This window comes from Eleutherodactylus coqui, chromosome 10, assembly GCF_035609145.1.
Source record: "Eleutherodactylus coqui strain aEleCoq1 chromosome 10, aEleCoq1.hap1, whole genome shotgun sequence".
In the NCBI taxonomy this organism is placed as follows: domain Eukaryota; kingdom Metazoa; phylum Chordata; class Amphibia; order Anura; family Eleutherodactylidae; genus Eleutherodactylus; species Eleutherodactylus coqui.
This window is the reverse complement of record NC_089846.1, coordinates 95,250,323-95,311,270: the sequence shown is the minus strand read 5'-3', so window position 1 is coordinate 95,311,270 and position 60,948 is coordinate 95,250,323. Positions and strand designations below refer to the sequence as shown.

At 46.2% G+C, this 60,948-nt stretch overlaps 2 protein-coding genes across 3 annotated transcripts; one reads left to right on the top strand and one right to left on the bottom strand.

The window, feature by feature from the left end:
* Nucleotides 1-390: 390 nt before the first annotated feature.
* Nucleotides 391-33,522, bottom strand: EML2 (EMAP like 2). Of its 2 annotated transcripts, XM_066581497.1 has the most exons (22): nucleotides 33,384-33,522; nucleotides 32,809-32,982; nucleotides 31,428-31,551; nucleotides 23,627-23,728; nucleotides 12,605-12,633; nucleotides 9,674-9,803; nucleotides 7,232-7,381; nucleotides 7,045-7,114; nucleotides 6,855-6,965; nucleotides 6,665-6,760; nucleotides 6,420-6,584; nucleotides 6,212-6,311; nucleotides 5,974-6,128; nucleotides 5,765-5,893; nucleotides 5,416-5,547; nucleotides 3,385-3,452; nucleotides 2,878-2,966; nucleotides 2,708-2,805; nucleotides 2,442-2,529; nucleotides 2,080-2,175; nucleotides 1,213-1,343; nucleotides 391-914 (listed from the first exon to the last, which is right to left on the bottom strand). In XM_066581497.1, exons 1-22 carry the CDS (start codon nucleotides 33,448-33,450, stop codon nucleotides 789-791), a joined length of 2,430 nt encoding a protein of 809 aa, XP_066437594.1. In that variant the 5' UTR covers nucleotides 33,451-33,522; the 3' UTR covers nucleotides 391-788. The 2 variants fall into 2 exon arrangements, with proteins under 2 accessions (XP_066437594.1, XP_066437595.1); XM_066581498.1 differs by lacking the exons at nucleotides 23,627-23,728; nucleotides 31,428-31,551; nucleotides 32,809-32,982; nucleotides 33,384-33,522 and adding an exon at nucleotides 12,761-12,846.
* A 5,897-nt stretch (nucleotides 33,523-39,419) lies between these two features.
* On the top strand, nucleotides 39,420-59,177 carry GIPR (gastric inhibitory polypeptide receptor). The gene is made up of 14 exons (XM_066582096.1): nucleotides 39,420-39,538; nucleotides 43,746-43,788; nucleotides 48,412-48,508; nucleotides 49,156-49,263; nucleotides 49,340-49,464; nucleotides 50,729-50,832; nucleotides 51,225-51,408; nucleotides 54,118-54,277; nucleotides 55,803-55,863; nucleotides 56,039-56,108; nucleotides 56,448-56,536; nucleotides 57,130-57,268; nucleotides 58,839-58,880; nucleotides 58,955-59,177. Exons 1-14 carry the CDS (start codon nucleotides 39,420-39,422, stop codon nucleotides 59,075-59,077), a joined length of 1,464 nt encoding a protein of 487 aa, XP_066438193.1. The 3' UTR covers nucleotides 59,078-59,177.
* The last annotated feature ends 1,771 nt before the right edge of the window (nucleotides 59,178-60,948 follow it).

Sequence of the window (60,948 nt, the reverse complement as noted above, 5' to 3'; positions counted from 1 at the left end):
TTGTGAGACCCCTCCCTGAGAGAGCTGCCGGGGTCAGGGATGATGGGAAGTGATACACTGAGTGTGATAAAGATTATATTGTGAGCTCCTGGGGTCAGGATGTCTCCACTATATGTATATAACAGGATATTACGGATGATGATGGGAGGAGCAGACTGTAAAATGCTGAAGTTATTGTCTCTCCCCCCCTCCCCTTATAACCCTTTCCCACCACTTAGAGGAACCTGATCTGTCTGCACTCCATCCTCATCTAGAGGTATCACATAACCGCTGTAGCTGTGTGAGCAGGCTGAAGCAGCTGGCATGGTGAACACGCTTATAGCCTATACGTGTAGGGGTGCCATTCATGTGTCAGCTCAACGGAAGGAAGGATCAGAGAGAAGCGGCAGATATTTTATAGAATTTATTGCAGTGAATGGTCAGTGCCGCTTCTGAAAACAAACCTGTCTACATCAGGTCCGAACGCCAGGTCTGCTGCGGACTGCAGGGAATGTCAGTGGCTTAAATACTCTGTGCAGCTGTGCAAATAAGAGTGGACAAGTCCTGGTGCCGAGAGCCGTCTGTAGGAGCATGCTGTCCAGCTCTCTATAGAAAACAGCGAGACTAGTGGACCGGTGCTGAGACGTGGCGGAAGCAGGTGCCAAGCAGAGCTGGGTGCTGCACTGCAAGGGGGATGCGAGAGGAAGGGGTTCTGAAAACAACACTCTGACGGTAAGATCTAGAGGTTCTGTACGGGAAGACGACATACAGGCTGCACAGGAAAACAGCGAGCTTCAGGTATTGACGCGTCACATGACCATCCACTGCAACACTGTGCAATCCTTGCCACCAACTGAAATCAGAGCGCTGTCGTTGTGCAGGAAGCTGACGCGGGTCACATGACTGCTGTGACCGCTGTACTTCGAACTGGGGGCCTGAAAAAAGTCAGAGAAGGAGATTAGTGAGCGGATCACTCCCATCATACATTACAATGTCGTCTCCATTCTAGGACTGTGTGGAATCCAGAGCCTCTGACGTTCTCCATCTACCAAGTCTGCAGGACACCAAATCCACAACTGTGTGGGTGTGGGGGTACGCGGGAAGATTTAGGAACAGATGTAGGATAACAATATGACTGAACGGGAGCGACACGTGCCGCAGAATATCTACCTCCCCCTGCACGCCTCTATGTTGTGGGCACCTCGCAGTACACATCACATTCATTACACTTACCCGTGGCACCACACAGGGAAAACTGTATAGACGGACTCCTCCAAAGTCATCTCCAGTGGCCACAAGTTTTCTGTCATGTGACTTGATCACCGCATTAATGTCGGTACCATCTGCTCCATCCGGCCAAATGCCTATAAGATACAAAGAGCGAGAAAGGAGTCTACGTCAGAGCGACGATCCAGTGCCAAGTCTGAGGATGCGTCAATTACTGGCTTACACTAATGTGGTTGGAATAGAAAGCAGAGTAATTTTTGTCATCGAAAATGACAGGAGGACCTCGCTGCAGATGGAAAAACGGCCCAAAGACCTCGCTGCAGACGGAAAAACGGCCCAAGCGCTTTACCACTGGTGAAAGAAAACTTGTATGGATGCTTTCAACAGGAGGAAAGCCAGGTACGGATAGAGAAAAGTCAAGAGGACTCTCTGCAGACACTTCTTTGACCACTAGAGGGCAATGTCTACACTACCACTCTATTAGGATACATAAGGGTGATTAAGAAGTTGCATTAAAGATTCTCGGACACAGCTCATATTGGACAGCACTCAGACATCCTGTCCAATGTAACATGTACTAATGAGTACCCTGAGGAGCGTGAAAGCCTGGACATGGTGGAAAATGCGTGAGTGTGTAGCGTTGGTACCGCATGCGTCCAGAGGAATGGCAACAGCTTATTAGCAAGAAGAAGAGCGAGTGGATGACAGTGGAGAAAAAGAGAGACCCAACAGATAACCGAGACTGTGAATTATAAAAATGCCCAAAGCGGTAACGAGGTTGGGTTCCTAGCCACCAATAGTGGTTAATTCTCTACCCCGCTATCTCCTCAGCTCAGGGCTTACTCCTTGGACACTGCACCTCTAGGTACTTACCCAGCACATGGAAGCTCAACGTGCACGAGGCATTCTCCCAATCCACATTGCGTACGCTCTCTGCGCTGACAATCTGCTTTCCAGAATCTGGGTCCCCTGGAGGAGGAGAGGAGACATTATTTGGTTATAATCACATGGGATTATGCAGACGTCATGCTAATTTACTACTCGTTGGCACCCCCCCCGCCATACACACACACCATTCATACTGATGACAGCCGACTAGAACTCAACCTTTCTGCACCCAACCGCTTATCCCTGTATGGTGCAGCAGATCATAGACTCTACAAAACCCCCATCCACCCCCTTGTCAGGTCAAATTCCAGACAAGCTCCATCGGACCTAAAGATGTTTTTACTCACAATACAGTATTTCGTAGTCGCCGCTATTGGTCATGAAGCTGGAACTATCAGACGCCCAGTCCAGGTGTGTGATGTAGCTGGAGTGACCCTGTAAAGAACAAGACCATCTTATTTATAAACCAGCTGCAAATACACAGCGGCTTGTACGGTACACATCGTCTGGTGCACATGCGTTCCTCTATGCAGGTGCAGTTAAGCTACTCATTCCAGGCCTCAATGGCCCCTCAAATCTAAAAGGACAATCACAGAGTCTTCCTCACACTCACCGAGCACTTTCCCACCCGTCTGTACTCTCGTCCCTCTTCAGCCACTTCATACAGGTAGATAAAGTTGTCGTGTGACCCAACCGCCAAATACTGTCCGTCTGTAGGATAAAAGGATGGTAAAACACAAGGATACCCAGAGAGAGAAGCAGGGTGCAGGACTGGAACCCTACCAGGACTGTAGCTGATGGCGCTGATCTGCTCCCCCGCATCTGAAAAGGTTGTCACTATAACATGTGACTGAGTGTCCAAGACCAGGAACCTGCGAAGGAAGACGATAAGACTGAGCCGCAAGTGTCTGCCGTCCCGCTCTGAGGGCTTATTCATACAAGCATAAATATGCAGAGTATTATGTGCGTATTTTTTACGCTCGTGTTACGCTGTGAATAGAGGCCATTGATTTCAATGGGTGCATTCACAGCTGCGTATTTTTTACGCAACTTTTGTAATACCCTATTGCAATCAATGGGTGCAAGGAAATATGCAGAAAATCTGCGTATTCAAGCACACATGAAGACTGCCGATAGGCAAAGAATCACGTACTGAAATATGCATATGTCCGTAAAAATGCACCCTGACACTAAGCGAATGTCTGTCGCTCTGCTAAGCAGACACACAGCGCAGGACGTGTATTAAGATTATTACTTGACAGTATAATATATCTATATACGGTCACTCACCTCCCCGCTGTGGTACCCACTGCTACAACATTACCAGATGGATGGAATCCGGCCACTCTAGCAGAGTCCTGGAGAAGTACAGAAACATACATGTGTATGAATGTGGTATACACGGGACATGGAGAAGATGCGTTGATTATGCAGGTGACATGGCAGACCGCTGGATCAGTGTGAGAGACCTCCACTGCTGCCCTAGAATGACACCCAGAGGTCTATCACATCATACTGAACCCTCAGCAAAATGCAGAATTCTCTACTTTGTTTCCTCACTGGTAAATCATACTAGCCATGAGTCAGTAATAATAAAGCTGCTTGTCCTGAAATCAGTTTCTCCCCCCCCCCCCCCCATCTCCCGTAATGATTGGCTGCGTTCTGGAGTGACTGCAGCTTCCTGTGCTATACAATGCATTTGTAAAGACCCTTTCACTTTCTTACATGCTGTGGGCTTGTTTGCTCATCATTCTGCACTCAGTACTCCAAGTGAGAACAAAAGGTTAGAAATCTTTGTAAATTTTAAAAAAATGAAAAACTGCCATTTTGCACTGACATAAGTATTCACACCCTCCGGTATAACACTTGAAATTCAGCTCTGGGGCCTCCCATTTATCTTGATCATCTATGAGATATTTTATACACTTTGATTGGATTCAGTGGATTGAACACAAAAGACCCCCCTGTCTATATAAGATCTCGCAGCTCATAATGCATATCAGAGCCAAAATCAAGCCATGAGGAGGAAAGAACTGCCTGTGGAGCTCAGAGACAAGATTGTGTGGAGACACAAATCTGGAGAAGGCTACTAAACATTTCTGCTGCAGTGAAAGTTCCCAAGAGCCCAGCGGCCTCCATAGTTCTTACATGGAAGAATAACCAGAACTCTTCCTGGAGCTGCCGACCCACCAAATTAAGAGAAGGGCCTTGATAAGAGGGGTGATCAAGAAAACAATAGTCAAGATTCTATGGTCTGATGAAACCAAGATGGAACTTTTTGACCTCTAAGCATTCTGTCTGGCGGAAACCAGGCGCCGCTCATCACCTGCCAATACCATCCCTACAGTGAAGCCTGGTGGTGGCAGCATCATGCTGGGGACAGGGAGACCAGTCAGGGTTGATGGAAATCTGAATGGAGGAAAGTACAGAGATATTCTTAATGAAAACCTGATCCAGAGCGCAGGGGACCCCAGACTGGGCAGAAGGGTCACCTTCCAACAAGCCAATGACCCTAAGCATAAATCTGAGACAACACAGGAGGGGCTTAGGGACAACTCTGTGAATATCCTTGAGTGGCTCAGCCAGAGCCTCGACTTGTACCAAATCCAACATCTCTGGAGTGACCAGAAAACGTCTGTCCACAGACGGCCCCCTCCAACCTGACAGAGGGCAGAAAATCCCCAAATCCAGGTGTGCAAACCTTGTGGCATTATACCCAAGACGACTGGAATCGCTTCAACTAAGTACAGAGTAGAGGGTGTGAATACTTAGGGCAAAGATTTTCATTTTTTTTTTAATTTACGATTTCTAACATTCTGTTGACACTTTGTCATTATGAGGTACTGAGTGCAGAATGATGGGGGAACAAGTCCACAATGTTACAAAATGTAAAAAACGTGAAATGGTCTGAAGACTTTTCGAATGCACTGTAGGTGGCCACATATAGCGAGAAGTTATCAAGCGGGAACCAGGAATTACCAGAGGGCATCACTTATAGGCATCACTGTGTACAGATTCACTAGAGGTGATTGAAACAGATGCATTGTCTTCATTCGGCCTAATGTACTACGTATGTTAATACATAGATCCCCACAATATACATTTCACTGTATACATCCATATAGATGTTCACCTATTGTCATGGAGGATCAGTATAGAGAGAAATGCAGATAGCACTGGGAATGTGTCACACTTCCATACGTTATCTGCAGGTATGACATATTTTCTCTATATAAGGTCTTGGATGTCATACAATTCTGGGGACATAGGGGACGAGCACATGACGTACGTCTGCAGAACAGCCCCCCTCCCTGTTCTCACCTCCAGGGTGGTGGTCCACACAGGCTCGTGGCTTTTGCTGTTCCAGAGATGAACCAGTTTGTCATGGCCGCAGGTAAGAAACAGATCAAGAGATGGGTGACAGCTGAGACCCCACAGTTCATCTGTGTGACCCTGAATCAAAAGGACAAGAAACATGTTGGTGGCACATTATGTGTGACATCCCACTCCAGACATTAGAATATCTTGATCCATTACACAGACTGAGGGACCCAAGCAAACCGGAGAGAAAAAGATTCCCTCTGAACTGATAGACCTTTGCCATATCTCCCAACCATTCTGAGGCCGGGGACTGGCCGGTATCTGTGTGGCACAGCCTACAATTCACTACCTGGATTAAGCAGCTGAGTCCGTTCTCCAGGCTGCCGCTCATCACACAGTTCTTCGTGGTGCCAACATACAGTATGTCTCCTGCTCGCCCTTCAGCAATGGTTCGTACCGGGCCATAACATTCTGGAATCTAAGAAGAAAATGGTAAGTAACATAATTTGTCCATCCCGCAGGCAGCTCCATCCTCCATCCAGTCTCTGCCCTTCATACCCGAGTCTCCCGCACTTTCTTATACTCTCGGTCCCACAGTACGATTCTTCCATCCTTGCCTCCTCCAGATAACAGCGTGCCGTCTCTGCACACACATAAAGCAAAGACTCCACCATCATGAGCACCGACAACAGCCTGGGAGATCCTATGGCTGCCTGAAAGAGACAGATGTACACATTCCAGGAATCACGGACGTCACTATGAAGCCTTCAGTGGAACTGTCCACCAGTCTTCTTACCTTTGCTCCATATATACAGATTGCCGTTAGAGTCGCCGGTCACCACATCTCCATTCTCAGCAAATGCCACACACAGGACAAAGCGCGGCTTCTCGTGTTTCTGTGGAGGCGAAGCAGCCCATTAACCAGTGTGGTCCACATTCACTTTGCTGCTCATCCCGGACAAGCCCACAATTTTTGACTTTCCTACTTCGCTTTGACATCTTACCTCAAAAACTCCCTGTCTCTTGCTCAGAGTGGCCATTGCACCAGCACCCCCTCCGGCCGGGGGCCCTTCCAGGCTCCAGTAATACAGCTGGGACTTCCCACAAGTTATAATCAGGTTGGGTTCTGTTGGGTGAAAAATGGTGGCGAGCACGGGCTCTGTAGAACACTGGCGACAGTCGAAAGGTCTCCGTTAACGCTTTGATACGTTTGACATATAATATTTAACAATCTGAAGAAATCTCGTACCTTGACTTCTGTCACCTTCAACTCACGCTGCCACTGCCAGACCGACAAAACGTGGTCTCCAGATTCATCACATGCGCACAGATGACTGCCGCCATCCTGCAGAGCACAAAAAAAAAAAAAAAGGCGCAGGGGTCATATTATGCGAGCGGTATAGGTGTTATGCCATTCAAGAGGCCATAACATTACTCACCGCTTTGGAGAAACTCAGGCAAGTGACCGCTCTGTCGAAATGTCCAACCCCAATCACGTGAAGAGTACACAGGCTGACGGAGTGCCAGATGCGGACATGGGGGGGCAGAGACTGCGGGCAGCAATGCAATCACGGTTACGTGGAGACAAAGTAGGAAAATAAGGCAGGGCTGTTGTCATCTTGCACTCACCTTTCCATCCTGTGAATTACCTGCCACTTGCCCGCTAGCGATTGTTACAGAGTCCGGATGGACGGCAAGACTGGAAGGTGGAAATAAATCCTTTAGTTCTAATTACATAATGAGGAAATCCAACATGAATGTAGAAAAAGGGGTTCAGTCATCCCATGAAAGAGCTGACAATCATTCCTAGCCTCACCTTTTGATGTCATCAGTGTGACCCCGGTAGTGTCTCTGTGTGCCGGCCGTGGGGTCGTACAGGACACATACGGCTGCTGTAAAATACAACAACTCTCCGGATGGGAGGATGTAGAGGTTGCTGCGACAATCCCGACCCCGGTAGCCATATCTGTGCATCCCCAAGGTTAAGGACAATGATGAGAGACAAGCGCTTATTATATACAGACGAAGGAAAATGCCAAAACTACCAAACTACAAAAAAGTCGTCAAAAGTGGGAGGATGGAGACGAGCAAGAAATAAACTGGAGACCAGCAACTGCTCATACAGGACGCGCGAGCTGACAGGGCAGCTTCTCACTTACGAATGGCGGATATTTCTGTACAGCGCTGTGGAATACGTTGGAGCTATATAACCAATCAAAATGGATTGATTTAATTGAAGTTCCTCACCTGGAGATTCTGAGCCCCAAGGGACCTTCCACGCAATTAAAAGCTGCGTAAAAAAAAAAAAATCTGTTCCACAAGACACATTCTGCAATTACAAACGCAACAAAATCTGCATCTGCGCTGCATCCTACGGACAATTCCTTCCTGTGTGAAAGGTTCCTAAGGCGGTATTCAGATGGCGGAGTGCGATTTTGTTCGATAAACAACTGACCATATTCGGTGTGATTTTCATGCTCCCCCCCCCCCCCCCGTGATTTGCACCATTTTCACTGCTCTGCACTCGCTGTTTTATTGTTCATGCAGTCCCCCTTGTTAGCATAACCTAAAAATACATCACATGCAAATCAAGAAGTATGTGAATGTGATCCGTTTATTAATGCTTCCATAGAAAATAGCGGGTGACTCTTGAACAAGAATCGCCCAAAAATAGGACCTGCTGTGACTTTTCAAATTTGGACTATCAGTCTTGTACATCTTGGAATTGGACAAAATTGACACGGCAAAAAAAAAAAAAAAATCCCTTGCATGAATACAGCTTGAGGTCTTATTCCAACGTTTTCACACCCGGCCGATATACGCTGTCTCTCTCTGCAGGGGGGAGAGGCGGACTGGGCGCAGTACACTGAGCTCCCGCCCCCTCTCCACTTTTTGCAATGGGACTGGCATAACTTAGCTCTGCCCACGCCCCTCTCCTCTCATTGCAAACAGTGGCGAGGGGCGGGATCTCAGTGCACTACTCCCGGCTTGCCTCCTTCCCCTGCACAGAGAGGGACAGCGTATATCAGCCGGGCATGAAAACCTGGGCGATATACGCATGAATCCGTCGTGGAAAAGGTGGCATTATGGCGCGGATTCCTCAGCCGCAGCATGTCCAATTTTTTTTTTCATATGCAAGTTGGAATAAGCCCTTAGAGACAAATCACACAACAGTAGTTTTGGTCTGTGTGCTTCCTGCGGTCTACAATGGACTAGAATCTGACAACACACAGAACTAAAATAGTCAGTGCGCCAATTCACACATTCGTTTTTTTAAGGCAGAGATTTCATGAACAAAGCACAACATGTGAGCCGATCTGCAAATAAGACTCACCCATTCAAGTCAACAGGCATGCAAAAAGAAAAAATAGCACATAGATGATGTCCGTATTTCACAGATCTGTTGACAAGAGATGCAGAAAAAAATGAATTGGGGTCAGTTTCTGTTTTTTTTGTTGTAGACATGGAAAACAGGCGACACAAAAAAAAAAAAGACACCCAAAGCTGCAGTCAGATGAAAAGAAATGCAGCTTTTTTTTTCTTTCACAGATGAGTATTTACACGCCCGGGTGATTTCAGCTTTTGGCTGGGTTCACATCATCGTTATGCATTCAGTTTTTCTCCTCCACCCTGAGAGAAGCAAACTGGAATGCCAGATCAGTGTAATGATGGAAACAAGAGGCGCCACACAGGCCATACTTACTATAATGGTGTCTGCCCGGCCTCCATCCCGCCCTCCCACATTACCCTGGATTAAATAGTGCTACATGCTGTGCCATTTTGTCCAGGATTTCCTGCACAATCTGCACTGTAGGTTTCGAACGAAACGTCCACCGTGGATGTGAACCTCAAAATCCCCCAGCTGTTCGCTAACTAAACCCCAATATATCAGTAACGAGCAGAAAGGAAGTCCATGTGGACTATAAGGCGCTGACAACGTATCCACTAAACTGCCACTCAGAAATAGTCCTTACCCCCCAACCTACTAGACCCCGGGCTCGCCTGTTATAGGACAGGGTCTTGACTCATTAGTCCGTATTCAGACAGTGCAGTTAAGAACCACCTCACAGCCGCTCCCGAAAAACTGCAACTGCATTGAAAGTTGCTGTGAAACGGCATATGTTTTTTCCCGTGCAGCTTTATCCGCACCATTGGCCAGAATGGATCACGGGAACATGCAGGCTGTAAGCCCCCTACCATATCCGGGGCCGTTCTAGTCAGGGGTCCTATACTAGATGACGATCACAAATCAGGATACACCCACTCCAGATGAAGCTCCCGCGGGGGCAATTCTGCTTTAGCCTCTAGACTGTAAGACGCAACCAGCGAGTCCGGAACGTAGAGCGGGACAGAGCGGCCCCGCAGGTAGAGCTTCACAACGCCCTCTTCTGTAAGGAGGAGAAATAAGTCAAAACACAAAGGCTCCAGAGACGCCGCTTATCTTCTGGGGTCACATAAAAACAGAGAAACATGAAGATGAGGGACAACAATGGTGGTGGGATAGGACCATGAGTGATGGGTGACAATGGGAGCAACATGGGCCGCCGGGGATGTGTCACTGGGGTCATAGAAACGTGCCATGATCTGGGTGTGCTACATGTATGGCAGTCATGTAGCGGTTGTGTGATCGGTGTTATTGAGCTTCGCCCAGTTTCTTGCTTTTTACCTAATGATTTTTTGCTGCACTTGGACTTCAGTAGGAGAACCAGAAGTTGCTGATAGCGGCTCTCCTCTCACTAGTGGCGCCATATCTGGCAAGGTTATGGCGGTGGGCCCGCAGGGTCTATACATTGCCAACTACGGTTGGGGACAGTTATATGAATGACGAGGGTGGCCGTAACGGAAATTTACGAAGTCACCAACAACAGGAAGAATCAGATTTATGATCATACCCCTCCGTGGGGGCGAATGAAAACACCCCGCCGCCAGACGAAAAAACACAGATCAGACAAAGACACTCCTAACAAGAGGTACAAGCAGTCAATAGAGGCGCCAGTCTGATTAGCCATTCATAAAGCTGAATAAGTGTCACTCTGCGAGACGCTGGTGCCAGGCAGAACTGCCCGAGGACGCCACTAAAACGTGCCAGCGGACTAAGGCTGGGTTCCCACACGGTGTATTCCCGGCGGAAATCTCGCGGTTTGGCCGCAGCAAAAAAACGCGAGATTTCCGCCGGGAAAGTGCTGCTTCAAAACCCACGGCACTTAACCACGGGTTTTGGAGAGGCTTGGCTTCACACTTTTCCATGGCGGCCAGCGCTCCAATAGAGGAGAGCACGACCGCAACGGGAAAAAAAAAAAAGGGGCATGCTGCAGCCGAGGAATCTGCGCCACAATGCTGGCTTTGCCGCGACGGATTCGCCGCCCCATGTGGACGAGATTTCTGAAAAATCTCGTCCAGATGGCTGGCTAATCCAGGGATTAGTGGACGCAGGCGGAATTTCTGCGGCAAATCCGCCCTGTGTGAACCCAGCCTAAGGGGCATTAAAGGGATGGCTCATGGGTTTCTTTGCTTCGTGATGTCCGGCTGATCAGACCAGTATCAAGCTGAGTTCACACTTCGCGTACGGATGTTACATCAGTGTGAATGAGATCGGAATGGCGTTTTGTGCTTTTTACGGTCTGCCGTCATGCATCATCCATTTAAACACCAGTGGATTCCTAACCGTAGCTGTCAGGGCATGCTAGGAATTGTAGTTTCCCAAAAGCTAGGGAGCGCTGCTCTGAGGTGACATACTATGTACAGCGTGATTTGGGCAGGCGTGCAGCTCATGTCTAACACGTATATATACTGTATGTGGGTATATATGTGCGGTGCAACTGAAGGGGTTGTACCAAGATTGCAAGTTATCCCCTATCCATAAAATAGGGGATTACTTGCTGATCGTGAGGTCTCACTGCTGAGACCCCTGACAATTTTCAGAACGGGACTCTAGTATTCCGCTCTGACTTCTCCACACACAGAGACGTCAGCAGGAAGGGAGCGATGGTGGAGCATGTTAAATCACCGCTCCATTTATTTCAATGTGGGGCCGCTTGGGTATTTCCGCAATCTCATTGAAAGTGAATGCGGCTTGATGGGTGGAGGCTGTATCAAGCTGCAGCCATGTATCCGTGTGCTTGCATGACCAGTGATTCAGTCCAATTCTCACTGTGAAGCTGGCAGTAAGGAGGACATAGAATCCCTGTTCTCAAAATCGGCTAAAGTCTCTGCGGTAAGACCCCCACCAATCCTCTGTGGAGGGGGATAACTTGTAATTTTGGTACAACCCCTTTAGAGGCTTATTTAGATGTCCATATTTTTTTTTCCGTGTGCTGTCTTTGTATGTCTCAGGCAGCACACGGACCCATTATGGCATACAAGGCTATTCACATTAGTCCTACTGCAGTCTGTATCACGGATGAAAGCAGTGCATGCAATGTCCACTATCCCCCAGATCGGGCCGCAGATCTAGCAGCACATGGACAAAAGGGTTCATGTGTTGTCCAATGTGAGCTACACCTCAGATTCTCAGGTGCATTGTATACAGCAGTCTGGACGAAGCCTTACATATACTGTATACCTGTAGGATGTGGGTATATACGTGGGCTGTATGTAACGCATATACCTGTAGGATGTGTGTGTGTGTGTATATATATATATATATATATATATATATATATATATATACACACACATACACACACACATGCACTGTATGTAACACACATATATGTAGTATACAGGTGTATATATGTGGGCTGTATGTAACACACATATGTAGTAGGTGTGTGTGTATATATATATGTATGTGTGTGCACCGTATGTAACACACATATATGTAGTATACACGTGTATATATGTGGGGTGTGTGTAACACACATATATGTAGTATGTGTGTGTGTATATATATATATATATATATATATATATATATATATATATATATATATATATATATATATGCGCGCTGCAGCTCTTCCAATCCCCATTACTTGTCATTAATCACCCCTGTATCTCGGTGACCCCGGCTGACTCATCCGCCCCCTGTGCTCCTCAGTCTCTCAGATAAAGTTAATTATTGGCTCATTATCTCCAGACAAAGCTGAGATCATTATCGCTGGCTGAGGTAAATACGAACACCACCAAACGTGTCGCTGCAGGCCGGGCGACACTGAACACACGGGTACACAGATCCCGAAGCACTCACCGGGGTAGAAGACGACTTGCTTGCTTTTGCTGTGGAGACAGAAAATAATATGGGGTTATAATGTAACAATATAATATGTGCCCCCCCCCCCCCCCAAATCCCATATTACACATGATACCTCCTTATAACAGTATAATATGTGCCCCCCGCAGATACCTTGATGCCTTCTTCATAGTGACTCTGTCAGCAGTTGGGGAAACTTCCTTGTCTACAGAGAGTTACACCCACCACAAGCTGCGACACACCCGGCCGCTGGGGGGAGGAGGCCGGCGTCTCCTCCATCCTCACAGCCCCACAGGGTGAATCCTCTGCTCACTTAGCGGCCGGGAATGCTCGGAGGTCCAGCTGTCTCTAGAGAAGTGTTTCCCAACTCCAGTCCTTAGGGACCCCCAACAGGTCATGTTTTCAGGATCTCCTATAGTAAGAACCCCTGTGGCAATGTCTGAGGCACCAACAATAATGACATCACCTGTGCAACACTGAGGAAATCCAGAAAACATGACCTGTTGGCGGTCCCTGAGGACTGGAGTCGGGGAACACTGCTCTAATGTGACCGCTCCATCTCTTGTAATAAGGCAGCTGAGTCACAGACATGCCGGATTACCGGATATTCTCCGTACAGCGAACTACGCAGCAGGTTTGTTGTGGGAAAAGCCAGGTTGGCCAGTCAGAGTGATCCGTGCAGCAGGTGGATTTCTTCCCCGTTGTGTAAAGAGGTGAAACCCATACAGAAACTCCATACTATAAGGGCTCCTAACGACTTGCGTTTTTTTTTTAATGCGATTGTCAATGGGACTTTCTAATGTTAAAAAAGCACAAACTTGAGATGCGGTTTTAACATTAGAAATTCCCATTTACATTCACGTTAAAAAAAACGCAGAGTTAACGCAGTGTTAAAAAAGCGCAAGTGTGTGGGAGCCCTAAGTCCTCTTACACAAGCGTTATTTTGACGCTAAGTAGGCATATCAAAAAGTTGCGTCCGTTAAAACCATTGGCTTCCTATCAGACAAATGATTTTTTGATGCACCTAAAAAAATCGGTTCGCCAGAGATAGGACATAAGCACTTTATTTCGACGCCAAAATTTATTTGTGCGCTAAAAGATAGCACAAGACCTATGTTTTTGGCTGCAAAACACAGGAGGTTTCATAGACTCCTATGGCAGTCTATAGGAGCTGTCTGAGAAAGGGAGGGGGAGGGAATTTAGCAGTCACTAGCGCTGCTAAACACTGACAGGCGCCTCCAGTTGAGGCATTTAAAGTGGTTCTGCCGACCAAGGGATTTCGCGGCTGCGGCATTATTTCACTGCAGTCAGCCATGTGAATGGACGATAAAATTAGGGAATAATATTCTTTCTTCATGCGATTTACTGCTGTGATAGTCACGATTTTATCGCTCGGCCAACTTAGCGCCAAAATAACGCTCATTTGTAAGAGGCCTAAATTAACAAGCTGTAGATTTAACATCCGCACCGCAGGCCACTTTATATCCGCAGGATATGGACGGTATTGAGCTCCTCTGAGACTGTAAGAGGCTGTAGGCTTTTTACAGCCAGTTCTGCTAAGTGTGAACATACCCTAAAATATCTGGCTGGGGGTCTAGTAGGCTACACCACTTTTACTAACACATGGAAAACTTTTGCATATGTTGGAAGTAATGTCAACGAACTTTCATAGTATGGCAGAGTGATTGCCATTGTTCCGCACAGTGCAAGACATTAGAGGAAAAGACATTATAAGGTTCATCTGTATATCGGGGACAGGACAAAGCGGAGCACCGCCCATGCAGCACATGCTTCACGGCGTTACATCGTCAGCTCTGTTCTTGTCAATGTGGGAAATGGCGTTGCGTTTACTGGCAGGATATTCTGGATTTGGTTGTGTACACAGCTTCCGCCTCCTATTGTGATAGACATGATGATTATTTATAAAATGTCTATCGCTTTGTATAACCCAAATGTATTATGCTATTGTAATGACTTCAGCCTAATGTGGAACTCTGCTGCATAAGGAAAGAGTTAAATCACAGTGTTATATGTTATTGCTTGAGTGTTTTCCCAGTCCTCCCCATCCCCCACACACAGAATCTTCTTGAACAAAGGGATATCTACTTTCACTTTCAGATTTGGACACATGTTAAAGACAAAGGCTTCTACTTGAGAGAGGTGGGGAGAAGGGGAGGCGGGGGATTCTATATGATCCGACAAATGAGAATCCTATATGTTACTGATGTAACCTGTTGCACGCCCATTGTGTGTCTGTACAATAAAAGGCCCTGTCTGGCTGTTTCTGGGCAGAGAGCCATTTTGGATATGAGGCTGATAGCTTGTGTCTAATTTGCTCCACGATGATGTGTGCACACGATACAATTAGGAAAGCGACAAAATACCCCAAAAGCCTGCTGGAGAAAATCATAATCCAGTTCAGTGGCGTCTCTGGGTGGACCGAGTTAAGAGATTTTGATTTCTTTCATTCTGGAAAAATACAGAGATCGGCGGATGGCACGCAGAACTCAGGGGCCCGAAAATCTACAGAACACGGTAAGATTGCTTTATGTAAATCTACCGATGTGATCTGGGTTCTGACTGCTTTTCTGCCTGTACCTGATCCAGAGTGATAAATCAATGAAAGGCAGGTAATATAGTTCTTTCTTACTCGGAAAAGACCCCCGTTTTAACCTGCTTAAGGGGTATTTTGTATGCTGTGTCTGTTATGTCTGAGACGGTTAAAAATTGTGTATACAAGACCAAGAGATAAATTCTGTGAGGGTTAATGTGTCGGGAGGGCGGACTCGGCTGTTTAAGTCTGAGGGAACACGCCAGTGACACGTGCTCCTAGGTAAAACTAGTGTGAGGTTAGGAAGATTTATGATACGAATACTTACCATATGATTGAGCGTGTTATGTTCTCATATGTGGAAAGGTATTTACGGGTGAATATAGCCGTGGTGTGACGGCTGATTTCTCCAGAATATTATTGAGGTTTTGGTCATTGAAAATAATCGTCAGTCTCTGTGTATAGCTAAATGTCCTGTCTAGATCGTGTACAAGGAGTGCTCTTGGGGATTACTAGTATACGGTGGGCTGTTATAAAGGTAGATGAGATATATACCTTGGGTTGATATAAAGGTGGATATATATATATACCTTGAGCCGTTGTGGGTATTCTCCAGTAATCCCGTCTGTCTGCTATTATAGAAACAATGTGCAGTGTTGATTATTGGGGGAGGGGTGCTGGTAAGAGAGTGGACTGAAGTTAAGCCACTAAGAGCACTTCTCAATTAACCCTTTCTGTTTACTTTGTCTTTCCCTGTGTTTTATAGAATTAATGCGTATTGTAATCTGAGTGGGAAAGAAGGGTTATATGGGAAGGATTTGAAGAAAGCAGATTTTACAAAAGAAACAGTACTGTGTGCAGAAACTTTGAATAGAATAGAATAAGCAGGCAGAATAGAATGAGGGATCAGTACAGGATGTTTTGGAATATGCAAAACATGTAGAAATGTTATACAAAGAGAAGGCTCAGGAAAAGTTGCAGAAAGGAATGTTAGGTCATGGACAGATAAGCAGAAATGCTAGGTCATGGACAGGTAAGATAGGTTGTAGAAAGTTTTCAGAAGATGAGCAGGAAGCCTAGCAGAAAGAAATGTGTTTTTAGATTGCTAGAAGGAGGTATAATGTAGTTAAGAGATTGAAGAGGGGAAAGCATGTAGGGGGGGTATGTGTATTGCTAATGAACAATGTAATGTCTTTGTGTTGACTGCGGCCCCTCCCTGTAATGGCGGCCGTGCTTGCAATGTTTACAATCCAACATGGTGTGACTCTGCAGTAAATGTAGTGAGGCCTGCCCCCACCCTGAAGTTACTTCCCCCCATGTGCTCACTTTCAGGGTGTGTGATGTTACTTCCGGTCCCTCCCCATCCGGGGCAGGACCTGGCCCCGCCCCTTCCTCCTCCAGCAGCCATCTTGCCTCACCTGGAAGTGCTGCTGCCCCTGGCCCCGCCCGTTCCTCCGGCAGCCATTTTGCCTCACTTGGGAGATTTGTAGCCCCGCCCCTTTCTGCCTCTGGCGGTCATTTTGCTGCATTTGGGAGGCCTATATTCCCCAATGCCACTGTATCCAGTGCTAACATCATGATTGTCTGAAGTAAGGTTTTGTTTGACCAGACTTTGTTACGCTCCAAGATGTGGCCACTTTGGATGTGTGATAAGTTCAGGGAAACAAACCTTTGTGGAGATGCAGCTTGGGACATGGTAGATGACTAAGCTGGTTTATAGTGCATGGAAGATTGGAGTTGATGCATGGGGGGCAGAGGCCGGGAATACATGACAGGGGACGCTCTCTCATGTTCCCAGGGGCTCTGTTTTCCACTGCCCGCTTCTCCAATGGATACTCAGACAGATGATGTTATGGAAGGCTCCTACAGATGGAATAATTTCCCTATAGTCACCCAGCAAACTTTTTCATGCAATTTGGTGAATTAATTTTACTTTTTATGTGAAGAAAGAGGGACTGAATTGCCCAGAGTAGGATGTTAATTCATCCGTATTCTTTAGTTTTTTTTAAGTCTTTTGTATATTCTAGTGTCAGTCTACACTGAAGCTATAATTATATTCCGACAGGAGAGTAAAAGCTAAACGCTGGCCATACCCTGAAATACTATTACACTGGGTGACGTAAAATTTTACTTGTGTTGCGCCCCCTTGTGTTAAAAAATGCTAACTGCGACCTGAAATTAAAAAAAAAATTTTTTTTTAAGGAGATTTTTGCTCAGACTTCGCTGCATACAATGTCACCTTGACCTACAAAGTGCTTGTTTTTGTGCCTCTTGGTTTACTAGTTTGAACGCAATGACTCTTTTTCCATTGAGTATTGCGGTTCAAAAGGGGGGAGGCATAGGTGATCTGGGTCATAGATGATCTAGGTGTTGTAGATCAGCTATTGGGTTTGGAAAAAAAATAAATAAATGATTTTGTGCTACAAGATTCCGAGCCATGTGAAATAGAACATCAGAACGATTATTTAGTACTAATTCAGTAAGAAACTGCAGATATGCAAACAGTTATCAGAACCTCTGTTGATAATGCATATGTTGAGCTTTTTGCAGATGGTACCAGGGTGAGGATTGATGACTCCACATCGGATATGCAGTGGTCACACAACAAGATGTCCTAGAAGCAGAAGCTCTGCCTCCGCATGTCACAGTACAATAAGCGGAATGGAAGGCCCTCACTGAGGCGTGTAGAGTGGCGAGAGGTAAGACCGGCAATCCTTTACACTGACTCCTGGTATGCATTTGGCATAGCTCATGATTACGGCCCAATATGGAAGGCCAGACAGTTTTTTACCTTAGCAGGACAACCAATTGAGAATGGTGCAACGGTACAGAGTCGCATGGAGGCCCTACTTCTACCTGACAAAGTTGAGAGTTCGCACCGATTCCTACACTGGAGAGGCGAGAGACGACACCCTCGCTGACAGCGCAGCAAAGGCAGCGGCCCTCAAGCCGTGGAAGAAAGAAGAAAGATACTGACAGCATGAGTCAGTGTTAAAAAAAACTTTGGACATTGACAAAAATTTGGACTTTGATATGCTAAAGACTTTTACAGTTACCAGCCAGCAAGGAAGGAAAGAATAAATGGACTAATATGGGAGCAGCAGAAACAGGACAGCGTGTGGTGAACAGTCAACAGCACTTGCCCACCACAGTTCCTGTATCCCATGATGGCCCAGCTGATGGACGCAAAGACCCACCTAGTAAAGCAGTAATGACGACGACGCTTGAAAGAGGTTGGGCGACTTCTAGGTTCTCTGTAGCTGCTGCATCATTTGTCCGGTTTAGCATGATCTATGCCATGGGTAAGTCAGGGCAGAAGTAAATTTGCCACACCACACTTGCCGGGACCACTCTACCCATTTCAGGGATTGCAAATTGACTACGTTCAGCTCCCACTTGTTGGGAAGTATGAATACGTGCTTGTTGTTGTTGATGTCTTTGCAGGTTGGAGGCCGACCCTGTTACCAAGGTAAACAAGTAGGTAACCGCAAAGAAGCTCATGAACGAGGTAAACTGTGAATATGGGGTACCAGAGGTGATTCAGAGTCAGACAGAGGTATAAACTTCGCAGGTGAATGTAACATGTCATGTCTGCTCTGGGTGTATCCCAGGCCTTTTACATACTGTACCACCTTTAGTGTAGTGGAAAGGTGGAGAGACGTAGTGGCACGCTAAAAGTAAGATACTTAAAAATGACGCCACTTTGGAAAGACTGTCATCCAATAGCCTTATACAGTGTTAGATATGAACCCAGGGGGGATTATACATTATCTCCCTACGAGATTGTTTGGGCTAGCCCCAAGACTAGGTCGTTACTATCCTCAGTAGTTACAATTACAATCTGATGTGTTGACTGAGTATGTGATTTCCGTTGTTAAAGAACTAACCAAAGCCTATGCACAGGTGTTCTCTTCCAGACTCAGAGGCAGACACTGGGACACATATCTTGCAGCCTGGGGATTGGGTGTGCATCAAGAAGTTCCCCAGGAAGCACCCTCCTGAGCCCCGATTTGATGGCCCCTACCAGGTGCTTCTGACTACTGCCACAGCTGTGAAACTAGCCGAAAGACTTACATGGATCAACGCTTCATACTGTAAGAAAGCTTCAGATCCGGGAGACCAGTCTTAGTTGTGCCAAAGACGTTACTCTGGTTAGGGCTAGTGAGAGAGGAAGGTAGCAACTGGAATCCTTAGTCGGAAGAATATGGGGGTATGGTTACCTTCTAGTATAACTCGTCCAATGCTCAAGTAGCCGCATATTCCTTCGACTATTGTACTGTGGTCCCGTGTCTAGGCGCAAGATCCCACCGCAGGCCAGATTTAGCTCAGTCCAGCTGGTTATATGACTTATATACCCGGGGAATACAATATGCTTGCGCCACTGATAACGTCTGGGGAGAAGACTGCCGTTATTGGGGATTAGTGGGATGGAACGCAGGAACAGACTAGTCCTATAAACCGCGAAGTGCCTTAAATAAGAAAAATAGGAGCGGGAAATCCCTAATTAGTCGTATAACCCTCCTTGAGAATAATAAGGACAGCAGGTATTGGAAGGCTGAACTTAGTATGCTGCTTGGTTTTAATGCGGTTGTTACACTAACCATGGGAGATCCAAGCCCGGGGGACGGGGGAGACTTATAGTCTGGGGACATACCGGTACGGGAGGATAGATCCCTTAGGGAAGTTTAAAATAAGGGATATGGTAGATGCAGCCGAATGGAAGCCTTCACTTAGTCCCGTGCCCATAATTAACCCCCTCCGCCGTAAGATAAAGACCTTGACGAACATGATGATCATAGCCGACCCTACCTTTTGAGGACACCTTGACAGTAGCGACTGGCTACTCTGACCAGAATCTCTGGTTGGAGTTGATGAGGTACAATGCTAACAGGAGCAACAAGTCTAACTGTTGCGTGTGCGGTAGTGCCCGACTACACTCGGGGATGGTCCCCCTAAATCTCCCTGTAGATGCTGAAGAGTGGTTTATTAGTCTCTTCACGAACATTTCCGCTAATTTCACTGTCCGTGAGAAATGAAAGAAGGAATACTCTATAACTACTTAAGTGTTTGCACCGGAGAGAGTATTACTGACTACCCTGGAAACTACACCTGCCAGGCAAATAGGCAGGGTGGAGGGAGATTTTTGGGGAACTCACCAACGGGTATTGCTCCTCCTACAGTATGATAGGAGGGGAATAGATGCAGAATCAGGTCCAGTCCTTAGGAGACGTTTACTGGCTTTGTGGAGACATGAGGTAGAGGACCCGCCTGGAGGGTAATTGGACAGGGGAGTGTGCCTTAGTAAAGCCCTTATGCTCCTCCACATCCTGTCAGACACCAACGTTTCCCTTGTTTGAAAAAGATGAAGAGCCAGTTCCGATAATGCCAACCACATGCGCTACCAAAGAAAAAGGAGAAATGTACTAGTACTGTGCCTGCCCCGATCTCCTAAGATGGATTGTCAGTGGAATTCCCATTTGCCTAGGGATAGTGCAGAAGACCTTAGGTTCCGGCGAGGGCACACCCTGTGGGGTGTTAACTTGTACAGATAGAGGGTATGGATGCCCGGAAATGAGCCCAGGGAATCCATGGCCTCCCTCTGAGGTGAGGTAGGGATCCCCCCCTCCTAGGAGTAGGGACTTACGGGCAGTGGGAAAACCCTGACGCAAGGGTGAGGCGACTTGGACGTGTTCACCATTAGGACTATCTCCAGGAGGGACACTGGTGTGGGTGAAGATTAGGGAGTCCCACGCCGTGCGTACCTGTGTACGCTACTAGTATTGTAACATTATGCTAGAGCGAGAAGAGAGACCCCTGGTGGTAGTTTTGATCTACACGTGTACATTGACGTCATGGGATAGCCAAGGGGGGTACCTGACAAGTTTTAAAAATTAGAGACCAAGTTAAAACTAGATTCGAGTCCACTTTCCTGATCATTAGGGTAAATAAATGTTGACTGGATTAATTATGTTTATTATAATTAGCAGTGGTTTATAAATTATACTAGAGACGCCTTATAGGGACTAGTCGACCAATAGGACCTACCTCGACTATGACTTTTTTAAAAATAGAATGGCCTTAGAGACGACTTTAGCTAAAAAGGGGAGTGTCTGAAAGATGATAGGGGAGACTTGTCATACCTACATCCTAGACGACACGTGACCCGCGGGTAAAGACGCAGTTGCCATTAAGAAGCTGACCGCACTAACTAAAAAGAGCTAACTTTTGGGACCAGCACTCGCCATGGATGAGCGGGTGGTAAAGGATCCTGGCACAGACGGGCGTCGCTGTTGTATGTGAACTGATGGTTATCTTTTCTGTTCTAGTCTGCTGTGTTATCCCCTGTGTCAGAGAGACCTGTGAAACTGATGCTGGAAAAGCCGCTCCCACCATGAGTTTGCTGGATGCATCCCCAGAAGGAGTGGACAAGTCCTACACCCCCTTGAAGACCCTAAAACGAACCTTCAACGCGCTCCAGTTATAGGCTCATGCGCAGAAGACTGTGAAAATTAGATAAAGAATTAGAGGATAGACATTTTAAGGGGGGATTGTGATAGACATGATGATTATTTATAAAATGTCTATCGCTTTGTATAACCCAAATGTATTATGCTATTGTAATGACTTCAGCCTAATGTGGAACTCTGCTGCATAAGGAAAGAGTTAAATCACAGTGTTATATGTTATTGCTTGAGTGTTTTCCCAGTCCTCCCCATCCCCCACACACAGAATCTTCTTGAACAAAGGGATATCTACTTTCACTTTCAGATTTGGACACATGTTAAAGACAAAGGCTTCTACTTGAGAGAGGTGGGGAGAAGGGGAGGCGGGGGATTCTATATGATCCGACAAATGAGAATCCTATATGTTACTGATGTAACCTGTTGCACGCCCATTGTGTGTCTGTACAATAAAAGGCCCTGTCTGGCTGTTTCTGGGCAGAGAGCCATTTTGGATATGAGGCTGATAGCTTGTGTCTAATTTGCTCCACGATGATGTGTGCACACGATACAATTAGGAAAGCGACAAAATACCCCAAAAGCCTGCTGGAGAAAATCATAATCCAGTTCACTATGTATACATAACTGCACCGCATCTGTGTACACAGCCCCTCCTCCATCTCATCTGCACACCGCACTTATTGTTCACCAATAATAGCTCTTACTCGTAAATTACCTGATGGCGGCGGTGTGACTCCAATGTGATAACATACAGTGTGACTACACTACGATAACTATATGACTACATGATAACAGGCGGTGTGACTACAACATAACAGATGTTATGTTGTAGTCAAAGCACCTGTATCGTGTAGAACATGATAACAGGTTGTGTGACTACATGATAACAGGTGATATCACTACAACATAATAGGTGGTGTGACTATATGATAACAGGTGGTATCACTACAACATAATAGGTGGTTTGACTATATGATAACAGGTGGTGTGACTATATGATAACAGGTGCTGTGACTACATGATAACAGGCGGTATGATTACAATATAACGGACATGTGACTACATGATAACAGGTGGTATCACTACAACATAACAGGTGGTGTGACTACATGATAACAGGCGGTATGATTACAATATAACGGACATGTGACTACATGATAACAGGTGGTATCACTACAACATAACAGATGGTGTGACTACATGATAACAGGCGGTATAACTACAACATAACAAATGTGTGACTACAACATAACTGATCTGTGACTACATGATAACAGGTGGTGGAACTACAATATAACAACTGTGTGACTACGACATAACGGATGCTTGACTACATGATAATAGGCAGTGAGACTACAACATAACGGACGTGTGACTATATGATAACAGGTGTTATGACTACAATATAACTGATGTGTGACTACAACATAGCGGACATGTGACTACATGATAACAGGCGGTATCACTACAACATAACAGGTGGTGTGACTACATGATAACAGGTGGTGACTACAACATAACGGACGTGTGATTACGTGGTAACAGTGTGACTACAGCATAATGGACATGTGATTACATGATAAGAGGCGGTGTGACTACAACATAACGAACATATGATCACAATGTAACTGGCGGTATGACTACAATATTCTGGGTGGTGGCTCTACAACATGATAACAGATGGTGTTGACTACAACTTAATGAGTGCAATGATAATATGGTGGTGATGTGAATACAATATGTTGATAATGGTGTAATTATGCATAATGATGACAGCGGCGGTAACGCTATAACATAATGCTGATGTTGTTAGTACTGCCTGATGAAATGCAGCCCTGCCAAGACCCCACAGCAGCTGTATTGAAGGTTAGTATTGACCTTCTCGCAGACATGTAGAAGTCGTGGCGGAGACCCGCAGGTCACATGTCTATAAATGGCAGTCTTTCAGCAAAATGCTTAGTGCCATGTAATGTGTGGAGCGACAGTGGAGGCGACGCAAGCACTTACCCATCTCTCCTCCCACCAGTGGACACCAGTATCCTGCTCCGAGCATCTGACATAACCCCCTTCACAAAGGAGAGACGTTCCGGGGAGAGTGAGCGTCGCACACTATGAAAGAAACACATGAGTGGTTTCATCTGACCAGTACAAGCACCAGAAATATGAATAACTTACCCCTCCGCTGTGGTCCCAGTGATTGCTGTGCCAGGAAATCAGATGGCTGCTGCAGGCAATGAGAGGCTGTGATAGCACCGCTTGTTCTCCTGGCATCGGCACTCACATGCTGAGCGCCATGATGCCATGAGTTCAGGAATGTGATGCTGCAGTCTGCTATTGGCTGTAGCGATCATGTTATTTCCTGTGACATCATGTCGCAACAATCACCGGGACCACAGCTTCTGAGCTGGATCTGGATGGCCTCAACGGGGTAAGTATACTTCAGTTTATTGTTTTAATGCAGGCACTGCTTATGAATCTGCGATCGGGCAACAGGACATTCCTTTTAAAGTGACCCTTCAGTCCTGGACAAAGATGGCCATACCGCATCTCTAACTTCATTTATTTGTTGTTGTTTTTAGCCGTTTAGTCGTTCACGCCCCTCGGCGACCCTAAAGGCAAGCTCCCTCCACGCTTTTCGGTTTTGTACTGCTTCTTTTAGTTGTGTGATATCCATGCCAGTATCCGCTCTGGCAGTATCAGCCATCGTGTCCTTTGGCGGCCGGGTATTCTTTTGCCACTGATCTATCCAACCATTATAGATTTTTCTAGAGACTCTGCTCGCATTACATGGCCAAAATACGTGAGCCTGAGCCCGTTCATCTTGTCCTGTATGAGCCTGAGTCCAGTCATCTTGTCCTCCATGAGCCTAAACCCAGTCATCTTGTCCTCCGTGAGCCTGAGCACGGCCATCTTGTCCTCTATAAACCTTAGCCCGGCCATCTTGCCCTCCAGTGAGCCTGAGCCCGTTCATCTTGTCCTTCATGATCCTGAGCCCGGTTAGCTTGTCCTCCGTGAGTGTCAGCCCGGTTAGCTTGTCCTTCATGAGCCTGAGCCAGGTCAGCTTGTCCTCCATAAGTCTGAGCCCGTTCAGCTTGTCCTCCATAAGTCTGAGCCCGTTCAGCTTGTCCTCCATAAGTCTGAGCCCGGTCAGCTTGTCCTCCATGAGCCTGAGTCCGGCCATCTTGCCCTCCAGTGATATATCAGGTCTTATACGATTCAGGACTTCTCTATTACTTATCGTCCAGGGTATACGCAGAAGCTTTCGCCAGCTCCACAGCTCCAACGCATCAATCCTCCTTCTATCAGCTTCCCTCGCAGTCCAGCTTTCACACCCATACATGGCTATGGGGAAAACGGTGGTTTACACTATCCTGCATTTAGTTGTGATGCCGATATCCCTCCTTTTCCAGATTTTGTCCATGTTTAGTATTGCGCTTCGCCCCAATGCTATCCTACGTTTTATCTCTGGCATAGATTCTCAAGCCTGGTCAATTTCTGAGCCAAGGGAGATGAAGTCTCGCACTCATTGTACGGCCTCATTGTCGATTTTGTTTTGAATTTGGCCATTTTTTGCAGTTGTCATAATTTTAGTCTTCTATATATTCAGGTAGAGGCCCATTTTTTCACTTTCAGTTTTAATCTTGCATATCAGCGGCTTCAGGCCTACTTCTGTTTCTGCCAGCAGAGTTTTGTCATAACATTACGAATATTGTTGATGTTTCTTTCACCTATTTTCACCCCGATTTCCAATTTGCCTAGGTCCATTCTCCGTATAATCACTTTCACATGTAGGTTAAACAAGAATGGTGAGAGGATGCAGCCCAGTCAGATGCCTTTGGTGGTCCCAAACCAATCTGTGTCCCCATACTGTGTTCTCACAGCGGCTTCTTGATTGGTATAAAGTGATTTTATTAGCTTGACTAGATATGCCGATACGCCCGGCTCTTGTAGGGGGCGCCATAGCTTGTCATGGTCGACACAGTCAAAGGTCTTGATGTAATCGCTGAAGCACATATAGATATTCTTTCGGTATTCTCAAGCTTTTTCCATGGTCCATCGCAGGTTTGCAATATGGTTGCGGGTGCCGTGTCCTCGCCGGGCCTGCCTGCGCATCAGGGAGCGCCGCTTCAACTACTGATCTCAGTCTTTCCTGTATAATTTTGAGAAGAGTCTTGCTTGCGTGCGAAATGAGGGTTGTTGTTCGGTAGTTGGAGCAATTCTGGGAGTCGCCTTTCTTTGCTAGAGAGAGGAAGACCGATCTTTTCCAGTCATGTGGCTATTGTGTGGATGCCCATACTGCCTGGCACAGCGCTGTGATGGTTTTCGCTGGTACTGCCAGCAATGACTCTGCCGGTATGTTTTCTATACCTGGCGCTTTATTTTTGGCTAGTTGTTTCATTGCCATAACCACTTCTGACTGAATAATGGAGGCTCCCAGTTCACAGGCTCCACCTCATGCAATGGTCCAGGTATGTGGTTGGAAACCCTATAAAAGAGCTCTCAAATGATTCATTTATTTATGTGTGGGTGGTGTGTGTTACTGTGTCACTGGATCGTGTGAAACTGAATAATGATCATTCAGTGTAAACGCTGCCAGCAACTGAACGACGAATGATAATTCACTTGCATATCATTCCCCGTGTAAACATGTTGCGTTCCATCGTCTTCTAGCTCCGACATCTGATTAGAATGGAATGCACACTATGCCTCAGACACCCACTTCACCTCTGAGACAACCCCGGAAGATGACGTCACGGCAACTGCCCCGCGATCCGTGCACAGAAACCACCCGTCTACCAAGTAAGTTAATATGACTATGTATAAATACATGCTTGTACTGATTGCACTTAATGCTTGAAAAAGGCACACTAAAGCGCCGATACGCGTTGCGTACAGAATATTTTTATTTTGTCTTAGTAAATATATTTGGATTGATTTACAGCCAGTAGCTATATGGCTACTTTTTTTTCTTGGTCCACCGAACGCGGAAACTTTTTCCAGCACTTTTTTTGCACATATTCTTTATATATATGTGCCCACCATGATTGTGTGGGCATATTCTCCTTGGCTGCTCCCCTGAATTTCTGGATATGGACGGGATCAAAATCATCACCACAACTAATATCAAGCCGACCTGGACTCAGATGCCAGCGGGTTGCTTTCCAATCAGGAACCCTGCTGAGCACCGGATAAGTCCCATTATTTTCATCCTTTTTGCACTTATTTAGATGCATTAATTCACCACGAGGCACTGTATAACTATTTTATTGTGTAAACAGGCAGTCCTTCATCTATGAACAATGGCCTGGTTACTATGGATAGAGGCGGCTGGACGGAAGAGATTTCTGGCGCACCACCTGCATTCACTTAGCGATCATCGCTCCTGTGTCAAAGCAAGGAGCGACTCCTGTCTAAAAGGACCCTAAGGCCTCCCTCACACAGGGCGTTTTGTACAGCGTTTAGCGCTGCCTTTTCAGCCCAGCGCTAAACGCTGTACAATGCTCCCATTCATTTCAATGGGGCTACTCACACAGGGCTGAAAACGCAGCGCCTTCAAACGCTGCGCTTTGACAGCGATGCAAGTTCTATTTTGGGGCGTTTTCAGCATTGCGTCACTCATTAAAATGAATGGGCAACGTTTTTAGCACTGCTGAAAACGCGGCAACACTTGGTGCCGCATTTTTGGCAGCGTTAACCGCTCGCCGATTTTCGGGGTGAGGGCTTGCAATAGAAGCCCTACCACGAAAATCAGTCCCAGCTAAGTAGAGAAAAGAAAAAGCAATACTCACCTAGACGCTGCAGTCCGGGTCGCGGCCGCTGGTCTCTGCCGCTGATCCGGGCTTCCTCTGCACTCACAAGTCTATTGCCGTAGGCCAGGTTTGAGAACCCTGCCTCCGGCAATAGAGTGCTGTGATTGGTTATCGGCGCGCTCGATGTCCAATCACAGCCCTTCATTGACTGTCTCAGCCAATCAGCGCCGGCAAGCTCTGATTGGCTGAGACAGACAATGAAGGGCTGTGATTGGGCATCGAGCAGGCACCGACAACCAATCACAGCACTCTATTGCCAGAGGCGGGGTTCTCAAACCTGGCCTCCGGCAATAGACTTGGGAGTGCCGAGGAAGCCGGATCAGCGGCAGAGACCAGCGGCCGCGACCCGGACTGCAGCGTCTAGGTGAGTATTACTTTTTTTTCTTTTCAGCATCCTTGGCTGCGTTTTCAGCCAAGCTGAAAACGCAGCCAAAATGCTGGCATAAAGTATGCCAGCGCTGCTGAAACGGGGCGGAATCTGCAGTAAACGCAGCGTTGAAAAACGCTGCGTTTCTGCAAACGCCCTGTGTGAGGGAGGCCTAAGGCACTGCACCTTTCCATGTGATCAGCACAGGCCAATCAGTGGATCAATGGATCGGCCCGCATAAACAGGCAATTGGTCATTTATAAACGACTGTTTTTTTTTTTTTTACTGTGAATAGACGCGGGTGAGCCAGACCGATGCCGGCCCGCTCCGCCTCTATTCACTCATTGATGCTCTTTCTTGTGTGAAAGTACAGCAGCAATTAGGGCTAGAACAACCTGTCAAGCATCTGCGCCAAACAGTCATCCCATGTAAAAGGACCCTTAGGCTAAGTTGACATGGGTGAGTGCGACATCAGGCCGTGAATTACGGCCCAATATCACGCTCGCCAACATACGATTTTGCCACGCATGCAAGGCATTTTGTAACAAAACCGCCTCTGATCACTTGGGGGAAGTGGTGAGGCCCCATTGAGAACAATCAGCAATGCGAAAGCATGCTTAAAGATAGAACGTGCTGCGATTTATCTATTTATTTATTTTTTTTCCTGCGCCACGACGCAGGAAAAAATGTGTGTGACCCCATTCAAAAGAATGGGGTTTGTATTCATGCAAGATTGGTACGTCTCGCAATGCACAAATGGTGCACGATTTTATCACCCATGTGGTGCCGGCCTTAACCTACCGATGTTACTAATACACAGTGTGCATCAGGTAGTTAGGAAAGCGGTGCAGCCATCTTTGTTTCTTCTGGCAGAGCACTTTAAGGTGCGGTTTTGGAAGTTTAACGCAACTGCAAGTGTTCTAGAACAGTCTAGGGGAACTCGGTAAAATGTTCCTAATGAGAAAGTGAAAGACATTCCAGTAAAGTTTCTGAGAATTTCGAGGAAATCAATTCACAAGCATAGAGACAATTGAAACGTATCGCCACTGACAGCACATCGAACACCACGTAAGCAGCATCACATGTATCTTATAAGTGCAGACTGACAACAATTAACGCCGGACGACAAGCCACAGAGACTTTGCTACTAAAATGCTTCATTGCATCAACAGTGACAGTCACTTTCTTGGAAACATCTTGTTCTCAGACAAAGCCACATTCTCGTAGGATACGCCAATTGGCATAATATGTGGCTATGGGGAACCGGAAATCCCCGTCTACAATGAACATGTCCAAGATAGCCCAAAACTGAATGTCTGTTGTGTAATGAAGGACAGGATTATTGGTCCATGCCCAGTAACTGGCCCCCTTTGCCCTGACATGTTGGATCAGTTCCTGTATCCCCAAGTAGCCAATCTACAACCTAAAAACATCTTCCAGCAAGTTAGGATCCCCACATTGGAGTACAGATGTTTGGAGTTCCCTTAATAATCCCTCTGTTGTTACAGGAAGGATCGTGTATTTGTGACTACAGGGAATGATCCCCCAGATCTGTGAGCCCGCATCCGGAATACGACGGCTACTGTAACAGTGGACATACTGAGTACAGACTAGATATCGTCCCTGCTGCCCGTGGGGCACACGGAGAGGGTTATTAGTAAGTTGTGACTTCTTCTTACATTTCCTGTAGTTTCATTTTTCTACCCTACTTTCTGCTCTGCACTGACAAAATGGGGGAGGTCTGAACAGAACACGCCAGAGCCATACACTGTATACAGTGCCCACTAAGTACCATACATCACCCAGATATGGGGAGGAATTTGTTTTGCAATTTCTGCCCCTCTTGTAGTATGAAATGGTTGCACACCCTGTATCTGAGATAAGATTTGCAACTTTTCTCATCTTTCACCTCTTTCTTGAACTGTGGAGAAACGTGGATGGGGTTTCTGGGAGGGGTGGGACTACTATTACTTCAACTAGCTTCTTTGACTATCTGATGCATACTGTGTATTGGTATATATCATTACTAATGCAAATGCTTTCAGCCAAAAACAAATTAAAAAATGAAAAATGAGAGGAGTTTTGTAAGTTCCTATATAGTCGGTGTACACCAGTAGCAGTATACTGTATAGAACCGGTAACAGTATGCAGTATACAGCCGGGATGCTTGTGAATGCTTTGTGCACACTACTGGTCCCAGGCAGCCAAACTGATGATGCACAAGACTGGAGTTGTAGTCCTAAAAAGGACTGTTGGGTTCTTTGAAGATGGATCCTTGCCTAAACGCTCCTTCTAACCTACACTAACGCTCTCCTTCATTCACAGCAGCTCTGTCCCTCAGCTAATCCAGCCTCCGTGTGAGGCGAGCATCAGGTGACCTGAGTTTTTATGATTCTAGGTCACCTGATCCGGCCAGCCAATCACTTCTATAGACGTGCACAGGGTCGGCACGTTATAGCAGGAGGTGCCAAAGCCTTCCCTGCATGTTCATTAGCTAAAAAAGCCACTAAATATGTGGGGAGGGAAGGGTGAAATTTTCACGAACACCACGTGGTGCTCGCTTGAGTAACGAGTAATTTCGAGTATGCTATCGCTTGAACAAGCAGCAAGCTCAGACGAGCATGCTCGCTCATCTCTAGTCATTAGTCTATAGGCTCCTTCACATATGTACAGTGTAAAATTTATGTGCGCAAGACACAGAGAATAGAATCCATTGACTTCAATGGTTTCGTACACATTTTCCGGTTTTGCACATGGAAAAGAATAGAACATGTTCTATCCCTTTCTGCGCATTTGTACACCAAAGGTCCCCGTAGAAGTCTGAGGAGTGCACAAATACGCGCGCAATGTGCAACGGGATCCACAATACGCTACTCAGGAACACATTTGGAACTCATTAAGCTAAAAGCCATTTAAATCGAGGCATGTTCATCTGTCTCACGCAAATGAACATGCCCTGAGAGCGTAAAAAGTCCAGTAAAATACGCCAATATGTTCGTAAAAAAGACTTGTTCATAGTACAAATACATTGCTCTGAGGCCCATGTGAAGGAGCCCTAAGACACTACACCTGCTTTGAGTGGCCCGCTGTCAGAGCAGCATGTAGAGTCTTGCATGATATACATAGTGTGTATCAGGTAGTCAGAGAAGCCGTGTGGCCATCTTTGCTTATCAAGTCCCATAGGGTGACTTTAAAGGGGTATTCCCGTGATTCCACTCTCTGGAATATCCCTTTAACTGTTGTGTATCGTACATTGCCCAGATAATGCCCCATCATAGAGCTGCAGCCACCTGCCTCCCCCTCCTTGCCAATGCTGTGCAGTAGAGTTATGCTGCCATCTGCTGGCAGCAGATGGTAGCACTGATAACATGGCATTGACTACTAAACAGAAGGCTCCCACATCTCACAGGCCACATATGTGGAGCTTCCGAAGACTTGCACCATATCAGGAAGACTCAGAAGTCAGTCATGTCACATGTCACTAATTTCCAGTTGATGTACAGGGCGGTTTCAGCGTATACAGAAAATGGTTCAGCCACCGCCGGGTCATGTGAGGTCACTGAACCAACAAAGAGCAAAACTATACGAAAACCTCTTACTGACCAATCCAGAGTCACAGCTGGAGACTTACCTCTTAGAGAAGGCTGGGGTGCCTCCTTTTTTAGGAGATGAAGGAGAGGTAGACATGCCACTCCTCCTGCGTGATGTCATACCATTCTGAGAAGACCGCGGTGGAGGCTTCACGATATGAGGGCCTGAAAATACAAAAAAATCATAAACACACAAAGGCATCAATAGCTTCCTACCACGAGATACTTCGTGACATCTTGTCTGGCGCCTCTAAAAGGCTCAAGCTTTATTCCTCCATACATGCAGCATGATAGAAGCACCATATGCTCTCACAAAGTGAAGGCCCATTTACACTGGACGATTATTGTTCAGAGTTGTTCATATCCTTGCGGGAGTTTGAACGATAGCCGTACCGTGTAAATGCATGCAGAGATTGAATGACTGCTGCTTACAGTGAATGGAGGCGAGCGGGGGAAGAACGCTCCCCGGACCGCCCCGCCTCCATGTTGGCCACGCTCTGAGCAATGCCAGCGACACTCGCTCCTGTTTCACTATGAGATGCTGTTGGGCATCGTTTGCCCGAAAGTTTGTCCCGCTTAAATGGGGCTTTAGGAAGTGCTGGAGACCTTTTTACTATCATCCTATCACATTTACTGCTGACAACCAGCCTATATATCCTGTCTAAGAGGTAGTCACAGCCCCGCCCCTTGGTGATGACATCACTGGTGTAATGACATGTGATCAAAAATGAGATCCGCACGCCTTATACTACAGTAACATCATCTATTACTACTGACAACCAGCCTGTATATCATGTCTGAGAAGTAGCCACAGCCTCACCCTTTGGTGATGGCATCGCATATATAATGATAAGTGTTCAGACATGAGATCCGCACACCTTATACGACAGTAACATTATCTATTACTGCTAACAACCAGTCTGTGTATCCTGTCTGAGAGGTAGTCACAGCCCCGCCCCCGGTGATGACATCACTGTATAATTACATCTTGTACTATGGTAACTGCTATGGAGCACAATTACCATTTGTGGGACTAAAAAGCCCAGCATGTGCTTACACAGAAAGCAAGAACTCTGTGCCATCAATATAATTGTGCCCCCCCTTTATATACAGGTAGTCTTTACTGCCATTGTGGGAGCAGTCCTGAGGGTTGTCCTTAGCGTCACCACAGGTAACATCACGGCCGCGGATTTAATTTGTGTTTTTTTTACCTGACATTTTTGCATTTAACAAAACAACAACATAAGGAGCAGGCGGCAAATTCACCGTATTATAATATCTGCAGGAAGCTACGACATGTGAATGAGCCCCGGGATATCAGTCCAGGGCGGACCCCCCTCCCCTGTCTATTATATAGAATACAGTGAATGTCGCCTCCAACAGCAGGAATAGTGCCGCCGGGGGTCTCTCATGCCTCCTTACCTTGCCTCCCCCGCAGAGGGTCTCCTCTCTCCTCGCACACTCGCAGCCTCCTCAAGGCATCGCTCAGGGCCGCTCGCAGAACCTGCATCTCGTCCTCCTGCAGCTGCAGCCTCTGCTCCAGATTCGATATCCGGTCGTCAGTGTCCATGGCGCTGGGACCAGAAAGGCCATCATCTGGGGGGACGAGATGTTAGAGCCCCCTCCTGACATACGGGGTTAATAATCATCCCATCGCCTTGCACGAGGTATTTCATTAGCCGTTATGAATAATACATGGCCCCCTCTGTGCCCCCCTCACCAGTCCTCCATGGGCCTCAGTACCCTCCTTCCCCCCCATCTGCATGATGCCCCCTCCCCCGACAGTGCCAGGCGCTGCCATCCTCATCACCATCACCTCCTTGCCCTCATTACTCTATGTGGAGGCATGAGGCACAGTGTCCTGATGCCATGCTGTACGAGGCGCGTCCTCGACCTATTTTCTATCTTGCCCTATCCTGAGGCCATTCTGGATATCAGGGTCCCTCCTGGTCTCAGGGTGGCGGTCGAGTGGGAGTGATGGTGCAGTGGGCACTCACCATTGCAGTACTGCAGGAGGGAGCTGGTGTCGTAGACGGAGCTGCCCCCGGCCCCGGATTCTGACATGTCGCCGTCTGTCTCGTGTCTGGGTGTATTTTCCTCTCGCTTTCGTTGTCCTCTGTTTTGTGTCTTCCTTTCTCTCCCTCTTCTCACATCCCTCTCGCTCGCTCTCTGGTCGCCATGGTAACTGCTTCCTGCAGCATCTTCTCCTCTGGTCCCCCCGCCGTTCCATCACATGGGCCCCGCCCCCTGGAACAACAAAAATGACACAAAGTAACACATTCCAGCAGAAACGGATACACGATGATGTCATCAATAATTCGGACAGCAATATGGGGAGTGGGGCTCTGTATACAACAGTATGATGGGGGTCTCATTGAAATTTAGTATAATGAGGTGATTGTCTGCAGTGTTTGGTATTATTGGGGGGGCTATAGCCAGTCACGTTGTTTCAGTATGGGGGTGACTGGTTAAGACCTCACATAGTAAGCTCTTGTGTCCCCCAGTTTCCTCATCATAGATTGTAAGCTCTTGTGTCCCCCTATTTCCTTTTAGACTATAAGCTCTTGTGCCCCCCCCCCTATTTCCGCCTCATAGATTGTAAGCTCTTGTGTCCCGCTTGTTTCCTTATAGTCTGTAAGATTGCATTTCCCCATTTCCTCATCATAGGCTATAAGCTATAGTCCCCCCTAGTTCGTCCTCATAGATTGTAAGCTCTTATGTCCCCCTATTTCCTCATAGATTGTAAGCCCTTGGGTCCCCCTATTACCTCATAGACTGTAAGCCCTTGTGTCCCCCTATTACCTCATAGACTGTAAGCTCCTGTGCCCCCCTTACTTCCTCAGATTGTAAGCTTTTGAGTCCCCCTATTTCCTCATAGATTGTAAGCTCTTGTGTTTCTCCCTATTTCAACATAGACTGTAAGCTCTTGTGTCCACCTATTTCTTCATAGACTGTAAACTCTTGTGCCCCCCTATTTCCTCATAGACTGTAAACTCCTGTGTCCCCCTATTACCTCATAGACTGTAAGCCCTTGTGTCCCCCTATTTCCTCATAGACTGTAAGCTCTTGTGTCATCCATTTCCTCATAGACAGTAAGCTCTTGTGTCCTCCCTATTACCTCATAGACTGTAAGCTCTTGTGTCCCCCCTATTTCCTCATAGATTGTAAGCTCTTGTGGCCCCCTATTTCCTCATAGACGGTAAGCTCTTGTGTCGTCCATTTCCTCATGGACAGTAAACGCTTGTGTCCCCCCTATTACCTCATAGACTGTAAGCCCTGGTGGCCCCCTATTTACTAATAGACTTTAGGCTCTTGTGTCCCCCTATTTCCTCATAGACTATAAGCTTACATTACCTTATTTCCTCCTCATAGATTGTAAGCTCCACCCTATTTCTTCATAAACTGTAAGCTCTTGTGTCCCCCTTTTTCCTCATAGTCTGTAAACTCACATTACCCTATTTCCTGCTCGTAGGTTGTAAGCTCTTGTGTCCCTCTATTTCTTCATAGATTGTAAGCTCTTGTGTCCCTCTATTTCTTCATAGATTGTAAGCTCTTGTGTCCCTCATTTCTTCATAGATTGTAAGCTCTTGTTTGTCCCCTATTTCCTCATCATAGATTGTAAGCTCTTGTGTCCCTCTATTTCTTCATAGACTGTAAGCTCCTGTGCCCCCCTTATTTCCTCAGATTGTAGGCTCTTGAGTCCCCCCCCCCCCCATTTCCTCATAGACTGTAAACTTGCATTACCCTATGTCGTCCTCATAGATTGTAAGCTCTTATGTCCCCCTATTTCTTCATAGATTGTAAGATCTTGTGTCCCCCCTAGTTCGTCCTCATAGATTGTGAGCTCTTGAGTCCTCGTATTTCCCCATGGACTGTAAGCTCTTGTGTCCACCCATTTCCTCATAGACTGTAATCTTCTGTGCCCACCTATTTCCTTATAGACTGTAAACACTTGTGTGCCCCTGATTCCTCATAGATTTTAAACTCTAATGTCCCCCCTATTTCCTTGTCATAGATTGTAAGCTCTTGTGTCCCTCATTTCTTCATAGATTGTAAGCTCTTGTTTGTCCCCTATTTCCTCATTATAGATTGTAAGCTCTTGTGTCCCCCTATTTTGTCCTCATAGACTGTAAGCTCCTGTGCCAGCCTTATTTCCTCAGATTGTAGGCTCTTAAGCCCCCCCCCCCCATTTCCTCATAGACTGTAAACTTGCATACCCTATGTCGTCCTCATAGATTGTAAGCTCTTATGTCCCCCTATTTCTTCATAGATTAAAAGCTCTCTTGTGTCCCCCTATTTCAACATGAACTGTAAGCTCTTGTGTCCACCTATTTCTTCATAGATTGTAAGATCTTGTATCCCACCTAGTTCGTCTTCATAGACTGTAAGCTCTTGAGTCCCCGTATTTCCTCATAGACTGTGAGCTCTTGTGTCCCTCATTTCTTCATAGATTGTAAGCTCTTGTGTCCCTCATTTCTTCATAGATTGTAAGCTCTTGTTTGTCCCCTATTTCCTCATCATAGACTGTAAGCTCTTGTGTCCCCCCTATTTTGTCCTCATAGACTGTAATCTCTTGTGTCCCCTTATTTCTTCATCATAGACTGTAAGCTCTTGTGTCCCTCATTTCTTTATAGTTTGTAAGCTCTTGTGTCCCCCTATTTACTCATAGATTGTTAGCTCTTGTGTCCCCTTATTTCCTCATAGACTGTAAGCTCTTCTGTCTGTAGATGCTCTCTCTGATTTGTATAGTGTTGTGGTAATATGTCTGCAATATAGAAATATTACACTAACTGAAGTACCAAAGTGTGACACAAGAGGGCACCCAGGAGCCATGACCAATACACAGAGCTGGTGTAAGAGGCAATTACTGAGTGCTCAATATCAGTCCTCATACCTCACACCTACTCTGTTTCTGTGCCTTTCTATCTGCTCCTCCAGTGGCTCCTCATACAGTGGCTTCGGCTTCTACCACTGTGCTTCTGGTGCTTTCTCCTGGTAAAGATGTGGTGGTCACCACTAGGCGGAGCCGAAGAGCCTACAGAGTCTTATAAACAGTAAGCAGTGAGCTCCCCCTGGTGGTGGCTCTATAACAAGGCAGGGGTCCCACGTATCCATATGGTAAAACGAAAAAAGTTTGGTTTGGTGTTAGCCAGTAGATCACTATGTGATTGTTCTCAGTAAGTGAAACCAAGTAATCTTGAAGATATGATACCTTTTAGGCCTCTTGCACACGGGCGGATTTGCATTGCGAAATTCGGAGCGGGATTCCACCTCTGGATTCTGCAGTAAATCCATTCTATGTGAGTGGAGATCAATTGCAATTTTCTGCTCACAGGGGAAAAATCGCAGCAAGCTATGATTTTGTGCGGGCTATGCACGGCCGGCTTTCGTTGAAGTCAATGGAAGCCGTCTGTCCCACGGCCATTCTGCAATCATCATTGCAGAATGGCCACAGGAGCTGCATCTTTGCAAACAGTGCGGCGTCCTCTGTACTGTGCATGTGCTGGCCGGCGCCCTGGCCGGCACATTCGCAGCAGAGAAGAAGATGCGGAACAGGTAAACTGGGGTCACCGGCCGGGCACCGGGTCAAACTTTGCTGTGGGAATCCCACATGCGGGGTCTGACCCACCCGTGTGCAGGCGGCCTTAACCCCTAATGACGCGCCCCTTTTTTTCTCCATTTTTGTTTTTTCTTCCCCCCCTTTTAAAAAATCGTAACTCCTTTATTTATCCATCGCTGTATTAGGGCTTGTTTTCTGCAGGACGAGTTGTATTTTTCAATGGTGCCATATAATGTATTGAAAAACTTTAAAAAAAATTCCAAGTGGAGGAAAATGAAGAAAAAATTACATTCCGCCGTCTTTCAGTGCGTCTTGTTTCTACGGCGCACAAACTGCAACAAAAATGACATGATAACTTTATTCTATGGTTCAGTACAATTACTACGATACCAAATTTTTTTACAATTATTTTCTGCCGCCATCTTCTGCACTCTTTAACGTTTTTATTTTTCTGTGGACATCGTTGTGCAAGGGCTCATTTTTTGCGAGACATCCTGCAGTTGACGTTCATACGATTTTGGAATATGTACGACTTTATGATCGCTTTTTATAGCATTTTTTCTAGGGGACAAGGTGACTTTTTTTTTTTTTTTAGCCCCGCTGGGGGACTACAACTAGTGATGCTTTGATCGCTCCTGCAGTATGACGTAATGCTATGGCATTACGTCATACTGCAATTTGACAGGAAGCCTATCAAGCCACCTCACGGAGACGGCTTGATAGGCAGATTTGCTAAGGCATCCCTGGGGCCTTTCAGAAGGCCCCTGTCTGCCATGACACCTGTACAGCTCCCTTGGATCTCATGCGGGGGGGCTGTACGGGACCACCAAACATCGTTCGGGGGATTTAAATGCCGCTGTTAGAATTGACAGCGGCATTTAAAGGGTTAATAGCCACTCGGCCAATTGCAGCTATTGCCCGCGGGTGTCAGCTGTAATAAACAGCTGACTCCCGCCCTGTATGAAGAGAGGTCGCACCGCGATCTCTCTTCATACATACCCCGACGCTGCAGGACGTAAATGTACGTCCTGGAGCCGGAAGGGGTTACTGGCTAACAAAAAGACATGATGTTATAGCGAACTTTTGAACCTATGCAGCTTTCTTCCTCAGACCTAAATGGAATAGATCTGAAGACGCATTATATATATATATATATATATAATGACAGAGAGGAACATCTATACCATCCTAAAGGGACATTTTTAAATCAGGGCTACCATGCCACCTCAATTGATGACCAAATCACCAGAGCCACCAGGATACCCAGAAATCAACTACTCCAAAACAAGGACAACGAAAAAAACGGAGTGTGCCTCTAGTAGTGACCTACAATCTGCAACTAGAGGTACTAAGCAAGACTGCAAAGAAACTCCACCATACCCTACTCAAGGATGACCATCTGAACACCATATTCCCGAACCCTCCCCTCCTGTGTTACAGGCAACCTCCAAATTTGAGGAACCTTGTAATCAGGAGTGCATTACCCTCTGACACAAAAAGGAACTCATCCCTGTAATGTAAGGAGCTGTAAGACCTGCTGACATGTCTGGACCGCGGACAAGATACGGATCCCCAACACACAGCAGGACTATAAGATCCCGGGGATATTCACATGTTCCACATCCAATGCTGTGTACCTGATCCGGTGCAGTAAGTGTCCTGTAGGGGGGGCTTTATATTGGAGAAACAGGACAAAAACTGAGAGCCAGGATGAGATCTCATCGCCACACGATTAACGAGAGAAAGACAGAATTACCTGTGGATCGATCTATCTATCTATCTATCTATCTATCTATCTATCTATCTATCTATCTATCTATCTATCTATCTATCTATCTATCTATCTTGCCATCCCCAGGTATTTCTGGATAATGTGGTTGGCATCTCTTTAGTGCCACTTACGTCATTGGAGTAGTGGCTCTCTGTTGCTCTTAGTGTGAAGCCGCCACTTATAGGGATGAGGGCTCTCCATTATCTGTGAAGTGTCAGATGTATCACTCATCGAGGTAATTATGTTGTTTCCCCTCTTTTAGGGATACGGCCCCCATCTGGTGGAGGAGGATGCTGACCACAGAGCAGATGAGACAGTTATAGCTATGGGGACGGTATGTCTGATGGAAGGACAGACATGAGTATGAGTATAGGTAGGGGATTCGAAGGGTACTGTAATTGGAATGGGTACATATGTCGGATGGCAGCATGTGTGGGATGGGATAGGTAGGGTAATAAGATTCATACAGGTGGGGGTGTGAGGCACGGTGAGGAGTACTATTACACGTGTTAGGGTGGGGGAGCTCACTGTTACACGTGTTGGGGGGGCTGGTAATTTTACTGAAGAGATTAATGTTCTGATGAATGATGATGTAATTGCAACAAGTGTTTGGTACAAGAGACACTCCGTTTTAGGTGAGGCCAGGAGGTGGGGAGGCGGGGGAACATCAGTGAGGCCAGGAGGTGGGGGACCAGGGGTGCCATGTGGAGCAGCCAGTGCCTGGTGGGACGTTGTCTGACCATTGTCTCTTCACAACCTATTGATTGTCCAATCAATAATATGAAGCAGCCGCGAAAGAGGCGTCAGAACGATACGGAGAGGTATGTAAGCTCTGCCACCACCTGTATGTAACAGAGCCACCAGCAACTACAGCATCCTTCTCTAATGCACCAGGATAGTATCACACCTGATAGGCTTAGATACAGCAGGACATTATCACACAAATAGCCTTAGATATCTCTAACTTTTTTAGCTAAAACAATGATGAGAGTAGTAGTGGTGGTGGCTGTCTTTCCCAACCGTGTGTATACACATGTATATATGTCACAGCTGAGATCCACCCCTTGTATATATATAAATATATATATATACCCCCTCCTTACATCTTTCCTCCCTCTTGGCTCCGGGGATCCCTTAGTAAGCAGCAGCACAGATCACGGTGTGGAGACTTGGTGTGAGGATGTCTGCGTGTGTCAGGTATGTACTTTACTTGTAAGTGTACATACATATGATACTGACTCTTGCATATATTTATTTTATTCATTGTATATAGCGCCAACATATTCCTCTGCGCTGTACAGAGATTGTCAGCACTCACATCAGTTGCTATCACATTGGGGCTTACAATCTGAATAGCAAGTAAATCCATCAGTAGGTGTGTGCTTTGTGGGAAGAAACTGAAGAAAACCCATGAGAACACGGGAAGAACATGCTTACTCCACATAGATACAAACCAGGACCCGGCATTCCAAACCAATGGTACTGACCACTGAGTCACCATGCCCAGCGGTTAGGACTGCAGGGAAGTACATATACAGCCCCTCATACATACATACATACATACTCTAGGCTCCCTAACTTTACATATATTGTGCCTCATACATACAGACAAGACTGTACCTGAGTTACCCTCTACTGTGCCTCATAAATGCATATACTCTGCCTGAAGTATCTTCTATTGCACCTCATACATACATTTACTACGCCTCATACATACTGTACATATACTGTGCCTCATACATACAGACAAGACTGTGTCTGAGTCTCCCTCTACTGCGCCTCATAAATGCATATATTCTGCCTGAAGTATATTCTATTGCACCTCATACATACATATACTGCACCTCATACATACTGTACATATAATGTGCCTCATAAATACATATAGTGTGCCTGAAGTACCCTCTGCTGTACCTCATTCATACATATACTGTGCCTCATATATACATATACTGTGCCTGAGGTACCCTCTGCTGCACCTCATACACATATTGCACCTCATACTTATATACTGTATACTGCATCACATGTATGTATGTTTCCTTGTACATACATTAGCAATCAAAAGTATTTGCCAAATTCACAAACTTTCAGCTGTTTACAAAAAAACAATCGAACAAGAAGAATTAAAATAATTCAACACAACTAATATAACAAGTGGTTTCTCCAAATTCATCACAAAATGCCACCTTTGACTGACTGCTGCAGTCTCAGAATTATTCACCCTCTGAACAAAATCCCTCATAAGAGCCACATTTACAAATCAGATGTTGTCTAACGAATCAAGGGCTTCATTAGTTGTATCAGGTGCACTTGAGATAAAACATCAGATACCTGGACTGGCGAGTGCTTTGTTGTCTGTGACATTTGAACATGGATTGCATGTTAGAAATATGGCTAAAGCCGGTTTAACATCTGAATAGAACCTCCAGTCAGAGGTTCCATTAAAGATCCGACTCAAAATTTCTATCCAAAAGCCAAACGCCTGATTAGAAACCGAACGGACCGCATTGTAGTGAATGGTGTCCATTCAGCACTGTTTGGTTCCACTCTGAGACAGAGCCATTTGGCTTGGGGATTCTCCTTTCCTGCTCCCCGAACGGAGCAGGAAAGCGGTACCCCGGGCGCAGATGTGAAACCCACCTAAGAAAGGGGTCCAAACAAGGAAAGGATAGAAAAAGACACAAAAGCACTAGGGATAAAACAGGAAGCCGCTCACAAGTTCAGCGTTACACTGGCTATACTGCCTGGATGTGGCAGAAAGAGGGCGTTACCACTGGCAAAACCTAATTTGTAATGGGGTTGAATAATTTTGACTGCAACTGTATACATTTATCGCACCTCAGGCATAAATCGTGAGTAAACCTATTGATGTTTGCATGATTTTGGTATGCTCTCTCTCTGTGGTATAATGATATTGGTAAAGTGTCACCCAACCGTCACCATTCAGGACTAGGGAAAAGTTAAGTGGGCTCTTCAATATTTATCTCTCACCCTTCTCTCATCTAAAGTGAACTCTGATCTGCATGTGGCCTTCAGGAAGACCTTTATCATGATGGCAATAAAGTAAGCCAGTGACAGGGGGATGCTAATTACCCCCCTGCCAGCGAGGATTGACACCTCTGGTATTTCTCACAGACACCCTGGCTCCGAGTCAGATTAAGGGTAAAATCTCTTAATAAGGAGGTCATCTGAAGGTCCTATATGAATTATATTTTTGGAATCAGGGGGGTTCCACAGGTACGAATACATTCACCCCACCACTCTCGGAATGACCTCGCAGGCATAGATGTGTTCTGGAGAAACCTTGAAAACTAGGGAGTCTAGGGAGACTGAGAATATCATAAATCAATGACTTCTGACCATATAGGAGAAACTCTATCTGAAAGATAACTACCGTAGAATACTGAAATTTGATTTAATGCAGTCCAAAATTAGCTAATGAAGAAACAGGAAAGACGCGAGATGATACATTAGTAATTTCACCTTTACTTTGTTGAGTTAAGTTTTTGGGTTTGGAAGTTGAGGAGTTGTAGAAAAGGGGGGGAAGAGAAGAAATAGAGAGAAATATATATTATACAAACGTGTACATGTAGGCATATTGTGTGCCTATGGATAAAAGTTCAGCAAACATGCTATATACATAATGCATCATCCTAACCCCCCATCTACAGGTACTTATGTCATTCGGCAAATGGACCATACCATTCGTATGAATATTGCTAACATGTTGTGCAGCCAATACATGAATATTATCTATTTGTTTGTTTTTTCTTTTTTACTGAAAAACCTGGAACTGTTGATGAATGCTTTGGCAGTCTACTGAGACACAATGTACATATGCGAATGTAAACAAACTGTAATACATGACACGTTTATGGTATTCTTTTGTTGGATATTATAAAAATGACAATAAAAAAAGAGTTTAAAAAACAAACAAACAGACAGACCCAGTTGTCAAACCTTCGGAGATACTCTGCAGCGTAAGGACTTTGCCATTTCTTCCCATGACTCCGCACGATCAGAACCATGGGCCAAACATCCCAAATCTGGTATCTTTCGATTATTTTTTTCCTTGTTTATTTTAATTACTGTCTGTTGCCTATGCCTGCAAACCTTATCTCTACTGTAACATCCTTTTCTGTATATTTTTGTATGTGTATATATTTTGTTCTGCATTCGTGCAGAAGCCTGGGAAAGCTGGGTACAAATCCACTTGCAACCTCGCTAGAGTGATCAATTGAGGCACTGCCGTGACAAGCGGTCATAGCACAAGACCGCTTGGAGTAGTCGATCCGTGACAAATCGGCAATACAGCTCTCTCTCTCTCTCTATATATCTATCTATATGCTTAGACTGGTGTTTCATGTGCCGACATCAGTGCAACAAATGTATTAAAGGGAGCAAGTCAGGCAGCACCTCTGACAAGTACATCAGACTGAAAGCTACACAAACTATGAGGGTGAACTCAATTAGATGGAGGGGTTTCAGTAGTGAATATTCCCCACTGTCATCTGTGATTTGTTTTTATCCACAGCAATGTCTGGAAGCTTTGCGGTCACCGTGGGATGTGGCGTTGGCGGACTGCACTGCTTCTCTTATGGCTGCAGGTAAAAAAATGACCAACCTTTCAACACACGAATATAACAGATATTACATGAGTGCAAAGTTATCACTCCAGTGTAGAGGTATACACCATATAATTGTGTGTGTGTGTGTGTGTGTGTGTATATATTCTTCCGGTGACGAAGTGTACAGTGTCGGCGTTCTCCTTCTAGCAGGTTAATGTATGCTACGGCACTAGTGACGTAGTGTTCACTGGGTACAAAGGAATGCTGATCCTTGGCAGCCTAATTTAGTGCACAGGTGTGGGGTCTCGCTGCTATACATACTATATGAACACTAAATGAGCACTAAAGCTGGCTGACCTGACGTAGCATACATTGAGCTGCAGGAAGGAGAATGCCGGCAATGTACGCTTCTCACCGGAAGAAGAGGATCCAGCCGGCTTGCAGTGAGGTAACCCAGGGGACTGGAGGAGCCAGGAGAAGATCGACAAGGTGAAAATCTGGTAAGCAGACTGCCTGGGGAGGAATAGGTACAGTAAGTATAGATTTTTTTTTTTAATGATCGAAGCCCTTTAAGCACCTAGAAGAAATCTTCATTTTGCTGCAAGATTCAGCATGCAGTTCCATCTCAGGCAGATATGTAAATAATGAAATTTGTGGTGTGATTAGATGGACGGTCTTGTCACCTGAGGCCCTAATGTAATGGCCCAGAGTTAATGGGGCTTCTCCATTGGTATGAATGTGTTTGTCTTGTGCAATTGTATTGTCAGTATCTTCGATGTGGATACATGTGTGATGTGTATTGCACCTCTGCAGCACTGAATGGGTTAACGTCTGGGTTATGTCTTGAGAAATGTATCTTGTTGTATAAATGTGTTTTTGCAAGGATGCTGTAGAGGAGAGATTCTAGCTAGTCTTGCAAGAGTCAAGTCTAAGTCTTAGACTGCCTGGAAGAGAACTTTCATTGAGTAGGAGAAAGTGTGCCTCGTCTTACGAGGATCCCCAAGATGGAAGAGGCTAAGCGATGACCTGTCGTCTGTCCTGGGCTTAATTCACCCAGGCCCCCTTGGTGCTAGTATGTAGTACTGAGAGGAACCACGGGGCAATACAGAGTACAATGCTAATCGTGAGTGTGGACCGGTAGAGAGCAAGTGAATGAGAAAGAGAATTGCGTAGTCGGGAGCAGAACCCCACAGATAACTGGGACTGTGGCTTCTTCTGACATCCTGAGTATCCTCCCTGTCACACCATTATCTCTTGTTGCACGTGTGTCAGCCTGATGTTGTAAAGTTTGGACTGTATTCAAGTAAACGAGCTCTACTGAACGTTCCCGATTTTGCTCAGAAAGTTATCCCTGTGTGTGGACTATTTTATTCCAACTTCTGGATTCACCGCAGAGTATGGAACGGTGGCGTCACGTGTGACAAAGGACTTTGAGGTAAACTGCAGATTAAGTTTTCCCTGTGAAACTTCCCCAGCCATAACTTGGTCAGGTCCTGCGCTACCCCCAGGGGAGGAGATGTTAGAGCCTGTGACAAGGCCTCAATCTACCCCATTATCTCCTCGGATATGGGCCCGTTCCTCGGACGCTACACTTAAATTGGTTTCATCCTTGGCCTATAAAGACTCCAGAGGCTTCTTCTGCTTGTGTAGAGCTTGTTGACCATTAGATGCCTCTACGAAACATAGAAAAGATTTCACCCCGTTACCAGAGTCTGAGAGGGGGCGCACTATTGAAATGTGAGACGCTGGATGGTCGTATCGATGAATTGTCCCCCACCTGGACCATTCTGACCAGACTGTGATGAGGTGTTGGGACTAGTGGATGCGTGAGGGCACACAAGGTGACTGGGCTAAGGATGATCCCTACAGATCACCAGTAGAGAGGATCGTAAGATCGTCCAACAAGCACGAGCAGCTCCAACTGTTTCATTGTCCGCTATCCATTGACAGGTGGCGCCATTATAATACCCTTATGTCTGTCTGAACCATTTCCAGGCGCTAGGCTGAAGGACATTTGGTTTCACAGCCACTGTCACCTCGGTTTGCAATAGTGTTGTGAACAATGAAACTGGACGCTACTGAGTGGAACCGGGTTGTCTCCAGCGATGAATCCAGGTTTAGTTAGGGCACTGACAACAGCTGTCTTCATATCTGGAGATCTGGGGTGAGCGCCTTTATCCTGCCTTTGCTGTGGAGCAGCACACTGATCTCTGCTGTGTGATGGTCTGGGGGGGCAATCGTATACAACAGTCGGTCAACCCTAGTAGTGGTACGAGGGACAATGACAGCTCAGCGATATGTTCAGGACATCCACATGTGATCCTCTCATGACCGCTTCCAAGAGGCAGCAGGATGATGCTTGGCTGCACACACAAGGGGGTCACAGTAATACCTCCACAACATTGTCACACTTCCGTGGCTGCCCGGGCTCCAGGTTTATTGCCAATACAACATGTATGGGACCACCTGGGACACCAACTTCTACAGTCTACAAGTTTGCATGATCAGGAAGGCAAGGAGGCTCCAGTACTCTGTTGTACCGCCTCTAGCTTGGATACAAGATGTGATACGGGAGGCATGGAGGCTCTAGTACCCTGTTGTACCACCTCTAGCTTGGATACAAGATGTGATACGGGTGGACCTTAAGGCTCTAGTATCCTGTTGTATCACCTTTAGCTTAGATACAAAATGTAATACGGGAAGGCATGGAGGCACTAGTATCCTAGAGATACACAAGATCTGTTTGTTTGTTTCTGTTGCATACAAATTTTGCATATGCGTTCTTCAGCCACACCAGGCAACGAATAATGGCATAATTAAAAAGTGAAAACTCACCGACTTCCCCTGTAACTTTTGTTGCCGATAGCAACCAATCACAGCTCAGCTTTAATTCCTTACACAGTTGAGGTAAAATGACAGCTGTGCTATGATTGGTTGCTATGGGCAACACAGATTTTCTTTTGGACAGCTTTTATAGGAGTGTGGTGCTCGGCTCATAAAATCACAGTGTAACGCACAAGTATAACACCTAGTTTATAATAATAATCTTTATTTGTATAGCGCCAACATATTCCACAGCGCTTACATAGACAGGGGGGAATACAGAAAGACAAAAAGAAATACAAAAATTACAGAACCACGGTTACATAGTAATCAGTTGATGGAAACAATAGGGGTGAGGGTCCTGCTCCAACGAGCTTACATACTACAAGTAATGGGGGGATACGGAAGGTAAAGGGGCTGGAGATGTGCACGGTATGGCGAGGTGGAGAGTGAGGGATGCTATACACATAGACAATGGTCAGACATTTAGCCGTGTGACGGCAGAATCGGTATGACTGCAGGAGCGGTTTATGATGGCTAGCAGGGATTGCAGTCAATTGGTCAAGGAGCATGTTATCAGGCGGAGTACAGAGGGGTTTGTTTAGGGTATGCGGTATGCCTCCCTGAAGAGGTTCGATTTTAGAGCACGCCTGAAGTTCTGCGAGTCCTGGATTGCCCGGGTAGCCTTTGGTAGTGCGTTCCAGAGGACCGGTGCTGCTCTGGAGAAGTCTTGGAGGCGCTCAGTCTGGTTTCGTTAGCAGAGCGAAGAGCCCAGGGTGGGTGATGGATTGAGATGAGGGAGGCGATATAGGGGGGCGCTCCGCTGTGGGGGGCTTTGTGGATGAAGGTAGTGAGTTTAAATTGTATTCTGTATTTAACGGGCAGCAAGTGCAGTGACTGGCACAGGGCAGAGGCGTCCGAGTAGTGGCTGGACAAGAAGATGAGCCTGGCTGCCGCATTCAGGATTGATTGGACAGGGTAGAGTCTGCTACAGGGGAGGCCGATCAGCAACGAGTTGCAATAATCGAGCCGAGAGTTGATGAGGGCAACAGTAAGCGTTTTTAGCGTGTCTACAGTGAGAAAAGAGCGAATTTTTGCGATGTTCTTGAGGTGCAGCTGACATGTTCGGGCAAGAGATTGGATGTAGGGGGTAAATGATAGATCAGAGTCGAATATGACCCCAGGGCAACGGATGTCAGGATGAGGTCGGTTAGTGGAGGGTGGAAATAGCAGTAAGTCAGTTTTAGAGAGGTTTAGTTTTAGGTAGAGAGAGGACATAGTGTTAGAGACAGCGGACAGACAGTTGGTGATGTTTTGGAGGAAAGGTGCAGAGATGTCACGGGAAGAGGTGTATAGCTGGGTGTCATCAGCATACAGGTGGTATTGGAGGCCAAATCTCCTGATGGTTTGTCCAATAGGGGCTGTGTAGATAGAGAAAAGGAGGGGGCCGAAGACCGAGCCTTGGGGGACCCAAACAGCAAGGGGAAGAGGAGGGGAGGTAGAGCCAGCAATGGAGACGCTGAAAGAGCCGTCAGATAGGTAGGAGGAAAACCAGGAGAGAGCAGTGTCCTTTAGGCCGATGGAGCGAAGCATACTGAGGAGGAGTTTGTGGTCAACAGTGTCAAATGCTGCGGAGAGGTCGAGAAGGATCAGCAGGGAGTAATCGCCCCTCGATTTGGCTGTCAGTAGGTCATTGGATACCCTTGTAAGGGCAGTTTCTGTCGAGTGTTGGGGTCGGAAGCCAGACTGTAGGGAGTCTAGGAGAGAGTTCTATATATATGGAACACACACCAGCGCTCCATGTTAGCCTTTTTCATTAATTTTCATAAATGTAGCAGTTATAAAAAGTGCTTAGAATACAACAAGAAGTAAAGATTCCATCGCCCCAGAGAAAGTTCTAGAAATACGGAACCCTTCAGGATGCACTCATTGAACAATTTTTATATTATGTTGATAATGCGTTATGTGAGTGACATTTTGTTATGTTGGTGAAATTGTGCTACGTGTGTGACGCTGATGGTATGGGTGATGTGCTGTCTATGACTTTGCATTCTGTTGCTGACATTTTATGTGGGCGACTTTGTATTGGTGACGTGTTATATGGGTGATGAAGGGTTATGTGGATGACATTGCGTTGGTGATGTTGTGCTACATAGATAACATGGAGGTATGTTGGTGACGTTGCGTTATGTGGGTGACTTTGTATCGGTAATGCTGTGTTATGTTGATGACGTGTTATGTGGGTGATATTGTGATATGGGGTTATGATGGTGATGATATTCTTCCCATCACTGCTGCAGACCTGTGGCACTAACACTGTGCAGGAGACTGTGCAGGCCTGGAAGAACTATCAGGAAAACTGTGAAAGGAAGATGAGGGCGGACCCTCCGCTGACCGGTGAGTGGAGTAATAGTAAGACTAGAAGCAAGATGAATGTTTGATGCTTAAAGCTGCGCAGAGGGCACACAGGACGGGCACACGTCTCCAGCATGATTCACATGTCACCCGCAGACTAATGGACTACAGCTCAGACGAACTGCCTGGACTGTACGCACCCCGGCTCAGACGGACCGCCTGGACTGTACGCACCCCAGCTCAGACGGACCACCTGGACTGTACGCACCCCAGCTCAGATGGACCGCCTGGACTGTACGCACCCCAGCTCAGATGGACCGCCTGGACTGTACGCACCCCGGCTCAGACAAACTGCCTGGACTGTACGCACCCCGGCTCAGACCGACTGCCAGGACTGTACGTTCACACCCCGGTTCAGATGGACTGCATGGAATGTACACACTTCGGCTCAGACAGACTGCAGGGACAGTACGTACCCCCGCTCAGAAAGACTGCCTGGACTGTACTTACGTGGCTCAGACAGAGTGGAGGGATCATACGCACCCCTGATCAGACAGGCTGCATGGACTGTACATGCTTTGGCTCAGACTACATGCATGTGCAGGGTTCTTGATGACCAATGCCCCAGGGCTCCACACGTATCTGCCACACTTGCATACCACACTCACAATTTTCTCCATGTGTTGCAGGACTGTTCTGTAATCGCACGTTTGATATGTACGTGTGCTGGGGAGACGCTGCTGTTAATACAACCCATGCTGAGCCGTGTCCATACTACCTGCCCTGGTACCCTCAAGGTGAGAGGCAGGGGTGGGGAAAGGAGCAGCTTAGGGGGTAAAAGATAGATGCCTGACCTCTCCTCCTCTCCCTTAGTGAGAGATGGCCTTGTATTCCGGCGCTGTGGTCCAGACGGTCAATGGGTTCAGGATGAGACAGACAAGCCCTGGAGAGACCACTCTCAGTGTGAGAACATCGACCCAGAACAGGAGCAGTCACATGTAAGAGAACGTCGCCTTCATGTGTAGAAACATAGGGAAGATGCTGTGAACAGAGAGTTCCCCTTCATAAGAAAATAATGATATATAATACATTGATAGGCAGTCTGCCTGTATTCTGTTGGTGCATAAAGCAGCAAGATAGCAGCATACTCACACCAGAACCACTCAGTGAATAAATACAGCACCAGAACCAAGCTCATAACATAAATACAGCAATAAAATCAAGCTCAGTACATAGATACAGAACCAGAACATAGCACAGTACATGAATATAGAACCAGAACCAAGCTCTGTACACAAATACAGAACTAGAGCCAAACTGATAGCATAAATACAGCACCAGAACGTAGCTCATAATACGAATACAGCATGAATGAACCTCAATATTTAAGCACAGCACTAAAACCAACCTCATGACGTAAATACAGTATAGAACCAAGCTTATAACATAAATACGGCACCATAATCAAGCTCATTTCATAAATACGGACTCATGACCAACCTTAGTACATAAATATACTACCAGAAGCAACCTTAGTATATAGATACAACAGCAGAACCAATGTCTGTACATAAATACAGTACCAAAACCAAGCTCATAAAATATAGACTGCACTAAAACCAAGCTTAGTACATAGATATAGCACCAGAAACAATGGCTGTACATAGATACAGCAGCAGAACCAAGGTCAGTGCATAAATATAAAACCAGAGTGACGCTCATAACATAAATACAGCACCAGAATCAAGTTCATAACCTAAATACAGCAGCAGAACTAAGTAAATTTATTACAGGGGTGCCAATTGTCTGACATTGGCAACTTGAAACATTAAAGGGGAGGAGACAGAGCCAGGAGGAAGATGATTCATGTAGCTCTACAAGATGCTGCCACATGGAGAAAGATCATCTGCCCAAGCAGACCTAAAGGAGTGATCGCCTCCAGCCTACATCTACCTGGTACCTCTCCAAGAAGCTCTAGGCTGGCGACTGCAGGCACAGGCCCTGTGTGACTGCACGGGTTGTATGTAGCTAAGGCTGGCCATGCCAGACTCTGACTCCTGTATAATAACTGGCCCCCTACTCTTCTATAATGATGTATAATTATATCCAGGGGCCTTTGGTCTCCTGCTTGTAATCCACGGGTATAAATGATGCATATTCAGTGCAGAAGTGGCAGTGCCCTCTGGTGAAAGCCAGTAGGTCCTGCATGGTGTCTTCACCCCCTGTGGGTATTAATGATTGTCACACTTTTTGTCTTGGCAGCATCAGGCCTGGATTCTGTCGCAGCTGCGGCTCATGTACAGTGTTGGATATGGCATCTCCCTGGTTGCGCTGGTGGTGGCGCTCTGCATCCTGGCTGTGCTCAGGTCCGTGCCCTCCACTTTTCATTAGCATTTTTGTGTGCGTGGGGCGATAAACGGGGGCAGAGTGTAGGGCAGTAGTGGCACTATTTCTGAAAGAAGGCAGATCCTTTTAGTTTAACCCTGGTTGACCCTTTTTACAATAGAACTGTGTGCTTTACACTTCAGCTCCTCTCCATGCAAAAGTGCTGCAAGTCAGAGCTGGCACAGAGGTTTTTTCAGATATGGTGCGAGATGGTATGCCGGGGTCTCTGTTGTGTGGTGGGGTGTGTCCCAGTATTGACAGCTGTGTCCCCGTGGGGCCCCCAGATCTTGGGGTTTGTAACAATGGTTGTGTCATCATGGGAGCCCCCAGATCTTGTAGGCTATAATGACCTGTCTCTCCCTCCATATTCCAGGCGTCTCTGCTGTACCCGGAATCTCATCCACTGTAACCTGTTTGTGTCGTTCATCCTGCGCGCCGTGTCACTGCTGTCCCGGGACGCTCTGCTGGAGCGACAACACAGCGGCATCCAGGGCGGGGAGGACGTAGCCGCTCTGCTGAGGGAGAGAGTGAGAGGCGGCAACATGCCAAACACATATGTATGAGGCGGGGTTACACAGGAGATACATGTCTATGAGGTGGAGCTACAGATGGCTATATAAGAGCAAGGAATACAAATGAGACACTTATGTAAGGGCGGGGCTACATGGTAGATATATGTATATGAAGGCGGGCCTACATGGTAGATGTATGTATATGTGGGTGGGGTTACATGGTAGATATATGTATATGAAGGCGGGCCTATATGGTAGATATATGTATATGTGGGTGGGGTTACAGGGTAGATATATGTATATGTGGGTGGGTCTACATGGTAGATATATGTATATGAGGGTGGGGTTACATAGTAGATACCCTTTTTCCCTGAAAATAATCCCTAGCATGATTTTTCAGGATTTTTGAGAATGTTTAATTTTTCAGGATTTTTGGGGATGCATCATGATTTTTCAGGATTTTTGAGGATCCTTGAAATATAAGCCCTACTCCAAAAATAAGTGCTAATTACAGTTGTTAATTTAAAAAAAGGCAATCCAAATAGTGTCTTTCAGGGAAACAGGGTATATGTATATGAGGGCGGGGCTATAAGGTAGATATATGTATATGAGGGCAAGCCTACATGGTAGATATATGTATATGAGGGTGGGCCTACATGGTAGATATATGTATATGACGGCGGGCCTACATGGTATATATATATATGTATATGAGGGTGGGCCTACATGGTATATATATATGTTTATGAGGGTGGGCCTACATGGTAGATATATGTATATGATAGCGGGCCTACATGGTAGATATATGTATATGAGGGCAGGGCTACAGATTAGACACTATGTATAAGGGCCCTTTTAGGCTGGGGTCACATGCGATGGAATTCCAGCGGAATTCTCGCGGGATAGCCGCACAGAAAAACTGCGAGAATTCCGCTGGAAAAGCACAGCTTCAACACCTTCGGCCTTTAGCCGCGGGTTTTGTAGCGGTTTTGCGGTCGGATTTCCTCTGCGGACATCTCTCCCCATAGAGAGGAGAGAGGCCGCTGCAGACACTAAAAGAGAATTGACATGCTGTGTCTTTGTTTTCCGCGCCGCATGTCTGTTTCCGCTCGGCTTGGCCGCAGTGTGTGGACGAGATTTTTGCGAAATCTCGTCCACTTTGCTGGCTAATCACGGGATTAGGAGCCGCAGGCAGCATGGCCGTGCGGACATTCTGCACGGAATTTCTGCGGTAATTCCACCCCGTGTGAACCCGGCCTTACACAGCCGTTCACATTCTTGCTGGATAGCAGGAATCTGAAAGATTATCTTTCAGTGTAAATGCTGTCAGCGACTGAACGACTAAAGATAATTAGTTTATCATTCATTTCATGCAAGCATAAAAACAGAACGATGATCGGCCGTGTAAACAGCAGTCATTCATCTATGAACAACGGCCTGTTTACTGTAAATGGAGGCGAGTGGCCGGAGCGCTCCCAACCCCGCTCCACCTCCGTTCACTGAGTGATTATTGCGGGGACGACTGTCGGGGTATCTGCGTCTGACAGTCCCGTGGAACTATAAGCGACACATGTATGAAGCCGGGCTACACGTGTAAGATTATTCACACGGCTGGGGTTTGTAGGACAGAAGAATATTCTCGTCCATCGTTTCATGGATGCGAATGGCACATGCAGTGTGCAGGTCTATAAAGAAATAGTGACCGTGTGCTTTCTGATGTGTTTCGCACTCAATTTTTTTACGGATGCAACATGGACACGGCCGTGTGAATGCAGCCTGAAACACACATGTATGAGGGAGGGCTACAGGTAGGACACATGTATGTGAGGCCGGGGTTACATGAGACACACTGTCCCTAACAACCAATTACAGCGCAGCTTTTATTTTACCACCAACCAGTCTGAACACAACTTTCATGTCTTAAGCTGCTGAAGTAAAATGAAATCTGCGCTGCGATTGGTTGCTACGAGCAACAAGGACAGTTTGGATATATCTGCCCGTCGTATATATTTGGGATGTGGCTATAAGGCAGACATGTGGCGGTAATGGGGCCTATTTATTAAAGGTGTTGTACTAGGATGACAGGTTCTTCCCCTCCACAGGATAGGGGATAACTTGCTGATTGGTGGAGTCGCTCCCCCCTCCCCACAGTGACATCAGCATGAAGGGAGCGCTGGCCAACAAGCACATTCATTTCAGGAGGACTGATGAAAATACCCGAGCGGGTGCTATTTGGGTACTTGGCAGTCTCATTGTAAGGGAATGCAGCACTGGTCACGCAAAGCGGTCAGCGCTTAATTCAGTCTCCTCCTCACTGTGGGGGGCGCAGTAAGGAGGACGGGGGACATGGAGAGCGGCAGGGGTCTCAGCAATAAGACGCTCACCAATCGCCAAGTTATTCCTTGTAACCTTGGTACAAAGCATATAAGCCCTGGACGTCAGAATTCCAAAGTCCAAAAATCACATTTTTGGTGCACATACCAAAATTGTGACTTTTCAGGCCCATCACCTTTATAATAAAGTACTCTAGAAACTGCCATAGATTATAGCAGACGCCTACTCCAGCTCGTTTCCATATGGCGAACAGAGGTGCCCCCAGATGTTAGAAGAGGCTTGAGCCTGCCAATACAATTTGTCGCTTGTAGCCGGGCGCAGTGTTTACGTAGACAGAAGTTTCACATGTTGGTCTAAGTAAATAGCCCCCGTGTGTGCTGCTTTGTGCCTCTAATCCATTGCCCCCTGTTTCACACTCAGACGCTGCTGGGGTGCCGCGTGGCGCAGACCGTCACACAGTATTGTGTAGCCGCCAATTACTACTGGCTGCTGGTGGAGGGGCTGTACCTGCACAACCTGCTGCTCGTGCTGTCGTTCTCCGAGGAGGCTGCGCTGCCGCGTTACATGGTGCTGGGCTGGGGTGAGGGTCATTCTCTGCCGTGACATTCCCACAGACTTTATGTTTCACTTCCTCACAATTGTAAGATCTCTGCTTGCTGTATTTGAATGCAAACATTAATTTTTTTACATTTAACTAGACTGAAAATGAATTTTGCTCTAGTCCAGAGCACACAGCTGAGGGCTTGTTACTCTGTACCAGTGCAGACAATCTCTGTGAGCATCTCTCTACTTTCCTGGACTGCAGGCTGATCACACTTACCTGCACTGATAAATTGTCACAACCCCCCAGCTGTAGAGAAGTGTTAGGTGAGGACCATTTCTCAGCCTCTGGATGTCCATGAATGTCCTATTTACATAGGTGACTGCGATATCAGTCAGAGAAACTTGAAACCGTATTGCACTCTTAAACCCGCGATTTTGCCTGCGAGTGCGAAGCATTTTGCGAGAAAAACACATTGCATCGTAGTACATGAGGTTTTCATGGAAAAATCGCATGTTGTTTCATTAGGAAGATGGAAAAATTGCATTGCACTCGCATGTATGTACATGCGAGTGCAAATTGATTTTTTAACTTGCCCATAGGAAACAATGGGTACGGTTTCTGCGCAATCACAGAAAAATAGGACATGCTGCAAGTTTTCTCTCTTGCAGCATCACTGCGAGACAGAAATCGCACTTGTATATTGACCCATTGAAAATAAAGGATTCTATTTTCGTGCGAGTTTTATGCGCCTCGCAACGCACAAACTCACACTGTAAATCTCCTGTGTAGAAACAACCTCAGGGCTCCTTCACACTTGCGATCGCAATATCACAGGGATAAAAAAAGATGGAAAAATCGCAACTTTGCTCATAAGATGTCTGGGCATCAGCAATGCTTTTTCTTGCAAAAATATCGCTGCCACTCCCTCCACATCGCTCACAAAACGTGCGATTTTCTCACAAGTGTGAAGGCACCCTCAGGCTCAGTGCACACTGAAGATTTCCTGACTTATGTATAGGCATACAGAGGTATACGTCGCCTTTAGGGCTCCCACACACTTGCGTTTGCGTTTTTTGTTAATGCGATTGTCAATGGGACTTTCTAATGTTAAAAACACAACGCAACGTAATGCAACTTGTGTTTTTGGTGCATTGCGTTGCGTTTTTAACATTAGAAAGTCCCATTGACAATCGCGAAAAAAAAAACGCAACGATAAAAAAAGGCTAGTGGAAAGGAGCCCTTAGGCTCCTATTGGAAAAAAAGTATACGTCACGGCAGTCCACTGTGTAATAAATTACGGTTCACAACACTTTCCATGCTACCCTGGTGGAGGCCAGAAGAACACTTTTCTTGGCCTCCATCAGGTGAATGGAGTCCTGTAGATATGTTTCATGTATCCGCCAGGAGCTTATTCCGCTGTATAGGGTTCTGACATAGTGTGCACAGACCCTTGGCCACTCTTAAATACTTGGCACATGTATTCGTCATACGCAATCAGCATCACCCTCCGCACCTTACTGCGGGTATATAAATGTTCTCATGTCTCTCGTATATGCTGCAGGGGCTCCGATCCTGTTCGTTATCCCATGGGTGGTCATGCGGCAGTTGTACGAGAACACGCAGTAAGTACAACTTATTGTCCCCCCTTCCATTCTGTTCAGGGAGTCTAGTGATACGCTCCGTGGTGACGGACAGCGGCATTAATGTGAATGTAAGAGAATGTTTCCGTATCTATGAAGACAATAGAACTTTCTGGATGTGCGAGGCGCATTTTGACTCCTGTCCTTTGTCTTGTAGCTGTTGGGAAAGGAATGACAACCGCTTATACTGGTGGATAATCCGTTCCCCCATCCTGCTGGCCGTGCTGGTAAATTCTGTGTTGCTGGATTCTGGGACATTACAATACCCATGCAGTGATGTAATAACAATCTTTATTTGTTTAGCGCCAACTTATTCTGCAGCGCTTTATGTATATATATTATTTTGTGTGTGTGTATATATAGTATACATGCACATTCATTACAGTGTTATATGATAACACGTCTTGGCCTCTATTTTTGGCGGTGAGCTGAAGTGTCCAAAAGAAATCTAGGAAACTTCCTGTAATCTGGCATTGATGGGCTCGATAGTTTCTAGATAATCAGATTTTTTGGATTAAGTCTGCAGCGCACAGTTCTGATTGGCTCCTCTTGTGTGATGTCATCAGGTGAACTTCATCATCTTCCTGCGGATACTGCGCATTTTGGTCTTGAAACTTCGAGCCAATCAGATGAGGAGGAGCGATCGCAAGTATCGGTGATGCCCCCCTGCAGAACATTGCATCCTGTGTATTGATGACTTTTGGCCTGCAGAACATGACACAAAGCATCATCCTCTACACAGTGCAGAACAAAACCCTGCAGAGCATCATATCCTACAAGTTACAGAATGCCCTGCAGAGCATCATCTTCTACAAGTTACAGAACAATGCCCTGCAGAGCATCTTCTACACAGTACAGAACACCGCCCTGCCGAGCATTATCCTCTACACAACACAAAACAACATCCTGCAGAGCATCATCCCCTACAGAATACAGAACAACACCCTGCAGGGCATCATCCCCTACAAGTTACAGCAGAATGTCCTGCATAGCATCATCCCTTACAGAATACAGAACACTTCCGCCGCAGGGCATCATCCCCTACAGAATACAGAACAACGTCCTGCAGGGTTATCATCCCCTACAAGTTACAAAACATTGCCCTGCAGAGCATCATCCCCTGCACAATACAGAACACTGCACTGCAGAGCATCACTTCCCATATACCCTGCAATATCTCTCCCAATATTCTGCAGAGCATCTCTTCATGAACCCAGATTCTCTTAGACTTCTCACTCTCCTTCTCAGGTTAGCCAAGTCCACACTGACGCTGATTCCGCTTCTCGGGATCCATGAAGCCGTCTTCAATCTAATTCCTGAAGAAAGCGCAAGGGGCAGAGTGAGATACAGTAAGCTGGGCCTGGAACTCCTGCTCAGCTCCTTCCATGTACGACATAACTGCCCTGACAGTCTGCTGAAAAAGTATTCACCCCCTATTACATCTATAAACAGCACAGGAGCAAAGTTCTCCCAATATCCCTCAACATAAAGTATGTGACCCCCTTGCCTCTCCGCAGCTAGCACCCATCTTCCCAATGGATGATGAGAGTTTTCCTCCTCTGTAATTGACACACATTTATACGTTTGCTGCAGGAACTTCGTGTTTCAGACCTCACCAGAACCTCCATCAGCTGATGGACAGATGACTAGATGTTCCCCTAAGGTCTTGTTCACACAGTAGATTTTGCTGTGGATTTGATGTAGAATCCCAAAGTGTTCCATGCATTTTAATGCAAATCTACGCCAATTTGAATTCCGCTTACGAAAAAAAAGTGACATCTGCATGCAAATTTGCCTCATGGAAGGCGGTTAAATGGTTAAATCCAAATATGGATCCATAGTAACTGCAATTGCAAATCCACCGTGGAATTTGGTAGCTCCCTGTGGATTTCTGCTGCAGATTCTGAAGCGGAACCTGCACTAAAACATCTGATGAGGATTCCGTCATGTACACATACCGTTAGTGCATGTGAAGTCGGGTCGTATCTGCTGTAGATTTTGCCGCGGATTTCATCCTGCATTTACATTGCGAAGGCTGAAATCTGCCGCAAACAATTGATACATTGCGGATTTAAAATCCACAGTGCATGTCAATTCCATAATATATTATTACAGTGGGAGAAGCGACATTATACTGATACAAAGATCCAAACCCCCTGCATACACACAGAGTTTCAGATTAACATTCTATAGCCACCACTAGGGGGAGCTGACAGCATCCTATGTATACATTAAGCTCAATAACAACGCAGTATGCAGTGAGTGCTCTCCCCAGTCGTGCCTTCAGAGTACAATCATATAACTTTGTCTATGCAGGGGGTTTGGAGCTCTGCCTCAGTACAATGGAGCTTTAACCTCTATGAATAGAAATTATGGAACCAGGAGAGGAAGACCCTGGGGCAAGCTGTCTGCAGAGTCCCATGAATAAATTCCCCAACGCTCAACGATCCTTAGACTTGTGTTCAGAGGCCGTGTAATAAGTAGATATGTCTGTGATTAGTTTTGCAGCTGGTCCACAGAAACAGAAAGGAGGAGGATGTGCCTCTGGTTGTTTGCAAAGTAGTCTTACCCCACCCCTGAGGAATTCATCTGAGAGGGACAGGGTCAGACTATACTGCCGAGATCCTGACTAGTGTAATTCCTTCTCTTGTCTCAGCTCTCCTGGCTGGATGGGTCTGACACCCTGCTTTATGTTAGGCTATCAGTTTGAAGTGGACCTCCTCTTCAGAAGCTTCTTGTAACATCCTAAATTCATAGCTCCATGTGGAGCTACTGAGAAAGTGGATTTTATTACTGTAGGGCAGCCAATTATTCAGTGTAAGCGGGCAGATACTTTTGCACATGGGTGGTCTGATAGATAAAATGACAGGTGAGGGGGTGAATACTTTTTGACAGCATTGTAGACTCTATGTTTTGGCAGAACAGTCCCATTAGTGATGTGTCTTTCTGTCCTGCAGGGGCTGCTGGTCTCTGTGCTGTACTGCATCTGTAATAAGGAGGTGAGGAGTCCCCATCGTCCCCCGAGCCCGTTTTTCACACTGCACCCCCAGTTTCTCATTTGTGTCTCTGGCAGGTTCAGGCCGAGCTGCGGAAGAAGATACAAGACACTTTCGGAGGGGAACTCCCATCTTGTGCCTCCAGATCCATCCCCCTGCCCGCTGAGAAGAGGCCATGCTGCCGACGACCTGATGTCTGATACCTTAGGGAACCCAGACCATCCAGGGGCCCGAACCAGCCAGCCTCATCTCCTCCTACAACTGTTACTTGTATAGAGACTCCTCAGTAAAATCTGGTACAATGCAGCGAGCGAAGTGTGATAATTACTGCACATCAACACCATTCACTCCTGTCAGATATTAGTGCCAGGAGTCATGTGACTAATATCAGCCACTCCTATTACAACACTCCAGTATTGATATAACCTCCAGAGACATATACATCATGTATGTGACTGATATCCGTCCCTCCTCTTATAACGCTCCTGTACTGATATAACCTCCAGAGGCATCATATATGTGACTGTTATCTGCGGCTCCTCTTATAACATTCCAGTACTGATATAACCTCCAGAGACATAATATATGTGACTGATATTAGCACCCCTTTTATTATACTACACTACTATAACCATCAGAGAGATAATATAAGTAATTGATATCAGCTGCTCCTCTTAACATGCTCCATCACTGATATCAGATGTGACTGTTATATCAGCAGCTCCTATTATAACGCTCCAGTACTGATATCATCTCCAGAGACATCATATATGTGACTGATATCAGCCACTGCTCTGTTATAATCTCCAAGCTGTAGGGTCACAGGCTCCCGTATGTGGTCGTGCAGGTGATGTGCGGTTATTGCTCTCAAGTTTGGTTAATCCTGCAAATGTCCTGTGACCTTTGCTGGAATTAAGCTGCTTGTCCCTTAGGGCTCACACTCCACTCCACTAATCCTATCAGTGACCTCTTCTGTAGGGGAGGGGGGCTGCGGGATCAGGTTTATAACGTCACTGTTTACACAGCTTCATGTGGAGATTTGCTGCTATGCTGGGGGAATTAATTATAAGGGGGAGATCAGATGACCTATATACTGTATATACAGAGAGTGCCTGTGAAGTCACCGGCCACAGAGGTTCAGCCTGAGCAAAGAGGCTCAAATGTCCTCAAAACCTGCTTTAAAAATGTCTTCATACCACCACTGTGCCTCTTCACTGAGAACCAGTCTTGTCCTCCGAGCTATGTCCAAGGCGTTTCATCCAGTAGCCTGCTCTGTACTGATGGGGAGCAAGAACCCCAAAACTGTTTGTATACAGATAGAGAGTTCTTCCTTTTGGAGACGTGTATGGTTTGCTTTGCCATGAGCTGATCTGCATATAAAGGGTGACCACACACATTAGATATACATCCTGTATTATACTCCAGAGCTGCACTCACTATTCTGCTGGTGCAGTCACTGTGTACATACATTACTTATCCTGTACTGATCTTGAGTTACATCCTGTATTATACTCCAGAGCTGCACTCACTATTCTGCTGGTGCAGTCACTGTGTACATACATTACTTATCCTGTACTGATCCTGAGTTACATCCTGTATTATACTCCAGAGCTGCACTCGTTGTTTTGCTGGTAATGATGTATTATACTCTAGTCATACCCAGACCTGTGCCAAACATCCACAGTTAGAGCGCCAGTGTAAAGTCTTCTGCATGTGAAGCTTTAGCAGTGCTCTATAAGCTTCTAAAAGACTTTCTGAAGATTTTATCAATCACTGAAAATACTTGCAAATTTTAACGCAGATGATATTTTCTTATGGGCAGACATCCATAGAGCATCTCCCAAAAGCATTGTGGGACATCCTGATGGTCTTGGTAAACTTGAGATAAGCCACAGTGTATTTTTGGCCAGCAGCAGCTTCCTTTGTGATCTTGTGGTCACCATGATCACCGTTCTTGGTCAGTGTTTCTCTAATTGAGGATAAGAACATAGGTCTCTGCAGTCTGTAGAGTCTTCTGTAGGTCCTCTGCTGTTCCTCTTGGGTTCTTTCTCCCCTATTTCAGGATTACATG

What these genes read in the sequence shown, in the direction of transcription:
- EML2 (XM_066581497.1), bottom strand. Translation starts at nt 33,450, where the DNA reads ATGTCAGAATCCGGGGCCGGGGGCAGCTCCGTCTACGACACCAGCTCC. An exon ending in GCAAGTCGTCTTCTACCCCG is followed by an intron (nt 9,804 to 12,604) that starts GTGAGTGCTTCG and finishes TCCTCCTTACAG; the next exon opens with AAGAGGGCGTTGTGAAGCTC. An exon ending in GACGGGTGGGAAAGTGCTCG is followed by an intron (nt 2,530 to 2,707) that starts GTGAGTGTGAGG and finishes TGTTCTTTACAG; the next exon opens with GGTCACTCCAGCTACATCAC.
- GIPR (XM_066582096.1), top strand. Translation starts at nt 39,420, where the DNA reads ATGTGGAGCAGCCAGTGCCTGGTGGGACGTTGTCTGACCATTGTCTCT. An exon ending in CAGAACAGGAGCAGTCACAT is followed by an intron (nt 49,465 to 50,728) that starts GTAAGAGAACGT and finishes TTGTCTTGGCAG; the next exon opens with CATCAGGCCTGGATTCTGTC. An exon ending in TCCTGCTCAGCTCCTTCCAT is followed by an intron (nt 57,269 to 58,838) that starts GTACGACATAAC and finishes TCTGTCCTGCAG; the next exon opens with GGGCTGCTGGTCTCTGTGCT.